This window comes from Dipodomys merriami, unplaced genomic scaffold, assembly GCF_024711535.1.
Source record: "Dipodomys merriami isolate MVZ:Mamm:240054 unplaced genomic scaffold, mDipMer1.0.p SCAF_31, whole genome shotgun sequence".
Classification (NCBI taxonomy): Eukaryota; Metazoa; Chordata; class Mammalia; order Rodentia; family Heteromyidae; genus Dipodomys; species Dipodomys merriami.
Window position 1 is genome coordinate 14,566,921 of NW_027204604.1, and position 71,697 is coordinate 14,638,617.

The 71,697-nt window shown below is 45.0% G+C and overlaps 1 protein-coding gene across 2 annotated transcripts; it reads left to right on the plus strand.

Moving 5' to 3' along the window:
- Positions 1 to 10,863: 10,863 nt before the first annotated feature.
- Positions 10,864 to 19,299, plus strand: Znf281 (zinc finger protein 281). 2 transcript variants are annotated; one of them, XM_070041872.1, is made up of 2 exons: positions 10,864 to 10,949; positions 11,172 to 19,299. In XM_070041872.1, the coding sequence occupies exon 2, from the start codon at positions 11,190 to 11,192 to the stop codon at positions 13,908 to 13,910; it is 2,721 nt and encodes a 906-aa protein (XP_069897973.1). In that variant the 5' UTR covers positions 10,864 to 10,949; positions 11,172 to 11,189; the 3' UTR covers positions 13,911 to 19,299. The 2 variants fall into 2 exon arrangements, with proteins under 2 accessions (XP_069897973.1, XP_069897974.1); XM_070041873.1 differs by having other exon boundaries at positions 10,868 to 10,949; positions 11,176 to 19,299.
- The last annotated feature ends 52,398 nt before the right edge of the window (positions 19,300 to 71,697 follow it).

A 71,697-nucleotide genomic window follows, 5' to 3' on the forward strand; every position in this document is an offset into this window, starting at 1 on the left:
ATGGCTATGAGCCTGGATCCTCAGATCTCAGCCTTCTGAGTAGCTGGGATTACAAGTGTGAGCCACAATGCCTGTCAAGTGTTCAGCTTTTCACATTTGACAGCTTTTCCAGTTCCTGTGAGATTCTTCTGCAAAACCTCCATGTTAGACTCTCTCCTTGAAAGCAATAGAAAGTTTTTTTTTTCTGATCAAGATGTAATATATGCACATCTGAAATACCAATGGGAAATCCCTTCCTACAATTAAAAATGACACACTAAAAAAAAAAGACAGAAGTAAAACAGGCTCTGTGGTTGTGTGTGTGTGTGTGTGTGTGTGTGTGTGTGTGTGTGTGTGTGTGTGTGTGTGTATGGTATGGGGAGTAACTAGTTAGGCTAATGAAGAGTAAGGATGACTATGGTCCAAGTCATTTAATCGTATGCATGAAATTAGAACAATGAAACTTGCTGACACTGTTTTAGAAGAAGGGGAGTTTGGCCCAGATACATTGTACCATGTGTGGAAATGTCATGCGAAAGCTCCTGTGTACAGCGCATATATACTAATGAGGATGGAAGGAAGGAGGAAAGGGAGGGAGGGAGGGAGGGAGGAAGGAAAGGTGGAGGGAAGAAGAACACTGCTCCTAGAAATATTCTCAGAAAATTTTCTCTTGAAAATCGCATCCTGTAATCAGATAATGTGAACCACACAACCCATCATACCCAGAATGGCTTTGGCCACTAGAGCTAAATAAAGGGCCTGTGGAGTTACTTTTTCCCTTTTTCTGTTCCTCTGATTTTTTTTCAGATTTTATTGTTAACTACTCTGTGACAAGTGTATGTCTACGTGAAGGTGATATTTGGTTTTTGAAATATAGAACATACACACATAAACAAACATGTTATATATATTTCTATATATCATATATATGTGTATATATGTGTACATATCACATTATATATGTACATATACTTATATATGTACATATACATATATATCTATCTTTATCCAAAATGCTTGGAAGCAGAAGTTTTTCAGAGTTTTGGATTTTTTTTTTTTTAGGTTTTAGAATATTTGCATAGACTTACAACCTGAAAACTTGACAATGCTCCAAAATCTGAAAAGAAAATTTTAAGCATCAGAAAGACACTCAAAAGTTTCAGATACTGGGCTGGGAAGGTGGCTCAGTGGTAGTGTGCTTGCCTTGCATGAATGAGGCCCTGGGTTTGATTCCTCAGCACCACAAAAACAGAAAAAGCCACAAGTGGTACTGTGGCTCAAATGGTAGAGTGCTAGCCTTGACTGAAGAGCTGAGAGACAGCGCCCAGGCCCAGAGTTCAAGCCCCTCAACTGACAAAACAAAACGAAACAAAATAAAATACCTTTCAAATACTGGAACATTTTGGGATTTCAGGTTTTTAGGCTAGGGATTCACATGTGGTATATTATATGTGAATTGTGTGTGTGCGTGCGTGAGCGTGTGTATAGGACAAAATAGGTAGAAATGAAATCTTTCTAATTTACTCAAAGCCTACATGTGCATGCATGCATACAGAGTGGTCTCCCTTTATCCACGAAGGGTGTACCCAAGATGCCTGGTGCATGGCTGAACCCAGGAACAGCACCACACATCTATATTACCGGGGTTTTTTTGTTTTTGTTTTTTTTTGGTCGGTCGTGGGGCCTGAAAGCTGGGCCTGGGCGCTGTCCCTCAGCTCTTCAGATGAAGGCTAGCACTCTACTACATGAGCGTCAGCCCCACTTCCGGCTTCTTCTGCTTATGTGATGCTGAGGAATCGAACCCAGGGCCTCATGCATGCAAGGCAAGCGCTCTACCACTGAGCCACCTTCCCAGCCCCATATTACCATTTTTCTATGCACACATACATCCACAAATTTAATTCCTGGACGTACGTGAATTGCCAGCTTCAGCCCTTTCCTGAGGCTTAGAGCAAGGTTTCCTTCAACTATGCGCTGCTGACCACATGCGACCCCATGCTGACCACATGCGGCTACTTCAGGACTAGGAGCGTGGCTCAACTGGAAGAGCCCTTGCTAAAAATGGCCCTGAGTTCAAGCCCCAGCATTGCAAAATAAAATAAAGGACATCACTCTAATTTTAATGTCTCCTTGTTTGTTCAAATTAATTGTATTCTTCACTTTAAAGTAATAGAAATCAAGAAAAGTGTACACTCCTATTCCCAAAGTAAATCAGTATTTTTTTCGTCTTTCTTTTTTGTCGGTATATGGGGCTTGAACTCTGGGCCTGGGCGCTGTCCCTCAGCTCTTCAGCTCAAGGCAAGCTCTCTACCACTTGAGCCACAATGCCACTTCCGGTTTTCTGGTGGTTCATTGGAGATAAGAGTCTCACGGACTTTCCTGCCAGGGCTGGCTTTGAACTGTGATCCTCAGATCTCAGCCTCCTGAATAGCTAGGATTACGGCATGAGCCACCAGCGCCCAGCCCATCTATCTTCTATATTGACTCTTCTCTGTCTGTGCGTTCTGCTTTACAGATTCAACCAACTTTGCGTCAAAGATATTTACTTAATGCAACTATGCTAAACATACACTGAACAACTACTTACCTAGTATGTACATTGTTTTAGGTATAATAAGTAACCTAGAGGTTATTTTAAATGCACAGGAGTATGGTAGCATGGTGGCACACGACTGTAATCCTAGCGCTCAACACTTTGAAGCAAGAGGACCATAAAGAGGTTGTCTTGTCTGCATGTTTTGTTTTGTGCCAGCCCGGGGGCTTGAAATTCAGTGCCAGGTCACTGTCCCTGAACTCTACTTCTGACCCTCTTTGCTGGTTAATTGGAGATGAGTCTCTCAGACTTCCCTTGCCAGGCTGGCTTCAAGCCGTAATCCTCAAATCTCAGCCTCTGGAGTAGCTAGGGTTACAGGTGTGTGCCACTGGTGCCTGGCTGCTGTCTGATATTCTAGGGGACAAAGACGCCACGATTTCTGCAGCCATTTATTTCTGTGGTGGAGGACATTTGCGTTGTTTCCAGTCCTTTGTCTGTATACTCACGGCTGCGCTGCAACCAGCAGCCTGTGCATTAGAGGTTGCGCGTCTCTGTCTGGGATGAGGTCTGCAAACAGGAGCTGCTGATAGAAAGTGGGTAGAGGCATAATTTGGAAATAAACAACCATGCACAGTGTCGTAATGCCACTCATTCAAAGAACTTCAGCAACTGATGATAATAATGAGGCCTGGTTACCTAGCAGCCTTCTGATGGGAAAAGATACGTCTCCAGGCAACCAGAAAGTAGACACATTGAATGAGAATCTGTAAGCAAAGAACAAAAGCCAGAACCTGCGCCATCGCCGAGTAGCATGGTGGCTACGCAGCACATCCGTGGCATTGTTGCAAAGCGCGGTCTTTGTTATTTTCTGCCACTTTGGGATGGGAGAAGAGCAGGGTCCTGTTTCTGGACACAGAGACCTTGATCCTGTGAGTTAATCAAGCGGCAATGTGGGCAGGCATGGTGGTGCCTACCTGTAATCCCAGCAGGAAGCTTGTGAGTTGGAGGGCTGGGGACTGGGCTACAGAGTAAGACCTGCCGCAAACAACAACAAACCAAACCAAACCAAAAACCTGTAATATGCCTTTTTTTCTTCTTTTGGCCACTAATGGGACTTGAACTCAGGGTCTGGACACTGTCCCTTTTTTGCTAGGACACTCTGCCACTTGAGCCACAGCTCCACTTGCAGGTTTCTGTAGGTAAAAGTCTCATAGACTTTCTTGCCCAGACTGGTTTCAAACCACAATCCTCAGACCTCAGCCTCCTGAGTAATTAGCATTACACTGCGGGCACCCAGACACAAATCCCCTCCCTTTTTTTCTTCAACTAGATCTCACTATGTTAACCCAGGCTGTTCTGAAACGTGCTGCATCACCCAGGCTAGCCTTGAACTCAAGGTACTCCTTTCTCAGCTACCTCGGTACGGATTACAGGCATGTACTACCATGACCAGTTGCAATACACTTTTAATAAAAAGGCGTTTTGAACGTTCTCCTCAATTGCATTACGCTGATGAGTAAGGAGTTACGAAGGTGTCTATTTAAGGCAGGGTATGAATTAAACACCAATCCTTCGCTCTGCCAGCTTGTTAGCATTGTACCACTTTGAGTAAGCCTCAAAACCCCTTACATAAAATAAAGCTAATAATACTTTCTGCTGCCTACTTGGCAGTATCATGGCAAGGAACAAATGGATTATGTAAATGAAAGGGTCTTGAGAGAGTTATAAACACATGAGCATTGTTAATACTATTCTCGTTCTTTCTGTGTGTATGTGTGCGTGTGTGCCTGACTTGGGGCTTGAACTCAGGGACTGGATGCTGTCCTTGAGCATTTTACTGCTCATGGCTAGTACTGTATTACAGTTCTACTTCCAGCTTTTTGGAGGTTAGTTGGAGATAAAGGTCTCATGGACTTTTCTGCTCAGGCTGGCTTTGAATCTCAGTCCTCAGATCTCCGCCTCCTGAGTAGCTAAGATTACAGGAGTGAGCCACCAGTGCCTGGCATTATTTTAATTCTTAGGTAAGCAATGTACAGTGTGTGCTGGCACCTTTCCTATTTTTTGTATGGCCAGGAAAGAACACATAACCACTTAAGAGAAGATTGATTTTCTAACAGTCAAGAATTATACCATAAAAGAATGGACGATCAATAATAATAATAAAAATAACAACAGACCATATGTCAGTCATTGAATCTGTCTGCAGCTGTTATTCCATGGACTTCGACAACAGTGAAAATATTAACAAAGCTTCCTGGTTGTTGTTTTTAATTGTTTGGTAGATAAATGGAAATGAAATAATGGAGTCTGTTTTTTCCCTTTTTCCCTCATCTCTATTTTTAACTCATGTATAGTATCTGATGTAACATCCTGAGGTTCTTTTCCTAGCCCTGCTCCTAGCCCATGAACTACACTCATACTTAAAGGAACCTTCCTTTACTGTTTCCTGTCTAATCACTGTGAAATTCGATGAGTCACATATGAAGAAATTAACTCCTCTGGAAATAGATACTCTATATATGTAATGGATAGCATGGCAGAAACTACTTAATAAAAATGTGACATGGTTTTGCTATTCTAAACCCTGGGGGCTTAAACTCAGGACCTGGGTGCTATTCTTTAGATTTTTCACTCAAAGCTGGCACTCTACCACTTGAGCCATAGCTCCACTTCTAGCTTTTTTGGTGATTCACTGGAATAAGAATCTAATTGGGGGGAAGAATCTCACAGGCTTTCCCTGGCCGGGCTGGCCTCAAACCATGATTCTCAGATCTCAGCCTCCTGAGTAGTTAGGATTATAAGCGTGAGCCACCAGCACCTGGCACTGTTATTCATTCTTTAGCAGGACACAGCATTGGTATAAAGAGTTCCACAAATCTCAGTGCCAGTTGAAGATTGGCAGTTGGTTCCTTCCACCTGTTCTTAAAGGCATTCCCTCTGCAGCAATTGAACAGTGAGACCCGTTAAGGGTTGAAGAGGTCCACATTTGTCCATTTGTTTTCTGTTTTAATGCTTCCCTTAGAGAAAATAGGATGTTTCCCTTGTACTGCAGTGTCCCCTAGATTCTGCAGAGTTACATCAACATACACCATCACAATCACTGGTAATATCACAGGTAGAAAGTTGCCAAGTGCAGGCCATACAATTAAAGTGGTTACTACTGTTCATGTTTTAGCTTGGAGCTGGTAGACACCCCAAAAGCGAGAGAGGCACAGAGTCCTTGGGGGAGATATCAAGGTTCAGATGTGTGTGTGTGAGGGGGTGTGGGTGTGTATATGTGTACCAGTACTGAGGCTTAAACTCAAGGCCTGAGCTCTGTCCCCTAACTTTTACACACAAGGCTAGCGCTCTTTAACACTTTAGCCACAGCTCCACTACCCACCTTTTAGTGGTTAATTGGAGCTAAGTCTCATAGACTTTTCTGCCCCAGCAGGTTTGAACTTTGATCCTCAGATCTCAGCCTATAGCTAGGATTACAGGTGTGAGCCACTGATGTCTGGCAAGAATCAGACTTGTGTGTGATCCTTGGAAGCCATTCTTTTACAGCTTATTTGTCCTATTAAGTGTACATTTATTGAGGTAAAGAAAAAGCAATCCCACCTCCCCCTCCATTCCCTCCAAAAAGAATGGGATTGATGCCACCTGAACCTAAAATCCTATTTCCATTTAAGTCCTGTCCTCAAGAAGGATATTTTGTTGAGCATTTCATGTTATTTTAGCCAGGCATTTAATTTTGTTTGTTTATTGTGATACCATGGAGTTTCACCCCTGCTAAGCAAGCACTCCACCACTTGACCACAGCCCTAGCTCTTTGGTTTGTATTTTTATTGGCTTATATCAGTTGGACATGGTGGGGGCGGGGGGAGTTTCATTGTTACATCTCCACTTGTTAGGCTGTGTTCTAAATAATTCCACCCCCTATCTACCTCCCGCATCCCTCTCTCTAAGAAGTATCATCCCCACCAGAAAACCTGCTGTTTTCATAGTTGTGAATAGACTGTTTCAACAGTGTTCCATCTTCTTCCTCCACCTCTCACAACCCTCCCTCTCCCTCTTCTTCCTTTCTCTCCCTCCACACCTCCCTCCTGCTAGTCCCATGTATTTTGTTTTTGAGATAGGATCTGTGTAGCTAAACCGGGCCTCGAACTCTAAATTTTCTTGCCTCTGCCTCCAGAGCAGCTAAGATTACAGATGTGTGCTCTCCAACCTGACTCAACAATTTCAACAAGATAATAGTAAACGTAAGTACAGGAAATGAAACTAAGTGAGATGTGATTTGTATTCTTCAGTTTACTAAGGTGAGGGAAAACATGATTTTCTTAAAACAAAACTCTCTTTTAGGGGAAACTGATTTGGTGAAAGATAAATTGTAGGAGTTAGACCTATTATGTAGATACAGAAGAACTCTTTGATTTTGAAAATATCATGTAGATTCCATGTAAACTACGGGGTTTCTTATATAAAGTCAAGATGCATATTGTTCAATGTTCAGGAAATTTGTTCAACAAATTTGTTGCACAAAACAAAATACCCATGTTTCATAAGCGGAGTTAAAATTGGAGACATCTACTCTTAATTTAATCCCTAGAAAGCAAAATTTAAAGCATTCAAACTTCTTGCAGAAGCTATTAATTGTCATACAGATTGAACCTGAATCAAGATTTATTTATTTTTTGCTTAATGCTCTGATTACCTGACATGGAATAAACAAGTAGCATATGAAACACATACAGGGAAGGAAGCAACTTGAATTTGGTATACAAACTTGACCAAAGCTACCTGAAAATGGAACTGAGGGCTGGTGTTGAACTTGTGTGTGTGTGTGTGTGTGTGTGTGTGTGTGTGTGTGTGTGTGTGTGTGTGTGTGTGTGTGTGTGTGTGTGTGTGTGTGTGTGTGTGTGTGTGTGTGTGTGTGTGTGTGTGCCAGTCCTGGGGCTTGAACTCAGGACTTGGACACTGTCCCTGAGCTTCTTTTGCTCAAAGCTAGCACTCTACCACTTGAGCCACAGCATCTCTTCCAGCTTTTTCTGTTTATGTGACACTGAGGAATTGAACCCAGGACTTTATAGCATGTTAGGCAAGCACGCTACCACTAAGCCACCTTCCCAGCCACCTGGTGTTGAACTTTAGATGTCATGTATGCATGACGAGAAAAACGGTGCACTTATGTTCTGTGACGTTTATGGCCAAATTGAACCTTTTTTCGATTGTGCAAAAATCTTCATTAATCTTTCTTTCTAATTTATTTATTTTATGCCAGTACTGGGACTTGAACCCAGGGCCTTGTGCTCTTGCTTGGCTTTTGCACTCAAAGTTGTCATTCTACGGCTTGAGCCACAGCTCTGCCTCTAGCTTTTTGCTGATGAATTAGAGATAACAGGATCTAAGATTTATCTGCTGGAGCTGGCTTTGAACCGTAATCCTCAGATTGCAGCCTCCTGTGTAGATAGGGTTACAGATGTGAGCCACTTATTCCTACTGCTCGGTCTGGTGGCACATTCAAAGCCAGCCTGGGCTGCATTGCAAGACCCTGTCTCAAAAAAAGGAAAAAGGGGCTGGGAAGGTGGCTCAGTGGTAGAGTGCTTGCCTTGCATGCATGAGGCCCAGGGTTCGATTCCTCAGCACCTCATAAGCAGAAAAAGCCAGAAGTGGTGCTGTGTCTCAAGTGGTAGAGCACTAGCCTTGAGCTGAAGAGCTGAGGGACAGTGCCCAGGCCCAGAGTTCAGGCCCCATGACTGCCAAAAAAAAGAAAAAAGAAAGAAAAAGAAACAGTTGGTGTCAGTTGGTGGCTCTTGCTTATAATCCTAGCTACTCAGGAGGCTGAGATCTGAGGATCATGATTCAAAGCCAGTCCTGGCAGGAGATTCCATAAGACTCTAATCTCCAGTTAACCAGCAAAAAGCCAAAAGTGGAACTGTGGCTCAAGTGGTAGTGCACTTGAGCCATGAACACAAAGCTTAGAGACAGCATCCAGGCCCTGAGTTCAAGCCCAGGAGTGACAACAACAACAACAACAACAACAACACACACACACACACACACACACACACGAAACAAAAACAAAGTTCACATTTACTACCTTAAGCTTATCTACTTAGCATTTTAGGTTGGGGTGAAGTTTTAAAGTGCTGGGGTTCCAACCCCAGAACCCCACTCACAGGAAACCAACCTTCTACCACTATTAGCACTAGTGTTTTATATTTTAATTATTTTTCAATTATAACAAATACATTCTAGTTGTTGCAGTCCAGAACAGTACTTAGATAGTAAATGTATAATGCTATTTCGATGATGACATTGATGACATTTTTCTGATTTACTTTTTTTTTTCATTACCCATCTATCTTTCAGGGACAGGTATATTGATTTTTTTTTCTAATTATTATTCTATGAACTCAGGATGGTATTTTTACTTTGTAATTCTAAAGAACTGAATAGCATACACTTTGTAAGGCATGTGCTGGTATGTTATCATATAAATGCTCAAGGTACAGCTTCTAATGTGGAAAAATAGGAAAATAAATTGACCTTGATGAAGTGTGTCTTCTTTTGTCTGTTCCCAGGAAAGTTTATTTCAGGGATTTCTACTGCTGAAATGATTAGCGTTAACAGCCTTTCCTCTCCATTTTATTTTACAGGGTCTCTTCATCTTCCTGATATATGGGGTGTACACACACAGGTAAGTCTGCTCGGAGTCTCTCAAGGCTGACAGAGTGAATGAGAGAAATGACAGGTTTCTTATCTTGATAACTGAGGAACGAAGTTGGCTTTTCCTACGTGTGTCCCGCTGCCCTTCATGCTTGGACTAGCTTATATGCATCCCAGCCTACTATTAAACACTGACACACTGAAGGAAGGGACAGCCTCATTTCTCACAGGCATTGACTAATATTTTACGACTGCCTGAAGTTTTTGAATTTTCAGTCTTTTAACACTGAGCTCTACAGGACAGTATTAAAGTTTCCCTTGAAGTGGCGATTATTCCTGATCTCAAAATGTGCATTAAATACGTCCTTTAAGATTTTTTAATACGTCCTTTAAGATTTTTTTTTTCAGGCAGACTTGGAGAGGCCTATAAATGTTAGTAAATAATCTTTATGGTTTCCATTGTGAAGCTTCTCAGGGGAAGTTGTTTATTATTCAACGAGGAGATGTCCTTTGGAGAAATAGTATGAGAAAATAGACATGTACGTTCATTAAAGCAAATACACCATGTAAACCATTGCAAATGTACTATGTGAACCGCTGTCATAGCTCTTATTAAAAATCTCTGTGATTTATAAACACCCTAAGGAAAATGGCTGGCTTAGATTTTTTTCTCTCTCTCATGTTCAATCTGAAAGTGATTCCCTCGTCTCCATCGGGCACTAAATATATTCTCGTTGGGGGGTCTGTTGGTTTAATGTCAAGATGTGACTGCATAGTTTTCCTTGAACAGAAGACCCTGTCCACGTGTCGTGTCTAGGCGTTTCGATCCTGGAGGTGGGTCTTGACTTAGCAGGGTCTGGTGCGGGAAGGGGGAAGGAAGCCCATCTCCTGTGGGCCTGTGGGCCCGGGCATGGCACCGTGCGGGGCTCGGGGCTCTGGGCTCAGCTTTCCAGTAGCCTCCAGGGAGGTTGGCGGGGGACAACCTACCTCCATAAGTGCAAAGGACCCTCGGGCCGCCTGGGGTCCCCAACTGGACCCACAACACAGGCCTGCAAGGCGCGCTGGGCCTCGGGAGGGTTCCCGGGTTTTGTGTGCACTGAGGCCGGGGCTCGAACTCGGGATCTGACGCTTTCGGCCCTTGGCTGGTGCTCTACCACCTGAGCCACGCCTGCGACCTCTACAAGGCTGGTTGTTGCTCCCGCCCCCCTTTTTCTCTTCCTCTCCTCCCCCTCCTTTCTTGATTGATTGGGAAGTTTCATGCTCTGGGTCGAATGCAAAGCGCCTACGCGACCCGCTCGTGGGATGCAAACCCCACGGAGAAGCAGGGCTCCCCGTCCAGTCCTCAGTTTCCCCTCTTCCTCTCCACGCCGCACCCCCCCATCCCTCCCACCAGCTCCCCGCCCCCGGGGTCCACCTCCGGAACGCCGGTCCCCGCCGAGCGCCCGGCCACCGCCGCGGCCCGCAGCGCCGCCCTCCAATCGCGGCCCGCGCCGCCGCCGCCGCCGCCCCCCCCACCCCGTCTTAGAGCCGGACTCCAGTATCCCCGCCCCTCCGCGCCCCCCCAGCTCCGCCCAACCGCCCCGGTGATGGACAGGCCGGGCGGGCGGACACCCCGGCGCAGGCGCAGTGAGCCGGCAGCGCTCCCCTCCGGCCGGGCCGAGGCTTTCCCAGCAGGCAGCGCGCGCGCCGCGGCTGCGCAGTCGCGGGGAGGCTTTTAATTCCATTGTGGAGAGGACGGCGTTATTTTTATTAACCGGAGGCGACGGCGGCTGCGGCGGCGGCGGAACCCGTAAGTGTTGCCGGCGGGTGCGGGAGGGCGAGGGCGAGGCCCCGGGAGGAGCGCCCGGGCCGTGCGTGCGGGCGCCGGGGGCGGCGGGGCTCGGCGTTAGCGGCGGGCGCGTTGCGGTCTTGGGCGGCGGCGCGGCGGGTCCCGAGCGCCGCGGAGGTCCCGGCCCGGGGCCCGGTCCCACCTCCGATCCTCCCTCTTCCCTCCTCCTCCTCCTCTCCTCAGCCAGGCCTCCTCCGGGGTATGAAAGTCGGCAGTGGGTTCCTCAGCGGCGGCGGCTCCGGCAGCGGCGGCGGCGGCGGCGGCCCCGGCTCGGGCTCGGGCTCCGGCGGCGGCGGCGGCGGCGGCGGCGGCGGGAGGAGAGCCGAGATGGAGCCCGCCTTCCCCCCGGGAATGGTGATGTTCAACCACCGGCTGCCCCCGGTCACCAGCTTCACCCGGCCGGCGGGCGCGGCCGCCCCCCCTCCGCCGTGCGTGTTATCCTCCGCGGCCTCCGCAGCCCCGGCCGCCGAGCCCCCCCCTCCGCCGGCCCCGGACATGACTTTCAAGAAGGAGCCGGCGGCGTCCGCCGCGGCCTTCCCCGCGCCCAGGACCTCCTGGGGCTTCCTGCAGTCCCTGGTGAGCATCAAGCAGGAGAAGCCCGCCGACCCCGAGGAGCAGCCGCCGGCCCACCACCACCACCACCACCACCACCACCACCACCATCAGCACCACCACTACGCGGGGCTGTTCGCCGCCGGGGCCGAGGAGCGGTCCCCCGGCCTCGGGGCCGGGGAAGGGGGCGGCCACGGCGTCATCCAGGACCTGAGCGTCCTCCACCAGCACGTCCAGCCGCAGCAGGCCGGCCAGCACCACCGCGACGTGTTGCTGAGCGGCGGTGGCAGGACTGACGACCCCGGCAGCGAGGAGCCAAAGCAGGACACCAATGTCAAAAAGGCAAAGAGGCCAAAGCCAGAATCTCAGGGAATCAAAGCCAAGAGGAAGCCGAGCGCGTCTTCCAAACCTTCTTCGGTTGGAGACGGAGAAGGTGCCATCCTCTCCCCAAGTCAGAAACCTCATATCTGTGACCACTGTAGTGCTGCTTTCCGGAGCTCCTATCACCTGCGGAGACACGTCCTCATCCACACCGGAGAACGGCCTTTCCAGTGCGGCCAGTGCAGCATGGGCTTCATCCAGAAATACCTGCTGCAGAGACACGAGAAAATCCACAGCAGGGAGAAACCCTTTGGATGTGACCAGTGCAGCATGAAGTTTATCCAGAAGTACCATATGGAGAGACACAAGAGGACACATAGTGGAGAAAAGCCATACAAGTGTGACACTTGCCAACAGTATTTTTCAAGGACTGATCGATTGCTGAAGCACAGGCGCACGTGCGGCGAAGCCATAGCGAAAGGAGCCACCAGTGCGGAACCTGGGTCGTCAAACCACAACAGTATGGGCAATCTGGCTGTGTTGTCTCAGGGAAACACAAGTTCTTCAAGGAGAAAATCCAAGTCCAAGAGCATAGCTATTGAAAATAAGGAGCAGAAGACTGGCAAAGCAAGCGAGTCGCAGATTTCCAATAGCATAAACATGCAGAGTTACTCGGTAGAAATGCCTGCTGTGTCTGCCAGTGGAGGCCTCATCGGCACTGGTATAGACGACCTGCAGAAAAGGGTGCCAAAACTGATCTTTAAGAAAGGAGGCAGGAAGAATACTGATAAAAGCTACCTTAATTTTGTGTCACCATTACCAGACCTGGTGGGACAGAAGGCCTTGTCTGGGAAACCAGGTGGCTCACTTGGCATCATAGCAAATAACAGTGCGGAGACCATTAGTCTTCTCCAAAGTACAAGTGGCAAACAAGGTCAAATAAGTAGTAATTATGATGACGCCATGCAGTTTTCAAAGAAAAGAAGATACTTGCCAACTGCCAGCAGCAACAGTGCCTTCTCTATAAACGTGGGACACATGGTCCCCCAGCAGTCGGTCATTCAGTCCGCAGGTGTCAGTGTTTTGGACAACGAAGCGCCCTTGTCACTCATTGACTCCTCAGCGCTAAATGCCGAAATTAAGGCTTGCCACGACAAGTCTGGAATTCCCGACGAGGTTTTACAGAGTATTTTGGATCAATACTCCAACAAATCCGAATCCCAGAAAGAGGATCCTTTTAGTATAACAGAGCCACGAGTGGATTTACATGCCTCGGGAGAACACTCGGAATTGGTTCAGGAAGAAAATTTGAGCCCAGGCACCCAAACACCATCAAATGAGAAGCCAAGCTCGCTGCAAGAGTACTCCAAATACCTCCAGCAGGCTTTTGAGAAATCCACGAACGCAAGTTTCGCTCTTGGACACAGTTTCCAGTTTGTCAGTTTGTCTTCACCTCTCCACAACCACACTTTATTTCCAGAAAAACAGATATACACTACATCTCCTTTGGAGTGTGGTTTCGGCCAATCTGTTACCTCAGTGTTACCATCTTCATTGCCAAAGCCTCCTTTTGGGATGTTGTTTGGATCTCAACCAGGCCTTTATTTATCTGCTTTGGATGCACATCAGCAGTTGACCCCTTCCCAGGAGCTGGATGATCTGATAGATTCTCAGAAGAACCTAGAGACTTCATCAGCCTTCCAGTCCACCTCTCAGAAATTGACTAGTCAGAAGGAACAACAGAAAAACTTAGAGTCCTCAACAAGCTTTCAGATTCCGTCTCAGGAGTTAGCTAGCCAGATCGATCCTCAGAAAGACATAGAGCCTAGAACAACGTACCAGATTGAGAACTTTGCACAAGCATTTGGTTCTCAGTTTAAGTCGGGCAGCAGGGTGCCAATGACCTTTATCACTAACTCCAACGGAGAAGTGGACCATAGAGTAAGGACTTCAGTATCAGATTTCTCAGGGTATACTAATATGATGTCTGATGTAAGTGAGCCATGTAGTACAAGAGTAAAGACACCCACCAGCCAGAGTTACAGGTAAGGTCTTGAAAGTGACCAGGCTGGGGGTCTTCTAACGTAACTTTCTTTTATTTTGAGAACACTGCCATTGGAATGTTTCTACACGATCCTATTAAGAATAATGTAATGCCCTTTCAATGCAACTTTTCATATTTAGTTTATTTTGTTAGTGTGATTTTAGCTCTGTTTGTATTATGATTTTTAATCAAAATCAATAGATTAAAAATAGTTTGACATTCAAAGTGACAATGTTTAGCAATCAGATTTACATGTATAGATTGTCAGGGAATAGCCCAAAAGTTTTAAATGCAAAAAAAGAAAAAAACCACAAAACAAAAACTTCCCAAAAAAAGAAAAAAAATGACACAAAAAACAAAAAAAGAAACTTTGTTGCTAGGATTAAGGTTATTCTAATTGCTTTACTCTCAGGAAAGTGTAATAACGCATGGGAAATCTGTACGTTATCACCGTAATGTATGTTATCACCATAATGGAATATCCAATTTACAAATAGGATATACATTTCATTTAAGTTAAGGGATCTAAAACATTTCAGATTGCTCTTTCTGGGCTGGTTTAATACACATTTCATCTTTTAAGTAAGGGATCGAAAACATTTCAAATGCTATCTCCATCTGGGCTGATCCAAAATTCTGAGATTGTGGGCTACCTATGTTTTGTTGCAGCTTTTAGGTGTACTCTGAACTTCCACACCACATTCATTCCAGCCTGGTAGAACAAATATTCTTGGATCTTTGATCAAAGCCTGGAATGATAGCTTTAAAAAAAGAAGAAAGAGGAAAACAACAAAGCACCCTCTCTCAATCCCGAGTGTAAGAAGGCTGTAATTCCATTAAGCAATTCTGTTGATGTCTAGTAGTGTTGAAGCCCAAGTGGTTGGTTGGTTGGTTGGTTGGTTGGTTGGTTGGTTGGTTGGTTGGTTCCAGTATTAGAGCATTGGTTGGAATCACATAAGTCATTGGAATTTGGGGTGTACATTATTATATGTGGCCTCAAAAACATTCTCTCGTCCATGCTTATATATATATATATATATACACACACATATATATACACATATACATACGTATATACATACATATTTATATACGTATATACGTATGTGTGTATTTATAAAACCTTTATTTCTGGGTTTTTCGGGGGGTTTTTTTGGTACCTGTTCTTAACTCGTCCTCTTAAGAGTTCTGGACCTTCCTTGTTCCTTCTTGTCCCTGCCTTGATGGCTTTTAGGTTTAGAATGACTTATATTCCAGTAGGTAATTGATTATGCATTTTATATGTCGTATGGCATCCAAATACTAAACAGTAGATAAACATCCCTAGCCCCATTTTTTTGTTTTGTTTTTAAAGTCCCATACAGGTTTCTGTGTATAAGAACGCCACATACTCTGAACTGTAGATAGTAATAGGATTATAATTCTACCTGGTGACTTAGCTCCTGAGAGGGATGAGAGTGCCATCAGAACCTCTTTTTGGAATTACAGCCTTTAATGTACATTTCAAAGGGGTGTGTCAGTATTGTACAGGGGTTTTGTGAAGTCATCAGAACTTGCTATGAATGCTGATTGCCACTTGAAGCTACTGATAAGCAGTGGCTCTGCTCTAAACCACTTTTTAGCAATTGTATTTTTTTCCTGACTATATTTTTTAATGTACTTTGATGTTTATGCTGATGAGTTTTTTTTATGTACTTTTGGTGATGTTTCAATGTACTCTTCTGACGTCAGAAAAGTACCACTGGTTGTTTGCAGTCTTATTGTGTAATCAGCCTCCCACAGGCTTCCATGTATAATAAAGTAATTAATATTGTGCAAGTGTAAAACACTTCTGTTATAAAAGCAGTGTTTGAAAAATAAGAAATAATTAAAATGGTTACAAAATACTAGTTAATTTCCCCCCTCCCCTTCACTCCCTCCCCCCCATTTAGCTTTAGCAGCTAAGGGTACCAACTTGTCATTGAAAGATTCTTAGAAAATGTGTTTAATACTTTTAAATTCACACAGTACTAAAACGTCTGTATTAATTTCATTTAGTGTGGTAAGTTCTGTTTGGTACAGAGTGCAGGCTGTAACCAGAGGGTGGAGAGGACCTTCCTTCCCACTGTATCGCTTAAGCTGTATGATTTTTCTACAGTTCTTTTTATTTTTATTTTTTGTTTTATACAGGTTTTGAATTTCTTTTAACTTTTATTGTGTGTACTGAATACTGCATATGTATTATTCTTGATTGTTTGCTCTAGTTTACTACCAATAAAAGTCCTGTTAATCACAAAATTGAAGAAAGGAGGTATCACTTAATCAGTCACATTTTTTTTTTCCAGATTTCAATGGACTTCCATTTCATAAAATACGTTAACGATATAACCTGCAATTTAGGAGCTTGCATTTTTATTGTACCTTTAAAGTATGTTTCTAGGCTTATTCGAAAGTGGGTTGAATATTTTGTTAGGCGTGCACAATCTGAAGAATAGAAATTAATGAAATGTAAACTAGAACAGATTTTACTGAAATTGGTTTAGCCATCCTAAATATTACTCCAGAGAGGTCACTTATTGAGATTTTATTTTAAATCAGATTCCAGTATTTTTTGGTGCCCTTTTGCCTCAAAAAGGTTAAAATAAAATGACAGTCTGACAAATTTAAATGGTCTTAAGTCTTTTCAGTAAGGAAAAAATATTAAATCATAACAATTTTAAGAGCTTGAGGGTATATATATAAATTAGAGTGAATTAAACCATGTAGATATTGACGAGAGAAAAAGTGTTTGGAAGTAAATTATGCATACTTTTCAAGGTGAACATTGTTATGGATATCTGGGATTATGAGAGAATTGTGCTTTGAAATTTGACGGTCACAGGTGTTGGGACTAAGGAATAAAGTTATTGACAGTAGAAGAGGTCTTTGAGACTTCTTGTTTCGTGTATGATAGTATGGTAGGAAAAAACGTGGTTTATATTAAGTACAGGCAGGGGCCCCAGATTTGTTTATGTGCTTGAATGCAAGTGCTAATCAGAAGCTTCAACCATAGATTCTACATTGAAATCCAGGCCTTGATTTCACTCTATACTTGGGTTACTTATTTCTGTTTAAAATAGATACTTAAAAAGGTAATTTTTTTAACCTACCTGCCTGCCGTTTTCTTTGATTTTCTGTTTTTCTCTATCTCAGTTTGACAGTTTTAAAAGTTGAAGTTTTGTGTGTGTGTATAACGTCCTGGGGCTTTCAGAGCCTGGGCGCAGTCCCTGGGCTTTTGCTCAAGACTGGTGCTCTACCACTGGAGCGACAGCTCCACTTCCAGATTTTTGGTAGTTTGTTGGAAAAAAAAAAAAAAAAATCTCACAAGCTTTACTTTACAGAGGCTGGCTTTGAACTGTGATCTTCAGATATCAGCCTCCTGTTTTTTACTTTGAAGATGTTAGGGTATAAAGTAGGAAACAAGGCTTTAGGTTTCTATTGAATTACTGTAAATTCAGGATGACTTGTATCGTTTAGCAGTTGCTGATCAATAATTTGTGACGTAGTTCAATAATAGGAATAATGAAAAATCTTAAAGATTTTTAAGTTTTTAATATGACAAAAACGGATACAAATATTTGCACCTCCAATTTAATTTTCTGTATTACACCGATGAGAAGCAAATGTTTTGTTCACTCCTTGTATCTGGTATTTGATAGCTGTTTGCCTTTAAAAATGGCCTTTACACTTCAGTGATAGTTTAAACAGTATGGCCTAGTGAAGACATGCAGTCCTTAAGTCCCAAATTCATATGTTCATGTTAAACAGAAGAACTGTCTTTAAAACTGTCTTTCTTTAAAAGAAAAAAAATTAGCTTTTTAAACTCAAAAGTACTATTTTTTGAGAGAAAAATGTGTCAAGGCTTTCATTTTAAAGTTTAGTGGTCTTGGTGTTTTCCTTGGTGCTAGGTTACAATCTATAGAACACTGCATGAGGTGTCTCATTTTGTTCCATACACATGTAGAAGTGTTTTTTTTTGTTGTTGTTTTTAAATGAGTCCTCCTGGTATTGGGAAGAAATCTGTGGTGGCTTGCCAGTCTGCTTGTACCTCCTATGAGATGCTACCGTTCCTGGTAGATCTTAAGGAAAACGGTGTTCTACTTGTATTTTCATGTCCTTTATTATTTAAAATGAACATTAGCATGCACAGCATCTTAGAATATTCTGTTGTTTTTACCCTGAATGGAAAAAAAAAAACGAAACCTCAAGAATGTGAGACTAAGTTTTTAAAGAGAACATATGCTTTGTAAATTACTTCTGCTTGCTTTGTATTTGTTTTGCCTTTTAAACTATTGCAGTACTTAAGTGTGACTAACTTAAGAAGATTCTGTCTAAACTCTTAATGAGGCAACAGTTTTAGAGTCACAGTCTCTTGGGCAGCTAATAGAATCTCTTAAGTCCATACATTAGCAGAAATATCTGTAAATAAAAAATTACAAATCAATATACAGACTGGTAAGAGGACTGAAAAACCTCACCTCTGCATACCAGTTTAATTTAGAACATCTTCCTGAGAAGACTGCTTAAATACTGCAGTTTTGTTGTACAAATAGAAAGTTAATGCCTAAACTCAGACTCATCGGATGTTAGATTTGCTTTTTAAAATGTCTTTGTTTGAAGTTTTATTTCATTGCCATTTTTGGAATGCATTTAGGTTACATAAAACCATAGAGTTTTATGGTAAGGTGGCCAAATAATGAGTGATAGCCCTTTGCATATTCTCATTTCACAACTACCATACAGAGATGCTAGCTTTGACAGTGGTTCAGTATTTCCCATCAAGTAAATGTGTTAACAATATGTAATAAGTCAACTACTAAAGCTCTTTAATTACACAGAAGCAGCATCTAGGATTAATATTGGTAAAGATGAAAGACAAATTCATCTTTTTACTGAAAAGAGGGTATAACAATTGAGTTTAAAAAAAAACAAACATTAAGACTGTATATTCAATACAGCCTGGGTGTGACTAGCCAGGTTGAAATGTACTGTGCAAGGTAAGACTTGTAAAGCATGTTATAAATTGAAATAGGTAACTTAGGAAGTGCTGATAGATAGCTGGAGAATTTAACGTTTTAAATTTTACTACTAAAAGAGAAAACAGGTATTTATAGAGGCTAAAAAATTATGGGCTGGATGTGAGTGTAATATCTTGGAATGGAAAAGAAAAGTACAAAATTTATCCCATTATTAGTCGTGGTCTTGGAGTATTTCAGCATCCAAAAGAGTAAAGGAGGTCTTTGAAAAACTGTTCTTATTTTGTCATTCTTTCCTGCTCAGGCTTATTTGGTACTTTGGTTTGTTATGAACTTTAGTACTACTGTGGAACAATTAATAAATAACTCCTAACAGACAACTGTGGTCAACTTCTGTTTACATTCCCAATCTAGAAAAAAGATGGCTAATCTTTGTGTTTATATATTAAATTTTTTTTTCTTAGTAACTCAGAAAATTACACAGCTTATTTTGGTTGTTAAGAATTGTAAGTACTTTTTTTCTTAACAAAACAGTTGTAATTTTCATTATACTCAATCAATCATAGGACTTTAACTGAGATATTAAGACCAAAGCTCTGAATCCATATTCCCTGCCCATCAAAAAAGAAATTTACAATTCCAGCGAATGAAGACATGCTGTGTTTTGACACCGGAAGAATCAGAGTGTGAAAAGTTGGAAGAAAGTTTTGCCTTGAAAAGTGTTTTGAACTTGTGAATGGTTTGTTTGTGTTTTCCTGCTTTATAAACACCTACTGGAAAACTAAAGTTTTAAAGGACAGCTAGTATTTCATCTTGAGTTAGAGCGGCATAAAGGCAGTTTTTTTAAAAGTCCAGAAGTGATATTTTCAGAAGAAAAAAGTTAAATGTATTGCAAAATGGACAAGATCAGCAACATAACCATGTTATGTTTGGTTGTGCATAAACTGGGCCCTTCCTGGAAGGAAGCCACAAGCAAACATTTAAGAGAGTTCCTTCTTTTGGGCCGATAATGAGAACTGCAAATGAATATCATTGTGGGTCTCCACGAATTGGCAACCCATGACCTTGACCAGCTTAAGTGTTGGAACAGGAAAGCTGGTGATTGAAGTTTCTTAGTGGCCCAGAAGAATTGAGTTTGTAGGGTTGGTCAGAAGATAGACGAGACAGGTTTTTGTTTTGCAAGTAGGTAAGGTATAGCAATAAGAATTACGAAAATGTTTGCATTTAGCAGCCTCAGAATAAAGATTCTTATTTAGTTATAAGCAGGTTAGCAAGCCAAGCCATAGTTCCTAGCACTGCATAAATGCATTAAAATGTGTTTAGTTGGCCTTAAGGTGCTTTTCACTTTTGTTTTAAGTAATGCTTCAGTGAACATCTTTATATTGTGCTGATTTGTTAAGGATTTTGTTTTTCTGTGGGGAGGGTTGAGTTTTGTTTTACGGGGGGGGGGGTGCTGGTCCTAGGGCTTGAACGCAAGGCCTGGGTGCTGCTCCTTATCTTTTCTTTTTTCCCCCTCAAGACTAGAAGCCACAGCACCACTAATGGCTTTTTTTTGTAGTTTATTGGAGATAAGAGTCTCTAGGGCTTTATTCTCCAGGCGGGCTTCAAACCATGATCCTCAGATCTCAGCCTTCTGAGTAGTTAGGATTACAGATGTGAGCCTCTGGTGCTCAGCAAGGATCTTGTTTGTAAGGTTCATTACTAAGGAATTTTATTTATTTGGATTAGGGAGATAGCTACATCAATACCAAATGATTAATTTTTTAGAAAACGAAGCCCACTAAGATTATACATAAATTCCAAATGATTAATATTTTAGAAAATGAAACGTACTAAGATAACACATTTTCTATACTCATTCACATTTGGAAGTATTGTATGTTTATGAGTGTATTTGTAACCTGCCCTTTTAAAGATGAGAGGCTTAGAAGATTTGTAAAAGGTAATCCAAAATCATTTCACTGTAGCTATTTGAATTGCCTCTTATTTTAAATAAAAGCAAAATTATAGGTATATTTCACATAGCTCAGGATTCATCTGAAAAAATTAAACATGTTAAAATAGAACATTTTAGAAGAAACCAAAACTACTGTGACAGATTTGGCTCTGAAATTGAAGGAAGGGCTTGTGTAAGGAGAGAGTATAAAAGAGCCCAAGAAGATTAAACTAATAGTCATTCTTGCTTTAGACTACTTGAAAGGCCTTCAAGATTTTAATTAGATACATCAGGAAGGCTGGTAATACAGTAAACAGATACTGGGTTCCTGTAGGTTCTTGCTAGGGAATTAGGGATGTATTTAAAGGCAAAATGAGAATGTGATTTGGGACGCTTTCTAGAGCCACCTGGTAGAATGAATAGAACACTATGGTTTTTCATTTTGTTCAGTCTTGAGCTTAGTAAACCTCTAAATAGATGTGTGGAAAGGAAAGGGGTATTAATGAAGGTGCTGATAGGTTAACTGTCGATTCAGTGTATATGTCCTGTAGGATGGAAAAAAGAAAAAGAAACACCTTCTTAAATGTTTAGTTCTCATAACATTGAGGTATTCTCTCTTGGAACTTGAAATTTTGAATAAAATACATACAATTTTTTGGTAATAGTAGGTTTTGAACTCAGGTCCTTGGGCTTGCTAGGTGCTGTACCACTTAAACCATGTCTACCTTAATTTAAAAAAATAACTGACCTAATAAAAACTGATTTATTAAAAGGTAACATTTCCAACTCTTCCCCAAATAGGCAAGAATTATAATGAATGATCTCTTTTTTAAAAACTGTCAGTTTATGTACATATTAATGAGAGTGTGTGCATGCATGCGCCAGCACTGAGGTTTGAACTCAGGAGCTGGGCGCTGTCCCTTAGCTTTTTCACTCAAGGCTGGTGCTCTACCATTTGATGCAACAACTTCACTTCCTGCTTTTTGCTGGTTACTTGGAGATAAGGAGTCTCATAGACTTTTCTGCCCAGGCTGGCTTTAAACTGCAATTCTCAGATCTCAATCTCCTGAGTAGGATTACAAGTGTGAGCCCCTGGCTCCTGGAAAATAAAATTTATAGAGTTGATTATATATGAAGTAATTTCAAGGCTTCCAATGACATTTCATGATAGAAATCATTTTTCTGGCCTTCAATATCAGTTTTCAATTAAATAAGAAATCATTTTAGATTATATTCAGCCATTTGCCCATTTTTTTGGGGGGGAGTTGGTTGTGGGGCTTGAACTCTGGGCCTGGGCGCTGCCCCTCAGCTTAAGGTGAGCACTCTACCACTTGAGCTACAGCGCCACTTCCGGGTTTCTAATGGTTTATTGGAGATAGGAGTCTCATGGTCTTTCCTGACCCGGCTGGCTTTGAACCGTGATCCTCAGATCTCAGCCTCCTGAGTAGCTAGGATTACAGGCGTGAGCCACCGGCACCCGGCTATAAGAACATTTATGAACGATCTGAAAGTACTGTTTTGTTTTTAAAAAAAGTTCAGTACTAAAATATCAATTGGTATTTGGATGGCTGAATGTAATTGTAGAAATTCAAAATCTAGGGCTGGGAAGGTGGCTCAGTGGTAGAGTGCTTGCTTTGCAATGCATGAGGCCCTGGGTTCGATTCCTCAGCACCACATAAGCAGAAAAAAATGGAAGTGGGGCTGAGGCTCAAGTGGTAGAATGCTAGCCTTGAGCTGAAGAGCTGAGGGACAGTGCCCAGGCCCAGAGTTCAGGCCCCACGACTGACAAAAAAAAAGAAATTCGAAATCTATGTAGAATTGCCTTTCACAAATCAATGATTTTGCTTATAAGCCATGTGTATAATATAGATAACTATATATAGCACTTGTTATATATGTCTATATATACATATAGACAATATTGCACTTGTTATAAAGTACTCCAAACACAAATTGCTGGGGCTGACTTTATTTTTTTTGAAGGAATATATTTTCAGATGGAATACTAGCAAGAGCAGGTGGTAGGGACATTGCTCAGCAATAAATAAGGTAAATATGTTCATATAGAGCTATTAAGATTGAGGAAAAAGTGAAGCTTATCAACAGGAAGTTTGAACTTGGCTCTGTTTGAGTTAAAAGAGCTTCTGGTAAGCCTGCCTAGAGACTTGAACTCCACAAAACATGCTACCTTTTGGGTCCTTTGTCCACATTGTGTGGGTGCATGAATTTCATGATCTATTAAAAATCACTTCAGCAGGACATGATGGCTATATCTATGATCTCAGCACTGGAGAGGCCAGGGCCAGGAGGATTACAAGTTCAAGGATAGCCCGGGCTAGCTAGTTAGACCCTCACCATTGCTAAAAGCAAAAAGAGAAATAACAAATTGCTTCAGTATGTTTTTTTGGATCATAAACTGAGTTCTACTTTGGCAATTCTGTTATTCCTGTCATTTAATCTATGGAACTTTTAGATTAGGTGAAGCCTATTGATAACTGGACATGCAGTTTACTTCTACACCATCAGCCAAAAGTCTGGCAAGCAAGCACTCGGAACAGGCTGGCTGCTCCCCTTTTATCTCTAACCCAGCAGGCCCCGCCTCTCAGCTCAGATTGGCTGAGCTCAGGTTCACCCTCTGCAGAAGACTGGCTTATCCTAATGTAATTTAAATTCAAGGAGTTTTTAGCAGGATGTCTTACTTAAAATGGAGCAGGAAAAGGATGTAAGTAAATTGTCATCAAGAAGGGCCGAGCCACCTGGCCAAAGCAGGAACTTTTCGGAAAAAAACAATTCTCACCAGAGAAAGGAAACGACATACTTTGATAGAAAAGAAGCTTTTCTTAACTCATGGAAAGATCCACGTAAAAAAGCTTTGCAGTTAAAATCTGGGTTCTGACACTAAGAGAAAGATGCTTTGTCTTCCTGGGCTTTTACCTCTCGGAGCAGGCAGGCACAGCCGTGTTGAAAGGTGTTACCCATGCCCCGCAAGCATCCTGCCATTCCTGGGCTTCCGTGTGCTCCTCAGACAAACCCAAGGGAATGACTGGATTTGTGGTTTTCTACCAGGGGGATTTTGCCTCCCAGGGAACACTGGGGCAGTACCTGGAGATACATACATACATACATACATACATACATACATACATACATACATACATACATACATTTAGTTATTTTTGGTCAGTCATGGGACTTGAACTCTGGGCCTGGGCGCTGTCCCTGCGCTCTTCAGCTCAAGGCTAGCACTCTACCACTTGAGCCACAGCGCCACTTCTGGCTTTCTGGTGGTTAATTGGAGAGAAGAGTTTCACGGACTTTTCTTCCCTGGGCCAGCCTGGAGATCTTTTTTGAGTTGGTACAACTACTGGCATTTACTGTGGAGAGGCAGGGCGTGTTGCTAAACATCACACAGTGCCCAGGACCGCCCCTCCCAATGATTTTCCAGCCTAGCAGTCCTGGGGTGCTGAGGAGGAGAAGGTCCTCTGGGAATGCGCCCCTGCCCAGGCAGGGGACCCACAGGGAACAGATGGGAAGAGAGTTTGGGCAGTCACAAAGACATGAAGAGCTCAACCCTACAGCACTTGTCTGATAGGTGTGAAGCACTTGTATGTGGTGGTGGGGGGGGGGGAGTGGAAGGCTGGGGATGTGTAATCCCTGCACTCAAAAGGCTGAGGCAGAAGGATCATGAGTTTGAGGCCAGCCTAAGCTCACCTCAAAAACCCAAGGCTCAGGAAAGATTAAAGATGGAGCTATTTTTACTCAGATACTTAACTAGAAAAACTCCCTGGGTTTGTGTGATTCCATTGCTAACATTTTAAGCTAATTTGATTATTGCTGCCTTTTGATTTCTTATCTGACTGAATTGGTTAGCTGAAGGACCTTAACTGCTTCTTAAATTATAAATGGAAATTCATTAATCATTGTTGGAGACATCTGTAGGTTTTATACAAATCTGTATTCTGGATAATTTCTGGATCGCTATGATGATAGATTTAGGGTTATTATGTAGTAGGTAGAATTTGAGAATAGCCTGGTTGATTTTTGTAATGAGAACAACTCTGTTTCCAGTTAACTAAACCTTATTTAAATTCCATGTTTAGAATTAACATATAAAATAATGAATTAAGCAAGATAGAGTTACTTAATTTCTGCTTAAGATTCTTAAAAAAAAAAAAAAAAGCTGGGAACTTTACCTTTGTTCTCCTAGCTACTCAGGATTGTGGTTCAAATCCAGCCCAGGCAGAAAAGTTCATGAAATTCATTTACCAGCAAAAAAGCCAAAGTAGAGGTGTATGGTTCAAGTGGTAGAGTACCAGCCATAAGCAGAAAAGCCAAGTGAAAGCTCCAGACTCTAAGATTAAGCCTCAGTACACACACACACACACACACACACACACACACACACACACACACACACACACACACACACACACACACACACACACACACACACACACACACACACACACACACACACACACACACACACACACACTCCTTCCTAAGAGGCCAGCCTTGCTTTGTAGGCATGATCTCAGTGAGAGCCTGGTGTGGCGTGGCATGCCTCTGTGGCAGTGCCGCAGTGCCCAGGCTTCCTGTATTGGCAGCCGCTGATAGAGGCGGAGGCGGGAGGGGGCTCGTACACTGCAGTACACTGCGGTGTTAGAAGTGGTCTGTCACCTGTATCCATATGCTGTCTTGTAGAATGGGAACATTTTTGTACAACTACTACTACTACTACTAAAATGTTTTTATTAAAAAGAAAAAGAAGTGGTCTGTGTACCGTGTGAAGCCGGCCCATGGGTGGTACATAATCCACGAGAGCCCCCTGGCTGTTAGGTCCACTGTACTGGAAGGCAAAGTAGAACTGGGATGGCTCCCCAAAATTCCACAGGCCGCTGGGTGGCAGGGGTGGGGGTGCATTTGCTGAACACCTACTTTGTGTCAGGGTTATTGCAGGCTTCGCCTCATTTAATCCCACTGACAAACAAGAGGCAGGAGAGTAGGAATCTTAATTTTATGGATGAATTTAAGAATTTATGGCTTAGGAAACTTCCACTAGTGAATCACCAGAACTGGTGGTGCTCAACTGGGAACGGTACTCAGCGTGCAGCCTGGCATTGGCTTTCTGCACAAGCCTGGGCTGTAGAAGTGTAAGTTCTGCGCCCACCTCCAAAGCTTCCAGCTTTATGATACGCTGAGGAAAGCACCCAGCCTGTTTTTGGTTCCATCTTCCATACATGAGAAACTATATTAAAATATTTGGCCGTCTGGTTCTCAGGACCACTGTGACCATCAGGGCAGAGAAGAGGAAAGTGTTCCTAAGAGGTAAAGACCTCCATCCAGCCCAGAGTAGCCTAGCCTGCCTAGGCCACAGGAAAGCATGCCTCTCCCAACCTGGCTAAGGAATGCATGAAAGTGAACCTTTCTGATTGTATCTGTTCTGCAGGACCCTCTGCCCGCTCTGTGGTTCTTATATACCTAGGATTAGTGATCTGCCTCGGCTAGCTGTGTCATTTCTCAAGTGTATAGTTTATAGTGCTAACATTAAAATATCAAAAAGGTTATTTTCTGCCTCTGTGATCAAGTTATTTTTTGTAGTTTCCAGCAGAAAGATGAATAGAAGGAAAATTACCATCAATATTGCCACCTTCCTCATTCCGCTTCCTGAAAACAACAATTTGTAGAAATACTTGTGCTTGTTATCTAGTTATGTCTTTATTCTTGTTTCATACCTAGTAAAAAGTAGATAAAAGTAAATGTAACTTTCTGAAACATAGATATCAGAGTGGTTTAAAGGCCATACAGTTTGGGTGACGGTTTTGTTTTTGTTTTCATTTTTTACCAGTCTTGGCCCTTGAATTCTAGGCCTGGCATTGTTTTTCCTTTTTTCCGCTCAAGGCTAACACTCTGCCACTTGAGCTACAGCACCACTTCCAGTTTTTTCTGTGATAAGAGTCTCACAGACATTCCTGCCCTGGCTGACTTTGTACCACAATCCTCAGATTTCAGCCTCCTGAGGAGCTAGGATTCCAGGTGTTAACTACCAGTGCCAGCTTGGATAGTTTTCTATTTAAAACAAAACAACAACAACAACAAAACTGGAAAAGCTAACAGGTGACAGCTCATTGGAGTGCCCTTGACCAGCATGTACAAGGCCCTGGATTTCATCCCTAGCACTGAAAAACAACTCCAGTGTTTGTATACTCACTATTTTAGGATTATAGCCTATTGCCGATCCTAGGGCTTGAACTCAGGGCCTAGGCTCTGTCACTGCGTTTTGTGCTCAAGGCTAGTGTTCTAGCACTTGCGCTCAGCTCCACTTCTTTTTTTTTAGTTTAGTTTTGTTTTTCTGGGTGCTGGGGGAGGGGAGGGAGCGGAGTGTTTAATTGGATGTAAGAGTCTCACAGGCTCAAAACCAGCCCTCAGATCTCAGCCTTCTGTGTAGCAAGGATTACAAGGTGAGCCTCCAGTGCCTGGCTGGAGGAACTTTTCTGAAGCAGTTTTATTAACAGGACTTGGCTGAAAAACAAACTGAGAAACTGAAGAGATTTTGAGAATATTTTGAAGTTTTTTTAAAAACCAGAATGCCCCATGGTTTTCTTCTTGTTTATGATCTAGTGAGTGGTTAATTATTTAACCAGTTACCCAAATTAACTGCTTCCAATAACAAAAAGGTAAAAAGGGGAAAGAAATATTACTTGTTATTTGGGATTTGGTTTCCTTATTGTGTCTCTGAGTACATAAATAGCAAGCATAAAGCATGTAATTTTAGCAAACAGACACTTCTAAATGCCAACTAGTGTTTTCTTACTCTTGCTCCTTAAGGTGCAATCAGAACTTTTTATATTTTTTTTGGTCCAGTCATGGGGCCTGAACTCTGGGCCTGGGCGCTGTCCCTCAGCTCTTCAGCTCAAGGCTAGCGCTCTACCACTTGAGCCACAGCGCCACTTCCGGCTTTTTTCTTACGTGGTGCTGAGGAATCGAACCCAGGGCCTCAGGCATGCAAGGCAAGCACTCTACCACTGAGCCATCTTCCCAGCCCCAGAACTTTTTTATTTTTAAAAGATTTGATGACTTCTAGCAGGATACTTAAGGATTTCTAAGATAAATGTCATTGTTATATGTAATAGATGAGCTTTACAGTTTACTGGTTACTGATTTCATGGTTTTAAGCATAAGTTCTTTAAAGGCTGCAATTCACTCTTTGCAGTATTTGCTCTCTTAAGCAAAAATTTATCGAGGACGAAATAGTAGTCCATGGAGCTTAGGGTGTGGCCCAGTGGCAGAATGCCTGCCCAGTACACACAGGTCCTGAGTTCAATCCCTCGTACCCCTTCCACCCAAAAAGTCTGTAGATCTGTTTTGTTTTCCTTGGGACACAGTCTCACTGTGTAACTAACCCTCCTTGACTCAAACATGTCATCCTCCGGCCTCAGCCTCCCAAGCAGGGACCACCACGCCCAGCGAAGCCTCCATGTTTCAGATGCTCTGCGCTGCTGAATAGGTCCTAATGTTGGTCAGACACATCACAGATTTTATCAGTGGTCACAAGGATCCTGCTGGTAATAGCCAAATTTGATATCATCTTCTCAACGGGTCAGTGTCTCATTTATACACACACAAAAAAACCTCCAGTGATTTAATGTGATCTTAGTTTCCTGCACAAAAATAACTCTACTTTGATCCCCATTTTAAAATGAAACATCAGTCCATAACTATGTATTGACTGCCAGGTAGGTGGGTGCTGACAGTAGAGTTAAGACTGAGGTAAGGGTTTTCTCCAGAAATCTATCTGTTTGTATGTTTGTTTGTTTTTGTTGGTCATGGAGCTTGAACTCAGGGCCTGGGCACTATCCCTGAGCTTTTTTTGCTTAAGGCTCATGCTCTACCACTTTGAGCCTCAGCTCCACTTCCAGTTTTCTGGTGGTTAATTGGAGATAAAGAGCTTCACGAACTTTCTTGCCCAAGCTGGCTTCAAACTGCTATCCTCAGATCTGAGTAGCTAGGATTACAGGCATGAGCCACCAGTGCCTGGCTCAGGAGTCTCTTCAAAGTCCTTCACAAGGAAAGGCCTGAACTGGTGTACAATGAGAACAAAATAAGCGTGCTGTGGACGTGTATAGTCAGAAATGTACCCTAATTCAGGAATCATGGAGACTTAAAAGATAGGAAGAAGTTAGGCGAACAAAGAATAGGCACACAGGAAATGAGCATCAAGTTTCAAAGTGATCACAACTGTGCAGCAAGCAGTGCGGTTGGTTCTAATTGAGATGCAGAAGGCTGGGTTTGCCAGGCCGCCGGCCAGGGCACAGGTGGGGACAGGAAAGAAAGGAGAGTCTTGAAGGATCTACCACAGTTGTGAGATTAGGTGCGGAAGCCACGAGAAAAAGCTGCTTTGGTAAAAGAAGCAGGGTCAAAGTGAAGGCTGGCTGGCTGCTCCTCTGGGGAGGAAGGGAGTCCATTTTTAATGTTTCTCTAAGGAAATGGCTGGTTAGTAAACAGATGTCACCCAAGAAGCAGTGATGGCTGGGCTATAGGACGCGTGGAGACACGAGTTGTAGAAAAGGGTGAGAGAAGGGCGGTGTGTGCCAGGAGAGGGCACCCCCTCCCCCTCCCCCAGCCCTGATCATCCTTAATTCTCCCGCCGGATGATGGCGGATGGGTCTCCAGGTCTGACTCCAGGCAGTGCTGTTTACTTGTGCTGTCTCTGCCCTGGACCAAGCCTCCGCGGCTTCCTGTTCAGACCCTTTGAACTTCCCAACTCTCCTCCCTCCTTCCTCTTCTGTCACCTCACAGTCCATTTCCCACCAGAGCCACTCACAGAATGGATGTCACTCCCCGGCTTTCAACTTCAGCCTGCTTCAGCCGCTTCCTTCTATTCTTGGAATGACATCCACAGAACTTCCTGCGAGGCCCCACGCGCAGCCGCTCTGCTGCCGCACAGGCCGCCTCTTCCCGCAAGAAGCAAGCCCCGCGCCAGCCCGGCCTCTGCGCATCCATCTGTGCGTCACGACTGATGCTCCTGGTGCTCTGCCTGTCGCCCGGCACATGGAAGGCACTTGGTGTTCCTTAAACACGGGGGAACGACCTCCTCCCGGAAGGCCTGTGGGGAGGGAGGAATGCCGGAGGCCTGAGGTGGGCAGAGAGTTTGGCTGTGGCATGTGAGTTCCAAAGGCTCCAGAGGAGGCTTTAAGTGGAGAGAAGGCGCGCGGCCAGGAGGATCTGGGATTTGTGGCAGTACCCAGCTGTGGAATTGTGGTACGACAGGTAAACCAAGTACGAAGAAATAGACCCACATTTAATATGGCCATGCGCCAACACTCCTATGATTTGGGACAAGTCAAAACTTCTGAAGATTTATGATCGGTGCAGAGCAAAAGTAATTTTTCTGCCTTCATTTTTCACTCTTCCTAGGAATACTTGATTGGGGAATTCAAGGGTTTTATTTTAGGGGGTCCTTTTTTGATGGTAGGTACTAGGGTTTGAATTTAGGGCCTTGCAGTTGGTTGGCTGTCATTCTACCACCTGAGCCATGGCTCTAGTCCTACATTTTGCTGGTTATTTTTGGAAATAGAGCCTCACAGACTTTTCTGCCTAGGCTGTTTAGTCCTTTGTAGCTTAGCCTCCTGAGTAGCTAGGATTACAAGCATGAGCCACTGGTGCCTAGCTTGCATTGGTTATTTTTGAGATAGGATCTCAGGCCAGCTTGGATTGAGATCTTCCTGTTTGTGTTGTCCTACATAGTTGGAGCTCACAGGGCCATGCTACCACCGCTAGCCAGTGGTTGAGATGGTCAATGTTTTTTGCCTAGACTGGCCTTGAACTGCAAAATCCTTCAGTCTCTTCCCGGCAAGTGGATAGAAATACAGATTTGAGCCACTATGCCCAGTAGAACTTACATTTTAATTGGTGACAAGAAAGAATAATTTATTGGTGATTTTATTGAAATGTTCAAGTTTTTTTAAGGGGGACGGTACTGGAATTTGAACTCAGAACCTTGAATTTGCTAAGTAGATTCTCTACTTCTGAGCCACACCAGCCCCCAACTTTTTTTTGGTCAGTCGTGGGGCTTTAACTCTGGGCCTGTTCATTGTCCCTGAACTCTTTGAATGAAGGCTTTCACTCTTTGACTCTACCACTTTGAGCCCAGTTCTACTTCTGGTTTTCTGGTGGTCTTGGAGATAAGAATCTCACAGACTTCTCCTGCCTAGGCTGGCTTTGAGCCAAGATCCTCCTGAGTAGTGAGGATTACAGGCGTGAGTCACCAGCACTTGGCCTCAAACTTCTTTTGGTGCTACCAAAACAAACAAACAAAAACACAAAAAGAAAATAAAACCACACATACACACAATTTACATTGCTTAGAATGCAATTCACAAATTGATGAAGTGGTGATCTTATTTTTGGGGGTGGTACTGGGGTTTGCTCTCAGGGCTTCATGCTTGCTAGGCAGGTACTCTATGACTTGTGCTATGCCCCTAACTATAAATTGTTATCACTATATATTTATAACTATAAATCGAGGCCGGGCGCTGGTGGCTCACGCCTGTAATCCTAGCTACTCAGGAGGCTGAGATCTGAGGATCGCGGTTCAAAGCCAGCCCGGGCAGGAGAGACCGTGAGACTCCTATCTCCAATAAACCACCAGAAAACCGGAAGTGGCGCTGTAGCTCAAGTGGTAGAGCGCTCGCCTTGAGCTGAAGAGCTGAGGGACAGCGCCCAGGCCCAGAGTTTAAGCCCCACGACCGACAAAAAAAAAAAAAACTATAAATCGAATTATCACACAAAATGTTACTTTTTATTATTGTCCTTTAGTATAATTTATTTTATTTTAGATTGTAGAAAGTGCATAATCGCGGGGCACTGGTGGTTCACACTTTTAACCCCAGCTAAGATCTGAGGATTGTGATTTGAAGGTAGCCTGGGCAGGAAAGTCTGTGAGACTCTTATTTCCAGTTAACCACCAAAAAGCTGGAAGTGGAGCTGTGGCTCAGAAGTTGAACACAAGCCTTGACAAAAAAGTTCAGGGACAGTGCTTAGGCCCCAAGTGCAAGCTCCAGGACACACACACACACACACACACACACACACACACACACACACACACACACACACACACACACACACACACACACACACACACACACACACACACACACACACACACACACACACACACACACACACACACACTGTTGGATGGAGCCCACTAGGAAATTTTAACTTGAAAAAATACTGTCCTTAGATTGTGTTGACTTTGTCCCTTCTGTGTGTGTGTGTGTGTGTGTGTGTGTGTGTGTGTTGCTAGGCAAGCACTCTGCCACTGAACTATATCCCCAGGCTTTTCTTATTTTGAGACAGGATCTCACTAAATTGCCCAAGCTGGTTTTGAATCTGCAGTCCTTGAACTATGCCCAGACATTATGCATGAGGCTAGGTGCCTTATACTGGGACAGGAGGCCTGGTTCAGTGGTAGAATGCCTGCCTGGCCAGCATTGTCCCATAATTGTCCTCAGTATTTTCCCATAAGTTCTAAAAAATGTTTAAAATACGCCTTTATGTACAATAACCTAAAGTAGCTTCTTACAGGACAGGAACTTTGCAGTTGAGTGCTAACCAGGAGCCTGTGGCTCACATCTGTAATCCTAGCTACTCAGGAAGCTGAACTCTGAGGATCACATTCAAAACCAGCCCAGGCAGGAAAGTCCATAAGACTCTTATCTCCAATTTACCACCAGAAAATCGGAAGTGGTGCTGTGGCTCAAGTAGTAGAGCACTTGCCTTGAGCTGAAGAGTTCAGGGACAGTGCCCAACCCAGAGTTCAAGCCCCATAACTGACAAAAACAAAGATAAGTGCTAGAAGAAAGCCAGGAGCCATTGGCTGACACCTGTAATTCTGGCTACTCAAGAGGCTGAGATCTGAGGATTGCAGTTGAAAGCCAGTCAGGCAGAAACATCCATAAGACTCTTACTAGGCTGGAGGTAGATATGTGACTCAAGTAGTAGAGCACTACCTGTGAGCAAAAATACTCACGGACAGTGCCCAGGCCCTGAGTTCAAGCCTAAAGTAGCACAAAAAGAAAGAAAAGGAAGGGAGGGAGGGAAGGAAGGAAGGAAGGAAGGAAATCAAAAGATGCTAAAAAAAAAAAAAAAAGGAAAAGACAATGACATTCAATCACAATATTTAACGTATTTCCTGCCAGTTTTTCCTGTGCATGTATATTTTTGTCCTTTTTATTATTTCTGTGTGTAGGTTTTTTTGTTGTTTATTTTTGGTGCTGGTCCTGGGGCTTGCACTCACAGCCTGCCTGAGAGCACTGTCTATGAGCTTTTTTTGCTCAAGGCTAGCACTCTACCACCCAAGCCACAGCTCTACTTCAGGCTCTCCTGGTAGTTAATTAGAGGTAAGAGTCTCACAGACTTTCCTGCCTGGGCTAGCTTTGAACTGCAATCCTCAGATCTTAGCCTCCTGAGTAGCTAGGATTTCAGGTGTGAGCCACTGACACCCGGTTATTTTGTGAATAATTTTTAGAAGTTGTTTTCTTATAGTTATTGGCTATTTTTCGTTGTGTGTGTGTGTGTGTGTGTGTGTGTGTGTGTGTGTGTGTGTGTGTGTGTGTGTGTATGTGTGTGTGTGTGTGTGTTCCAACTGATCCTGGGACTTGAACTCAGGGTCTGAGCACTGTCTTAAACTTATTTGGGTTCTACCACTTGAGCCACAATACTACTTCCTGCTTTTTCTGAGCCGTTTATTGGGGATGAAGAGTCTCATGGACATTGCTGCATGGGCTGGCTTCAAAACATGATCCTGAGATCTCAGTCTCCCGAGTAGCAAGGATTACAGGCCTGAGCCACCAGCTATTTTTCTTTTGTTAATTGATTTTGTCTACATTTTTACTTAAGGTATCCTTTTAAGTAGGGCATGGTAACTCATGCTTGTAATGCTAGCTATTCAGGAGGCTGAGCTCTGTGGATCAAAGTTCAGAGCCAATCCAGGCAAACAGAAAGACTTATCTCTAACCATCCAGCAAAAGTAGAGCTGTGCTGGGCTGGGAATGTGGCCTAGTGGCAGACTGCTTGCCTAGCATGCATGAAGCCCCGGGTTCAATTCCTCAGTAACACATACACAGAAAAGGCCAGAAATGGCTCTGTGGCTCAAGTGGTAGAGTGCTAGCCTTGAGCTGAAGAGTTCAGGGACAGTGCCTAGGCCCAGAGTTCAAGCCCTATGACCCACAAAGAAAAAAAAAAAGTAGAGCTGTGGCTCAAGTGGTAGAATGCTAGCCTTGAGCAGAAAAGCCGAGTGAAAATGCAAGGTCCTGAGTTCAAGCCCCAGTATAAGCATCAAAGGGAGAGAGACAGAAAGACAGAAAGACGGAGGGACAGAGCAAGATAGAGACTAAATCTGTGTTGCCCTTACTCACATGTATTTTACGGACTGGTAGAAATCCAAGTTAATATAGTTTATGTCTTCAATAGATATGATCTTTGTTGCATTCTCCAAATCTGCGGCTGAGGCCTGTGATGAGCGTACACAGTGTTCTATGTAGACCTTGTCTCTGCTCAAGCTGCAGCATCACCTTTGTTTATTGGTAGGATTTAAGCCCACCTTCCCAAAAAGGGCTCAGTACTGAATGCGCTGTTGTTATGTCTGAGGTGGATTCGGATGAGGAGGCCTGTCCAACAACAGGTACACCAGTGAGTCTGGATTCCTTGAGTTTCTAAAATGCGTATAAAATGAGTTGATAAAATACATACACATAGTATGTGTCTGCCCAGCAGATACAGATGTAGTGCATTTAACTTGTGTTTTCACACTCTTTAAAGTACTTCAACCCAATGGTGTCTGGTAGCTTCCTGGTTTTATCTGAGGCAGATGAAATGGCCACTAGTGTGCACACGTGTGTGTGTGTGTGTGTGTGTGTGTGTGTGTGTGTGTATATGTGTGTGATCTTTTAAATCTTGTTTCTGAATAGACCATGTCTTAAATAATTTTATGAATAATTACTCCGAAATGGTGTGGAGGAAAATGAAGATGTTTTAGGAATACATCGCTTCATCTTTCCTGTTCCAGGAGATCACAGCTTCCCACTCCTTGAGTGGACCCACTGGTCACTGGATGTGATTTCCGTGCCGTTTCCTCAGTGCTTTCCAAATGTAAACAAAACCATAGCATCTTAATACTCCTATTTGTGTATTTCCGAGAACACCTAGGTTATTCATATTTTGGAGAATGAACTTTTAAATCTAGGTTGAAATGTAATTGAGATGTGAAAATAGTCCTACTTGGTTCATCTCAGTCTGAAATTTTGTTTTACAGTCTAGTGAAAGGTAGCTGCACAGTCATTCATTCATTCAGGGCACTAGGATTTAGAGTTTGAATTCAGGGCCTCACATTTGCTTGCTCAGCTGGTCCTCTACTGCATGAGCTATTCCGCCAGCCCATCTTTTTGTTGGCTATTTTGGAAGTGGAGTCTTGTGGATTTTTCTGCCCACGATGATTTCAAACTTCAATCCTCTGTCTCAGCCTTTTAAGTAGCTAGGATTACAGATGTGAGCCAGGAATACCCAGGTCTATTGTTAATTACCATGGTCTTCCCTATACAAAAGAAGAATAGCTAGTATTCCACAAAAGGGGATAAAAATTATGGAAATCTATTAGATGGTGTATTTCATCACTAAGATGGGCTTACATAAAGCAAACAAGACAAACAAAGCCTTACACAGTGTGTATATGTCGAGTATCATTTAAAATTGTGTTCATGCATGGATTAGAAATGAAGATTTTGAAAGTGTCAGTGTTACTGGTGATTTGTAATTATATTGATCTCTTGTGCAAACAAAACCAAGTGAATGTACCCCTGCCGCAGATGACTTGGAAATGATCACTTGCGTAGGGACGCGCAGGGAGGGAGGCGTGAGAGCAAGGTTGCCGCTGAAATTCAGTTTCTATCTAGCATTGCCTCGAGAATGCCCGCAAGCCCAGGGTGCCTCGTGCCTCTCGTGCGAAGAGTGGATCTGGTGTACGCTGGCCAGGCTGTGGTGGCCCCGTTACCCATGAGCGGTGTGGATTCACACCAATACAGTCCTTATCCATGAGGCTGGTCAGCATAGACTCAGGCTGCACATACCAGGCACCTGAAGAACCTGTGCTGCGAGCTGTCAACAGCAGGGACCGCGGCTCCAGCCCCTGATGAGAGGCCCGTGACGGAAACTCCTGTCCCAAGAACCCAGTTGTCATAATAATTTTAAAACGTAAAAATTTAACACGCACTATCTTAAAAGTTGGCTAGGCGAAGGCAAAAATGAGAGGGAAATGTCTTCTACTGAATTGCTAAAAGTTCTCTTTTGAATGAAGGGATTGTGTGTTTTTTCCTACGCCAGCAATAATTAAGCAGCGTGACAGGAAACTTGAAGATTCTCGTTAAATTGAATGGTCTTCCAGGTGGCGCTGCAGCTGGAAACTTGCTTGTTAATAGCTTCACTTTAAAAATATTTTTAGCAAAGGAGGCCCTCTTGTTAATTCTGATAGCCATTTGAACTTTGAGCTGTCAGGATCTTTGCTTCTACCTGGAAAGGGAGGATTTGGATCATTCGTCCATCAGTCATATGTCGATCACTTAGAAAGCCTTTTACCCAGTCGTATTTTACACCAGAATTCTGTGGATCTGTAGCTTGGTGGCAGAGTGCTTGCCTAGCATGTGTAAGACCCTGGGTTTGATATTCCAGGACCACAGGGGGAAAAAAAGACTTGAAACCCACACAACGTTCAGTATAACAGAGTAGCAGTCAGCATGTTTTTACTTAGACCTTCCTAATGCTAGCAATAAATAATTTACATTGTCTTGCAACTAATATTCACTTAGTGATCCATTCATTCATTCATTCTTTACTTTCTTTCTTTTTTTTTTTTTTGTTTTTTGTTTTTTTTTGTTGTTGTTGGTTGTGGGGCCTGAACTCTGGGCCTGGGCGCTGTCCCTCAGCAATTCAGCTCAAGGCGAGCCTCTACCACTTGAGCTACAGAGCCACTTCCGGTTTTCTGGTGGTTTATTGGAGATAGGAGTCTCACAGTCTCTCCTGACCCGGCTGGCTTTGAACCGCGATCCTCAGATCTCAGCCTCCTGAGTAGCTAGGATTACAGGCGTGAGCCACCAGTGCCCAGCTCTTTCTTTTTCTTTTTTTGGTCAGTCCTGGGGCTTGAACTCTGGCCTTGGGTACTGTCCCTGTGCTCTTCAGCTCAGGTGAGTGCTCTACCACTCTACCAGTTAACTCTGGTGATGAATTGGAGATAAGAGTCTCACGGAGTTTTCTGCCTAGGCTGGTTTGAACCATGATCCTCAGATCTCAGCCTCCTGAGTAGCTAGGATTATAGGCGTGAGCCACTGGTACCCAGCCATTCATTCATTTTGAGAACTAGAATATCTTCTGTGTACCAGGCACTGTGTCAGGTGCTGGACCTCAGTGATAATAAGCAGTCAGGGGCTTGCTCTCCTGGAAGCCACATACTAATGGGATAGGCAGAGAATCCCACAAAGGAAGCACGCAGGGAAAGAAGGATAGAGTGGAACCAGCTTTGGATCACCCTCTCTAGGAAGGGTTAAGATACCTCTTGGCCTTCTGCTCTCAGAAACAGCCTCGGAGCCCAATTAGTACACGTGATTAGAATGGAGAGTTAGGGGTAGAGGAGATTAAAGTGGAATGGGGGAAGGGGGAAATGCTCACAACTTATTAGTCAGCTTGAATACACAAACTGCGGCTGGGATGGGATTGCCTCTTCAGAGATGGTCTTTAAGGTTGGCCCCGGCTGCTTCTCTCCAGTTGTTTATGATGCACAGCTTTGAACACTCAGTGTGTAAATCCAATGTGTGGCGAACACATTACCTCTTCTGTCTTGTCAAGGCAAGTGCGCACAGCTCTAATTTTATGAAACACAAATTGCACTCTGATGAGCTCAGTTCCCATAGCCTGCCTGCCTGCCTGCCTGCCTGCCTTCCTCCCTCCCTCCCTCCTTCCTTCCTTCCTTCCTTCCTTCCTTCCTTCCTTCCTTCCTTTGAGGAAGTCAAATACTTATCTGGTGCTTTGAGGCGGTGGGAAGCAGCAGTGAATGACAGCAGCAGCAGCTCAGCTGTCACATGGTCACGGCTTGTAGTCATGCCACTCAAAGCTCTTTCTCTTTCTGACTGCTAACAGACTGCTCAAATCACTACTTCACCTCACTCTGATTTTGGAAACAACCTTTATGTGATGTAAATAGATCTCTTTTATGATCTGCTGTTCTTCAACACTTAAACATTATTATTGTGTGGTTTTTTAAAAAATATTCTTTGGGATGTGGGTAATTTAGCTTTTATTAAGGTAATTTTAGTATGTTAGGGCCTCGGTTCTTTTGGCCGTTAGAGTGCTTTTCTCTGCTTAGAGGTCTATAACTCCTGGTCCCTGACTGATAGTGTAGTCATGACACAGCAGGAGTGAAGATCCAGCTCCAAGCATTGTGAGATAAATCATTTCCACATTCTTGCTTAAGTAGCCATTTCAGTGTAGCAAAGCACATTTCCCCTTGAAAGCCAACGGGAGCGTCTCCTTGACCCAAGGCCGTCACAATTTTTAAGCAACATAGGTATGGTGGCTTCGAAAGAGCTTGATAGATGAAAAAATAAAGATACAACCCCGTAAAATTAGAAGTTTTCCTTTTGAAGAATGAATGACCAACACATTCATTTGAGATGTACAATTCACATTGATCAATAATACCAAGGCAGTGCGTTTTCATTTATCACAGCCATTGGCTGACCCGCAGGAGTGTGTGTGTGGTTGACTCAGCGTCAGCATAGCCCTAGCTCCATTGGCCTAGGTAGACTCCCGAGTTCCTAGTAAATTTTGGTCCTGTAGTAGAAGCTGGTAGTCCTTTCCGGCTTTTTAATGCTCTTGAAAACAGACAGAACTGTGTCTGTTCATGCACACACAGAGGACTGGTGTCTGTGCGAAGGCAGAGTCTGCAGAGTGAAGGTTCCGGATTGATGGTGCTTGCTCTATTCTGGGCCTGGCTGTCTCTTTTCTGTAACACGCAGGTACAAGAGGGGAAACCCCCACCTCTGCACAAGGGTCTTGCTGCGTGCAAGAGCTGCTCCATGCCGAGCTCGTGGTAGCTCGTGCCTGTCATCCTAGCTACCCGGGAGGCTGAGATCTGAGGATCACGGTTCAAAGCCAGCCTGGGCAGGAAAGGCTGTGAGACTCTTACCTCCAATTAACTACTAAGAAAAACTGAAATGGCACTTGGTTCAAGTGGTAGAGCACTAGCTTTGAGCTGAAGAGCTGAGGGACAGTGCCCAGGCCCAGAACTCAAGCCCCAGGACCAACAAAATAAAAAGAAAGAAAGAAAGAAAGAAAAAGAGCTGCTCCACAGGTGGGCTAAGTCTGTGGTACTCATTGTGAGAAAGAAACAGTACAACAAAGGCCTCCCAGGTGTGAGTTTTCCTACCTGTAAATAGAAGTCCAGTGTGGAAGGGCTTGCGTGCCTCCCACAGAGCAGCAGCAGCATGAGGTAATAGACCCAGAGGGTCCAGAAAAACAGGCATCTACAAGAAATAGGCCAGGAGCTTCTCTGTGAAGGAGCCTGTAATCCTAGCTACTCAGGTGGCTGAGATCAGAGGATCACAGTTGAAAGCCAGCCCAGGCAAGAAAGTCCATGAGACCCATCTCCAACTGACCACCAAAAAAAGCAGGAAGTGGAGCTGTGGCTCAAGCCTTGAGCACAGGCCCTGAGTTCAAGCCCCAAGATAGACACCAAAATAGCAACAACAACAACAACAATAGTAATAATACATGGGCTGTAAGAATGGCTCAAATGGTAGAGTGTTTGTTTAACAAGCCTAGGATTACAAGTTCAAAACCCCAGTACCTCCAAAATAAAGAAATAAAAATAATAGATTGCCATTGTAAAAAACTGGGGGGGAAAAAAGGGGGATTGCATCCCTTATATTCCTGTCATTCCACTTTCTCTGCGTGATTGCAATTGTAATATGCTTATAATTTGCATTCTGCTTTTCAACATTGCTCTGTTTTTCCTATATTGTGACAGTCTTCATAATTCATTTTAATGGCTATGTAATATTTTCTTAGGAAGATGTCCCATAATTAGCATTTTGTCCTATGATTAAACACTTAGATCAGTTCACATTTTGTAGCAAACATCTTTTCTTTTGGATCATCTGTTTCTTTAGAATCACTTTTCAGCAATAAAATTACTGTGTCAAAAGGAAATAAGACATTTTTATGGCTTTTGATACACATTATAAATTGCTTTCCAAAAGTTTGGCTTCTTTTCTTTGTACAACTTTAAAGGTGAACCATCAACCCTAAGTCAATACTTACATTTTGAACAGTTAATTATTATTCTCATATTAGGCGGGGCGGGGGAGGGGGGAGAAGGTCCTAGCAATCTGATTTTCCTCTAATTTCCTTCATTATATAGAGCTGACTTGTTGAGAAAAAAATGTCCTGACTCTGAGACTTTCCAGACAACAGAGCTATCACTTCTGCAAAAGTTTGGACCAATCCCAATTTTGCAATCAGTTCCCAGAGCTGTTCATATTTCTTTTGGCAAAGATATCTATCACTGCGGTCAAATGCAGCTGAGTGGTAAAAGTCACAGGGTGAGCTGATCAAGGTGCCTATTTTAGCATTAGGTTGGCAGTCTGTGGCCAGGTGTCTGGGTATTTTGAGAGAAGTAATTTTGAAATGTAATTTGCAATTCATAACTGAACAGCGTCAGAAGAGTGCTATGCAGGTCTTCTGTGGAACACTCTCCCCTTCTAGAACAACTGAGGAAATGTGGTGGAAATGCTCTGACCACACTGAACGCAGCACCCTCTGTCCTTGCTCTGCGTGTCAGTCTGTGGATGGATCTGTGCTTCTTAGCAAACTGCTAGCTCAGGTTTCTTCCACTGACAAGCAAAGGTGTTGAAACAGGAATCCCAGGAGACTTCCGCTTCTTTAGGTTCTCAGTAAGGTGAATAATTGAAATTGTGACTATATCTTTTTTTCTTTTTTCCAATGCCAGAATCGGAGATTGAACCCAGGACCTTGCGTCTGGCTTGGTCTTTTCTGCTCAAGGCTGTCACTCTTCTATTCGATTGAGCCACACACACTATCCACTTCTGACTTTTTCGTGATTGATTGGACATAAGAGTCTCACGGCATTTCTTGCTCAGGTTGTCTTCAAGCCTTGATCCTCAGACCTCAGCTTCTTGAATAGCTAGTGTTACAGATGTCAGCTACCTGCATCCAACTGAAATTGTGTCTTTATTTTTGTACCAAAAGATGTAATTTCCCTGTTTGTTGGTGCTTCTGGAAGTCATCTATAGAAGAGAATAGAATATGAAAACACAAACTGACTCAACTCTGCCAGACTTTGTGGCATAAATGATTAGAATTAATGGCAAAAATGATCTTGACCACTTATGGCTTGAATGTGCAGTTGACGTCACTAATATGAGAAACATGTGCAAAAGGAAAGTCCAGCAGTTAAGAGGAAGTTGATTCATTCTGAGAAACTGCTCTACAATGGACTGACCACTACTTTATTTGCTGACTATTAAAAAAAATGCTTAACTGGACGCTGGTGGCTCAGGCTTGTAATCCTAGCTACTGAGGAGGCTGAGATCTGAGGATCAAAGTTCAAAGCCAGCCCAGGCAGGAAAGGTTGTGAAACACTCATCTCCAATTAACCACCCAAAAACCCAGAAGTGGCGCCGTGGCTCAAAGTGCTAGTGAGCTGAAGAGCTGAGGGACAGCGCCCAGGCTGAGTTCAAGCTCCATGACAGACCAAAAAAAAAAAATCTTGCATAAATAACAGCACTAGTGACTGGTGGCAGCTCATCTTCAAACATGAAGGCCAAAGGCGTTTCATTTAGCAAAGCGTTTTGAAAACTCACATGGCAATGGGGTAGGAAGGACTCAGCTCCGAAGGGGAGGAGTAAAAGAAGGATATGAGCATGGAACTCGCTTCCTGCTACCTATGATTTCTTTTTTAATTTTGCCTGTTATGGAGGTAGTTATTCTCGTTTCCCCCTGGGAAGGCAAGGAGTTATCTCGTGGTGAAGCTCATCAATGGCTGTCTTCTGTTGCCTGTGGAAATGCCATCCTGAGAGGCAAGGCAAAGGCTTGAGGAGTTCACCCTGCATGCGTGGTGTGATCACAGCTCATAAAGCACGTACGGATGGACGAGGTTAGAGCTGCGCTCCTGCAAGTACGAATTCCATATCGAACTGCGGTGCATAAGAAGTATGGAGCCCAAGCCCCAGGGTCAGGACTCAAGGAATAGCAGTCCGAGGATAGAGCTATCCTTATTCATTCATCAACTGCAGACTTTCTTTTTAAAGAGTATCTGTTCTGAGTGAGGTGTTATTTCAGATTTCAGGGGTCCTGCTGTGAGCCAGACAGAGATCTCTTCCTCACCAGGAAAGACTGACATCAAACAAACACACTTAGGATAGGTCAGGTGCAGATACCGGCCGCCAGGACAGGGAGTGTTTGCAGACAAGCTGATAAGCTGGGAGGACTGTTTTGGGTTTTGCTTTTTGGGTTTTTTTTTTTTTTTTTGGCTTTTGTTTTTTTGCCAGTCCTGGGCTTGAACTCAGGGCCTGGGCACTGTCCCTGAGCTTCTTATGCTCAAGGCTAGCACTGTACCCCTCTGAGCCAAGCACCGCTTCCTGCTTTCTCTGTGATTAATTGGAGATAAGAGTCTCACAGACTTTCCTGCCTGGGCTGGCTTTGAATGCTGATCCTCAGATCTTCTCAGGATAATATAAGTATAGGGGCTGGTTTTGATAGTGCTTTCAGCTCGACTCAGCTTAGATGGCCTCTTTTAACACCATGGATCAGAGTCCTGAAGGAGGTCGGGGAGCTCTGAGCTTGTCATATGAATATTGGGACAGGGAGGATTCTGGGAAGAGAGAACTGCTCAAGCAAAGGCCCTGAGACAGAAGCATGCTGGGTGCGGTCTGCGGAGTAGGGCAGTGCTGTGGCTGGAGGGAAGCGGGAGAATGGTGGCCAGCTCACAGAAAGCCTTTGAAGAGGAAGACTGTTTTTTGTTTTGCTTTTATTCTCATTTACTGTGTGTATGTGGTGGGATGGAATCCGGGGCCTCATAGTCCTACCGTGCACACTAGCTTTTATTTTGAGTAAGATGGGAAGCCACAGAGCAGAGGAAGGCTTGATGCAGGGCGGGGAGCTGGGAGTGGTCTCCTGGCATTGGGAGCCAGCAGGTCACTGTGCTGAGAGGCTAGACCATGGAGGGAATGGTAGGGACCACTCCGAGCCTCGAGGTGACTGGGTGAAGTGGCCATGGTGGTGAGGAGGTGTGGCTAGGGGCTGCTACATGACGGCAGTATGGGTGGACTTTCTGATGGAATTCCCTTGTGGCCCAGAACCGCTGGCTGAAAGCACTGGATGAGGATGAGGGAAGAGAAGGCCAAGCCCAGAGACAGAGCTGACCAAGGATGTGTCTGCCTTGAGCCAGGGGAGGAGCTGAGCTCTGGGGGAAAAAAGGGTCTACAGAGCCCTGGCCAACTGTAGGAGATGGGAAAGATAGGTGTGTTAGAAGTTCAAGAATGGAGAAGAAAGTTGCAAAAAAGATTCTGGAAAGAGGGTGAAAGAGATGGGCTGGGAAGGTGGCTCAGTGGTAGAGCACTTGCCTTGCATGCATGAGGTCCTGGGTTCCATTCCTCAGAATCACATAAGCAGAAAAAGCCGGAAGTGGTGCTGTGGCTCAAGTGGTAGAGCGCTAGCCTTGAGCTGAAGAGCTGAGGGACAGCGCCCAGGCCTAGCGTTCAGGCCCCAAGACCGACCAAAAGAAAAAAAAAGACATATACATAATCCTAACTGAGGAAGCTGAGATCTGAGGATAGAGGTTTGAAGCCAGCCAAAGATGAAAAGTCCATGAGACTCTTATTTCCAATTAAGTAGCAAAAAGCAGTAAAGGGAGACGTGGCTTAAAGAGTTGGGCTACAGCCTTGAGCAAAAAACCCAAGCGAGAATTCCAGGCCCTGAATTCAGTCCCCAAGACACTCATGCGTGTGTGTGCGTGTGCATGTGTGTGTGTGTGTGTGTGTCTGAGAGAGAGAGAGAGAGAGAATATCGTGGGTGAAGTGGGTCCAGAGCTGGTGTTTATTTAGATGGATTTGTAGAAAATACAGAGTGGAAGCCTGTTTGAGACATTGGTAGGTGGGTATTACAACATGCTATGGGACCTCAGTGGAATCAACAGGGAAGTAAGAAAGCAAAGGCCGATGCATGGGAAGAGGGATATTTCTTAGAAGAGCTGGAGCTGGGGATCAGGCCCACTGAGCTGAGCACGTAGACCAAGCATTTTATAGGCAAAGCTGTTGCTGGTGACAACAGTCCTGGAATCTCTCTAGTTCCCTCTTGGTGATTGGTTGACCTGTCAAGACTCCACATTCCACACGATTATTCTTATTGCAGATCCCAGCGAAGTGGGTTTGCAATCAAAGCCCTGAAGAACTTACCTCTCCGCTCTTGGCCCAATCTTCTTCTGTATCTCAAGATAGAATAGGAAGGATTGGGCCTGGAAGAGAGGGACTGCCTGGTCTCTTGCGTCTTTAGTTTGTGACCATGACAGCTTTTTCCAGCCCTGACTTGCAACAAGGCCCGCCCTGCGGGTTTGTCTATGAAAAGTCTGTGCTCTGCAGATGTCCGTCTGCCGATGTCTCTCGGGGTGTGAAAGCTTTGCCCAAGATCACATCCTGGACTCTTGGCCACATAGACATCTGAGTGAGGGGGCAGGGTGGACCTTCGCCTACAAAGCGTTTTCTGCTTGATTTGGTGAGTGACATATCGGAGCGTTCCTCCGGCAGAAATGATGGCGCTGTTGCTCTCACAATCAAGCGTGGCACTTGTGAACCTGTAAATTCCTATGAATAGTTGAACGCTTTTAATGGTATTTATTCAGGAGAGGCTCCAGGAGGCAGAACTCCAGGGCTCTCTTCTTTTTTCCGGGGCACCAAAAGAATGAAGAACAATCTAAGGTCAATTTTTAACAAGACTGTTTTAGTTTGAACTTAGTGGGGCTTGGCTGATAGAGTAAGCGGTTGTTTTTAGCTAAAATATCCACCTTGTTTGCGGGGATTTTTCTTTGAGTTTCCTCAGGTAGTTGGAATGACCCCACCACCTCACCTGCAAGAACTGGTTGAGCTTCTTGTGGGCACAAAACAAAAGAAGGGTGTTGAAATGCAAATAGTCAGCTGTGAGGCCCAGTCCGTGGGGTGCAAAGTGAAGTCACTACGGACATCCCTATCTTCATCGACGTCTCAAGAGAGGCCCTAGAAAAATCTCCCTAGATGTATTTCTTTTCATAGATTGGAGTCCTAAGGTAGGTTAGAAAAACACTAGAAACAAAGGATCGCGTACTCGGTTGCTCAGTACCAGTTGAATAGCTAATTGTTTCTTGTGTTCATCCTCTCCCCAACCCCCCCCCCCCCCTGCTGTCTTCTGCCTGAATAGATAATCCTTACAAAACATCTATTCATTCTACAAGTGGAAATTTCAGGAATACTGGATACTGACTTTGGCAAGGGTAATGGAGACAGGCTGAGCGATGGATTCATGTGTGTTGTGGCTAACTTGTGCTTTGGTGTGCTGTCTACCAGTTCATGAATATTTAAGTGAGAGAAGAGGAAGATTTGTGGCATTTTAATTAATACAACAAAGGCTACATCTAGTAAATGAATGTGTAAGATACAACATTATTACAGCTGGGGTTGGTATTGTTTTGGTTTTGAATTTTGGCTCAAGAAAGAGCCTGCTAATAATTAATAGGACTTTCATTTACATTCCACTGGACTATTTAAAGATACCCTCCCCCAAAGGTAATGTGTGTGTGTGTGTGTGTGTGTGTGTGTGTGTGTGTGTGTGTGTGTGTGTATGCAGGGGGTATGTGGGTGTGGGTGGATACACACCTGCATCCACCATTACTAAAGCTTGAACTTGGGGCCTGGGTGCTGTCCCTAAGCTTCTCACCCCTCAAGAGTGGCGCTCAATCTCTAAGCCACAGTTCCACTTCCGGGTTTTGTTTGTTTTTGTTTTCTGCTGGTCCTTTGTAGTTAAGAGTCTCAAGAACTTTGCTGCCTGGGCTCCTGGATCCTTGTATCTCAGCCTCCTGAGATTACAAACATGAGCTACCAATTCTAGGCTACAATTACTATTACTATTATTTTAAGCAGTAAAATGAGACAGTATTGCTCAGTGGAAAGTGTCAGCATTATGCCCACCTTTGGTCCCCAGCTCCATCCAGACCTGAGCTCCTCCCATCCCTGGAGTTCCCACCACACAGCTAGCCCCTCCCTCTCTCAGCCCAGACCCACCTGATCACCCACCTACCTCACTTCCTACCCCCAGACCCGTACTACTGGGATAGGGACAGGTGCCATGTGCTCCCTCTTGGGGGCGGGGAGGGTATGGCTCCTCTAATAAACCTGTAATAATCTTTCTCCTGTGCCTGCCTGCCCCTGCATGGTCTCCTGGGATAGATGTGAAGGATCCTTCAGATTTTAAACTGCTAAATTAAATTTGGACTCTTATTTGTTGGCTACTCTGATCTAGTTTTGGGAAACCAGTTAAACTGCTCTTTTTAGGGTTTGTTGTTTGTTGTTTGTTGTTGCCAGTCCTGGGACTTGAACCCTGGGCCTGGGCGCTGTCCCTCAGCTTCTTTTGCTCAAGGCTAGCGCTCTACTACTTGAGCCACAGCACCACTTCCAGCTTTTTCTGTGTACATGGTACTGAGGATATTGAACCCATGGCTTCATGCATGGGAGGCAAGCACTCTACCACTAAGCCACATTCCCAGCCTTTTTAGTTTTAATTTACAAAGTATGTGATAGTGAAGAAGAAAAAAACTTATACAAATGTTTTAAAGTCAGTGTGAAAGACATGATCTGAAACTCTTCTTAGGTTGTTTTTTTTTTAATGTAAATATCAAATTTTATCAGTGAACCTATTTTTTTTAAAGCTTTAATTTTAGGTGCTTGTAAGCTCTTCAATTTGTTAAATTGAAAGAAAGGCCACTTATACCGGATGGCTACACAGCAACTTTATTCTGGTAAAATAATCTCCTAAATCCCTCTGTACACAGTCACTGACGGTTGGCTTTATAAGGTCAGCAGCAGAGCAGCCCAGCCGGAGAACAGCACCGTCAGGAGCTTGGGGTGGCCAAGATAGCGCGAACTCCAACAAACAGAAAATTGCAAGTGGTTTACACAGCACCCTTCACTGAGTCTGAACAGAGGACTGAGAAGTGGGGGTGAGTGGGGGGAGGGGGGCAGGATTACCAACCAAGTTATATTAATTATGGAGATGGCTGGTTCTGTGGAACACCTTAGGAAGTCCTTTCAAACAGCCAAGGTTGGAGTTCCTGAAAGTCAGATTTCCTTAAAACCCACTAATGGCTACAACTTGGGGGCCTGCACAGTGGATCTCCGCAGGCCCAGGGGGGCCCAGGGCTTGGGGCAGGCTGGAATGCTGGGCTCCAGGGTTCTGGGTTCCGATAGTGACTCTACCTGACACTCATCCAGAACCAGTCACCCAGCTTCTGGTGCTTCTCTCTTTAGAGAGCTGCTGAGGCTATTTATTGACTTTTCAGGGATTGCAAAACATTGTAAATGGATGGGACCTTGCTTTGCAAACATGTAAATGTCCCTAACTATTGGAGGGGAGTGCATTTTACTAAAGGTAAACTACATTCTTTTGATAATTGAAGTTGCTAGTCTTTTTTTTGCCAGTCCCGGGGCTTGAATTCTGGGACTGGGTGCTGTCCCTGAGCTCAAGGAGAGCTCTCTGCCACTTAAGCCACAGCACCACTGCTGTTTTTTTTCATTGGTGATGAGTCTCCTTGGACTTTCCTTTTTTTTTTAACTGATGAGAATCTGTCCATATTATTAACAGAACTGAAATACATCGGTCACTGATGGGTTACACTTATAATCTAGCCATCCACCTCAGGCCACTGGGGAGGCAGAACCAGGAGACTGGTAGGTTTAAGGCCAGCCTGGGATACATAGCAACGCCATAATAGCAAAGTGAGATTTGTTTGTTTATAGTCAGGGTCTCCCAGTGTAGCCCAAGCAAGCTGGAACTCCTGAGCCTCTGGCCTTCAGGCGCCACGCTATCAGATTTACTGTTTCATAAAGAATGAAGTTATGTGGTTTGGGGGGGAGGGGGGAATTCATGGAACTGGAGATAATCCTGTTGAGTGAGATAAGCCAGGCGAAGAAAGACAAATATTGCATGTTTTTGCTTATATGTGGAATCTAGACCTAAAAAGTAATAGTAATAATACTATGAGATCATTCTAAAAGATCAACTCCAGCCAGCAGTGGTAGCTCACTCCTGTAATCCTAGCTACTCAGGAGGCTGAGATCTGAGGACTGTGGTTTGAAACCAACCCCAGGCAGGAAATTCCATGATATTCTTATCTCCAATTAGCCACCAAAAAGCCAGAAGCTCAAGTGGTAAAGCACTGGCCTTGAGCACAAAAGATAAGGGACAGTGCTTGGGCCCTGAGTTCAAGTCCCAAAGCCGCCACAAGAAATTAAAAGAAAAAAAAAAACAGAACAGAAGGTTGACTCTGGTGTGGAGAGAACCAGTGGGAAGGGGACTGGGAAAGGAGAATGGAATATATGAAAATAGCATAATGAAACCACTAAGAATCATGAAAAAGTGGAGAGGGAAGAGAGAGTTTCAAATAATGGGTGAATTTCATCAAAGCACATTAAACACATGTATGTAAATATCATGGTGAAATCCTTCTGTACAGTTCATTTAAGCTAATCACTTTTTTTGAATGAAATGTTTGCTGTACTGATGACACATGAATGTGTCATCCAACAGGAAGTCAGAATTTAAACTCAAGCTGGTATAACTTTCCTGGGGAATTGAAAGGCCTGGAACTTGTGCTCTTGCCTGACTCCCAGGTGTTGGGATAACAGCTGTGCACTGCCACACCAAGTCTGAGGAGTTCAGGGGGTGGGGGTGGGTTTGCTGTGTGCCAGCCCTAGGGCTTGAACTCAGACTGGACACTCTCTCTGAGTTCCTTTTGCTCAAGGCTTGTACTGTACCGCCTGAGCCAAACCTCTGCTTACAGCTCTTTCCTTTCTTTTCTTATAGCTTTTCTCTCTCTCTTTCTCTTTCTCTCTCTTTCTCTCTCTTTCTCTCTCTTTCTCTTGCTTTCTCTCTCTTTCTCTCTTTCTCTCTTTCTCTCTTTCTCTCTTTCTCTCCTTTCTTTCTTTCTTTCTTTCTTTCTTTCTTTCTTTCTTTCTTCCTTTCTTCCTTCCTTTCTTTCTTTCTTTCTTTCTTCCTTCCTTCCTTTCTTTCTTTCTTTCTTTCTTTCTTTCTTTCTTTCTTTCTTTCTTTCTTTCTTTCTTTCTTTCTTTCTTCCTTCCTTCCTTCCTTTCTTTCTTTCCTTTTATTTGTCAGTCCTGGGGCTTCAACTCTGGGCCTGGATGCTGTCTCTCAGCTCTTCAGCTCAAGGCTAGTGCTCTACCACTTGAGCCACAGCACACTTCTGATTTTCTGGTAGTTAATTGGAGATAAGAGTCTCACAGACTTTCCTGCCCCGGCTGGCTTTGAACCACAATCCTCAGATATCAGACTCCCGAGGAGCTAGGATGACAGGTGTGAGCCAGACTTTTTCTTTTCTTTTTTTTTTTTTTTTTAAGGTACAGACAGTTTGGGGCTGGGAAGGTGGCTCAGTGGTAGAGCGCTTGCCTTGCATGCATGAGGCCCTGGGTTCGATTCCTCAGCACCATATAAGCAGAAAAAAAAAAAGCCAGAAGTGGTGCTATGGCTCAAGTGGTAGCGTGCTAGCCTTGAGCTTAAGAGCTGAAGGACAGCGCTCAGGCCCAGAGTTCAGGCCCCACGACCGGACCCAAAAAAAGAAAAAAAGAAAAAAAAGGTACAGACAGTTTTCTTTGTCTTCAGCTTGTTTACAACATGAAAGGAAACACAAGCACAGCATTGCAGTCTTCAACAAAAGTCAGCATCTTTCTTGGAGACAGACATACATGTCCAGAAAGCATGGACCCCAGTAAGGCAGCAAGTTAAGAATTTCCTTTCAGTTAGCAACATAGATGAACAGCACAAACCCAAATTCCCACTGTAAAGTTTCAAACATAAACCTTTATCTTGAAATCAGACTCCCCATCCTACATAAAGATTATCAACTTCAGCCTGGTGCTGGTGGTTCATGCCTATAATCCTAGCTACTAAGGAGGCTAAGAATGGTGAAGAAAGCATTTTAAAAGGGACTGGAAAGAGGGTTAAAAGAGACATGTAAGTAATCCTGAGGAGGTTGAAATCTGAGGATCACAGTTGAAGCACTGGTGGCTCATGCCTGTAATCCTAGCTACTCAGGAGGCTGAGATCTGAAGATTGTGGTTTGAAGCCAATGCTGGGCCAGAAAGTCTTTGAGATTCCAGTTAACCAACAAAATGCCAGTAGTGGGAGGAAAATAGGGGAAAGTGAAGGAAGGGGTGATACTGTCCAAATTACCTGACTTATGAATGGTAGGCCCTGTTTAAAACCTTAATTTTTAAAAGCCAGAAATGGAGCTATGGCTCAAGTGGTAGAATGCTAGCCTTGAGCAAAAAATCTCAGGGACAACACTCAGGTCCAGAGTTCAAGTCCCAGGACTGAGGTGTACACACACACACACACACACACACACACACACACACACACACACACACACACACACACACACACACACACACACACACACACACACACACACACACACACACACACACACACACACACACACACACACACACACACACACACACACACACACACACACAAATATGATATACCCAAATAATCTCTAGCATTAATTAAAGTTCTCAGTCTTTGCCAGTTCTAGGGATAGCAAGTGGTTTTCTTCTGGTTCTATTTTGTTACACCTCACACTGTCCAAGTTTACTGGGCTAATTCTCTCCAGCCCAGCCCCACCCCTTGCTCTCCTGCCAACCCCCAATAGGGTACTCAGTCCTCTGCCCCTGCAGACCACGTGACTAGGCCCCTGTCCTGTCCCTGTCCCTGTCCCTGCACCAATGTGGGCCAATTCCTCAAATTCAGCCTTTACTTTCCTGCCTCCGAAATTTAAGCATACTTTTCTGCATTCCTTTATTGATTCCATAAATGTTTATTGAGCTCTTTACATCCTGCCAGGTGCTTTGACCAGAATGGTGAGCGAGAAAGACAGTATCTAAGTGTCTATGATTTTTAGCAGAGGGTGGAGGTGGGTAGAAAAGAAAGCTGTAAAAAAAAAAAAAAAAGAAAAGAAAAGAAAAGAAAAGAAAAAGAAAAAAAAGCAAACGAGATACTTTCCCATAGGTTGAAGCATCACAAAGAAAGTAAAATAACATGCTAGTGTGAGATAGGGGTCTGGTGTGTGTGTGTGTGTGTGTGTGTGTGTGTGTGTGTGTGTGTGTGAACACGCGCGCATGCATGCATGTTCAAGTACAGGTAGAAGGGGGGGTGCGCAGGTGCTCAGGAAAGGCTGGCAGCGGAGTCACAGACTTCCGGAGACCAGCAGCACGAGGCTCAGCGTGCTGAGGAACAGAACTGTCCTTGTGGCTGGGTGGCCAGGCAGGAGAGTGGGGGACGCTGCTGGGGAGCTGTCGATGCCCAGCTGAGCTTTCAGCTTTTGTCAAGAGGTCCCTGTGTATTACCTGCCGTGAGGACCTGCTTCTGAGGATGTGGCTGGATGGTAGAGATCAGGACATGGGAAATGTGTGGCCGCTGTCTCCTCTTCTTCAGGGGAAGCTCTGGGCTATAGATCAGTCCTGTTTCACAGAGGAGCAAAGACGGGGTTCATACAAATGGTGATGACCCCAGGTCACAGAATTAATAACCATGTAGCTGCCATTTAGATACAGGGCTTATATTTGTTTTTTTTTTTTTTTTTTTTTTTTGTCGGTCGTGGGGCTTGAACTCTGGGCCTGGGCGTTGTCCCTCAGCTCTTCAGCTCAAGGCGAGCGCTCTACCACTTGAGCTACAGCGCCACTTCCGGTTTTCTGGTGGTTTATTGGAGATAGGAGTCTCACAGTCTCTCCTGCCCGGGCTGGCTTTGAACCGCGATCCTCAGATCTCAGCCTCCTGAGTAGCTAGGATTACAGGCGTGAGCCACCAGCGCCCGGCTCAGGGCTTATATTTGTATGAAGCTGCTTGAGATGATAATACAGCAAATAACAAGCTCTTGCTAATGTTTCCAGGGCAGCCTGTTGTGTGTGTGTGTGTGTGTGTGTGTGTGTGTGTGTGTGTGTGTGTGTGTGTGTGTGTGTGTGTGTGTGTGTGTGTGTGTGTGTACTGAGGCATCAACTCAGGAACAGAGTACACTCCCATAGCTTTTTTCCTTAAGGCTGGCGCTCTACCACTTGAGCCATGTCTCTATGTCTGACTTTCTGCTGATTAATTGAAGAGAAGAATCTTCTGGACTTTCCTGCCTGGACTGGCTTGGAGCCATGATCCTCAGCTCTCAGCCTCCTGAGTAGCCAGGATTTCAGGGATGAGCAACTGGTTCACCGCTACTCTATATTGTGCATGGAACTTTACATTTCCCTCACTGAACTTTGATTACTGCACACCATGCCTGTCTTGGCCAGGGGCTCGTCCTCCAGTTTAAGAGAGGTGTGGCCGATTTCTTGACATCTCTGTGGTGTGGTTTCAGGAGTATTGTTTGGGAGAGGGGCACAGGGCATGACTGTACCTGCATCTTGGGATTAAGTGCTACAAGTAACAGGTCTTGCACTTAGTACACCCTCACTTAATATTCTCCTAATCTCAGGTGTCACCTGGAATGTCACCTGCTGGGAAGATGTCCCATGACCTGAGAACTAGCAGGATGACCCAAGACTCTCAGGAGGGCCACACTCCCCCTCTGCCTGCTCCCTCCTTAGGAATGTTGCATCTCTTGGATTTCAGGTTTATCCACTGGCTGAGGGTCCCAGGTCCATGCGTTCGCTGTGGGTTGGTCTGCGTGTGGCGTGCTTTTGGTCCTTGGTGCACAGTGGGTGAATGATTACGTCTCGACTCTGCTCTCATGTCTGCCCTTCATGAGTCTTCCCCGCCACTCTGCTCAAGGTTCCTGATCTGATTCCAACTGACTCACCTCACGCAGATGGCCTCTCGCCCGATCTGTCTGTCCAGCTTTTAGTTTTGTTTTGGGGCCAGTCCTGGGCCTGAGCTCAGGCCCCAGGTGCTGTCCCTGAGCTTTTGTGCTCAAGGCTAGTGCTCTGCCACTTTAAGCCTCGGGGCCATTTCTGGCTTGTTGGTAGTTAATTGGAGGTTAGAGCCCCATGGACTTAACTTGCCCAGGCTGACCTTGAACCCTGATCTTCAGATCTCAGCCTCCTGAGTAACTTAGATTGCAGGCATGAGCCACTAGTGCCCAACTTGTATGTCCAACTATTAATGAGACAAATTCCAGTAGACATTCCCAGTACTACACAGAAATCAAACGCGTGCCTTTTCTTCCAAGCCAGGTCCTATTTCTGAGCCTCCGTCGGTTGATGCCCGTGCCTTCGCTCTCCCCTGCAGGACTGGACTTGTTGCCTGTTCTCTTGGCCTGGGGTCCGTCAGCCTGCAGCCAGCCTGCCATCAGTGTCGTGATGCCCTTGTCACCATCCTCACGCCATCGACATCGCCCTTTCCGCCTCTGAGCAAGAACCTGTACAGATGCGCACAGCCTCATTTCATTTGCACAGTGACCCAGGAGGTAGATTTCCTCTCATATACAACAAACAAAGGTGCTGGGCACTAGTGGCTCATGCCTGGTATCCTAGTCAGGAGGCTGAGATCTGAGGATCATGGTTTGAAGCCAGCCCCGGGAAGCAAAGTCTGTTGAGACTCTTGTCTCCAACGAACCACCCAAAAGCTGGAAGTAGAGCTGTGGCTCGAGTGGTAGAGTGCTAGCCAAAGCTCAGGGACAGCGCCCAGGACCTAAGTTCAAGCCCTAGGACTGGTACACACAGGAAAAAAGGAGACAGTGGGACAGTTACGGAGCCAAGGCGGAGAGAAGCTTTGTGCCCCTCTGGTGCCCTTCCAAGGGAGGGAGCAGAGGCAGCCAGATAGCTGAACATCTGGAGATTAAATGGCCTCAAAGCCCCGCCCAGGCAAGCCAGCTGTTTCTGCTGAAGTCGCACCTTTACTCCTGTAGCACTTTCCTTCTCTGTCTCTACCTGGGGACTGTCTCACTGTCTCTAAAATGGGGACAGCACTAGATACTTAGAGGGCTTGTTGTAGAGACTGTAAGAGTAGAAGGAAAGGCCTCAGGCCTTTGGTCCTGGAGCAAGGATACATCACTGTAAGACAAGGTCATGTTCTAACATAACTTTCAAGTTAGGATTTCACTGGAGAGTCTCGCAGTTAATGATGAATATTCCTGATATTTGATCGCTTCTACACCCTGCTGAGGTGGTCTCCCCCTGCAGTGTCCTTCTGGCTGGTAGGAAAGTAAGCCTCTCCATTTAAACAGATCTGCCTTCCCTTCTGCTCTGTTAGTGCGGTGGGACCACCAAAGCCAGCCTTGGGGACCAGGAGGAAGGAAATCACCTAGATGAGTGTCTCTAATCTCCTCCATCAGAATCTGAAACCGGAAGGACACCATAAATCTAACCTTATAAAAATCAAACAAACAAGAAGCCCCTGCCCTTGTGCTTTTGATAAATCTGCAAGATTTGGCAACTGCTAGTACACAAAACACTAGGAGAGCATAATTGTTCAACACTGACACATTTCTCAGCTTTTCAGCCTTTTAATTAAAAAAACAATAGGTTAGCTGTTTGGTAAACAGAGTTAGCTTTCCCCAGGCTTTCTCAGCTCTGCTGTCTTGGGGGCACCCCGGTACCCCTGAAAACAAGAAGAGAAAAGAGATGTGAGTCCCACTGGCTCCCCTCGAGGTTTAGCATTTAGAAGTATTTCCCCCACGTCCAACGGGGCAATTTAAATGCTAATGTGGTAAGTACAATCATCTTTTAGCCACCAGGACTGTGTTTATGACAATCTTATTTCTCTTCTGCAATCTAGAGTTGTCCTTTCTGGTCGTGGTTGTGGTGAAAGAAGCATAATAAGTTTTTGACCTTTCAAACCTTAAAAAAAATTAATCTTCAGCAGAACTTGCAAAAAGGGAGGAGCCTATCTGCGGCTCACTACACCTGAGCTCTGCGGCTTGCGTGTGCTGGCTGAGTCGCTTTGTCTTTATAGGGCAAAACATTTTCACCTAGGAAAAGTACTGCTGAGAAGCTGGTACATTGTTGTTGAATACGAATAAGCCTGGAAAAGAGCTAGAGCATACAGGCAAGTCATTTCTATAACCCTTACCAACTTGTTTCTAGAGAGATCTAATAGTCTGATAAGCCCCTTTTCTGGTTGGTGATTTGCTGGTGAACTTGTTTAACTATTTCTACCAGGGCTTAGAAAGTGAAAATGAATGTGAATGCTAATAAAGCCATGCCTTGCCATGTTAAACTTCTTTTTTTTAAAGGAGAAAATCTGTACCTGAAGTCTTGCATAATGAAGAGTTGTAGTTTGGTTCTCCTTTTAAAGAATGAATAACTAGATTTAAGAGCAAATCAGGTCTTGGGAGCTGGGGGTCTGTTTTCCTATTTTGCTGGTGTCGTTGACATAGAGATGTCTTAATAGAGGAAGTGAGCGGAAGCTTCAGTTTCCTCAAACTCAGAGTTTGTTGAACTCTTGCTGGGAATGTGGATGACAGAGATAAGGCTTGTCTTGAAAAATACTGTTGTCATTTTGTAATGTAAAAGTGATTCCCGGGAACTAATCTCTTGGAGCTCTGAAAGCTTGCTGTGGGAGTGGACTGAGGTCCCGATCTCCTCACCTGGTGAGAACTTACCACCAAAGCCTTGGGCAGCTTCCCGGACGTGCTCTGAGTCACGAGTGGGAGCAGCCTGGGGACCGGGCCCCTGAGAATTCCCTGACAGCTGGTACCATGGGTGGCTGTGGCCAGCAACGGTGTGGGCTTTCCTTTCACGCCATCAGTAGGAACTTACATTGTGATGTCTTACAGAGAGACTCACCGTTATTCCCCCTACTCCTGGTTAGTATGAGGGAGAGTTTGGGCCCAAGAGGGCCACTGGGTGGTGGCCTGGTGACTCAGGCCCCTCCCCTCTCCCCAGGCTGCCTCCTGGTGTAAAAGCGACTCCTCACCCACCAACAGGACACGTCATCCACTGGTTACGGTCTCCTTCCCCTCAGCGGGCAAAAGGGGCCAGGAGTGGGGGGTGGGGGGAGGGGGATGGGGTGAGGCAAAGGCTGGGAAGCCAGGGGAGAAAGATTCATTTTTTCTCCTGTTCTAACACCTACAGATGAAAATGTTAACAATGAGCTGCCGTGTGTGTGTGTGTGTGTGTGTGTGTGTGTGTGTGTGTGTGTGTGTGTGTGTGTGTGTGTTTTAGTCTAGTTAGATTGATGGACTAATAATGTTGATTTGGCAATTGAGGCATAAAAGCCCAAATCCCTCAATCAAATGCCTTCCCTCATCCTAGCTGATGCCTAGACCCAGAATGGAGCTGATATTGGAGGAGTAGAGTAAGGGCCTTCGCTGGGGTAGGAAAGGACCTGGGCGCGTGACCCAGCGTTGGGACCCAGCCGACAGAGGTTAATCCTCAATCAGTTACAAGCTCTGTGATCTGGCACAGTGTTTCAGAACCTGTGTGTGGCCCAGGTGACACACAGAGCTCCTGTGTGTGAGCAGGCGATCCTGAGTACCCCAAGCAGAGCAGAGCGAGTGAATTGTGCACCCTCACTTCCTGGGAGGCCTCCAGAGGGGCCAGGGTGATCACAGGTCCAGGCCTGCGCCCTGCCCCCACAGCTCTAAGATTGGGGCTGAGAAGCGAAGAGGTCAGTAAGGCAACAGTAAGTGTTTGTTAGCAAGGCAGCTACCTTTAGGGAAAGGCTTTCAAGGGGAGGACACAGTTATGGAAATGACCTCGGGTGAGACCTAGGAAGACCTAGACACAGGATGGCTGAGCGGCGGCCTGAGGACATGCTGTGGGAGGTGAGGGGTCAGGCTTAGGGAAACCCACGCTGTTTTCATGCCAGTACTGGGGCTTGAACTCAGGGCCTCGTGCTCTCTCTTGGCTTTTTGGTGCTCTACCACTGGAACCATACCTCCACTGCTGGCCTTTTGCTGGTTAAGTGGAGGTAAGAGTCTCACAGATTTTTCTTCCCTAGCCGGCTAGAATCTCAATCCTTAGATCTCAGCCTTCTGAGGATTATAGGCGTGAGCCAGCAGCGCCCCGCCATCTTTTCTTTATACAGTTCTGGGGGTCAAACGCAGGGCCTTGAGATACCAGGCAGGGCTTTTCCCTCTAACACACCCCATGCCACTCTTTAGCACCATTTTTAAGGACTTCAAAGGTTAACCTTAAGAGCAACACGGAGCCACCAAAGGGTTTTGAGTGGAGGAGAGTACCATGTCACTGACTGTAAACTCACTCTGATGGCTGCCTGAGATGATCGGCAGGTGCAGGTTTGAAGAAGAGGCCAACATGGCCAGGAACCAACAAGCCAACCTGAATAAAGGCGATGTAGCTCAGACCAGGGCTCATGACAGCAAAGGGGAAAACGGGCAGCCTCGGGATACATTTTGAAGGTGGAATCAGTTGGATTGAGACCTGGATGGGAAATGGAATTGACAGGGGAAAAAAATGAAGGATCCAGAACTCCCCTCGGGTACCCAGAGTGTAGGAACTTCAGACACCTGGGACCAGGAATTCTACAAATGGGGCAGGTTTAAGAGTCACACTGGAGCCAGGCTGTGGTGGCTCATGCCTATATAATCCTAGCTACTCAAGAGGCTGAGATCTGAGGATCATGGTTCAAAGCCAGCTCCGGCAGGAAAGTCCATGAGACTCCAATTAACCACCAGAAAACCGGAAGTGGCGCTGTGGCTCAAGTGGTAGAGCGCTAGCCTTGAGCTGAAGAGCTGAGGGACAGCGCCCAGGCCCAGAGTTCAAGCCCCACGACCAACAATAAAAAGTAAGAGTAACATTGGGAGTTCATTTTGGGTGGGAGTGTATCTCAGAGGTAGAGCATTGGGTTTGATGCCAGCAGATTTAAACAACAAGATAATACACACACACACACACACACACACACACACACACACACAATCACATCACATAGCATCGCATCACATTAGAGCGGCTAAGTGTGAGCCCTGTGAGGGGCAGGCTGTGTGACCTTCAGGCTATAGGTTAGGACTCAGGAGATGAGTGGTGGAGAGTCAAGGAGGTGAAGTGAATTAAAGCAGGGCTTCTGGCTAAGGGAAGCCATTTTCAGATCACCATCCATATACATCTATACATACATGTATATACGTACATATATATACATATATGTATGTAGGTATAGGTATAATCTTCCTGCGAATGAAGCTATGCCCTACTTGCAAGAAGCTGCTCACTTAAAGATGCTCTCCTGGTATCTTATTGTGTGATCTTATGGGAAGGTTAAGAAAAACCTGCCTGGCCTCCAAAAATAAGGAAGGGAGGTAAACAATCCACATGGAAGGCAGTTGTAAGAGAGTGGGGGTGGCTGAGAGTGAATGGCATGTGACACTTCTTTCAAGTCTGGAGCTATGGTTGCTGGCCTTCCACATACTGGGGGGGGGGGAGGTGGTGAATCTCTTTGGGGGCTTTGGCTGCAGGGATTTCAAAGACCTGAGTGTCACCTCTGTGGCTAGACTGTGCCCCCACCCCCCTTGTTGGGAAGGAGTTTCTCAGGGCCGTGTCTCTAAAGAGAGAAGTTCATGATGAGATGATTCTGTACTGCTTTCCTGTAACACAAAGCCATCTGCAGACCCGCTGGTTCAGCTTATTAAGGGGTATGGTTTTTAAGAAGATTTTCCTTGTTTTTCCCCTTTTGGTACTAAAGCTAGAACCCAGCCTGGTGCATACTAGCCAAGAACTTTACTGCCAAAGCCTTCCTCCAGTCCTAGACACTTGTGTTTTAGGCATGTTCTAAAGTTTATAATATGCTTTGATTAATTATTGTGTACAACTAATAATCAGCACGTATGACTTCATTGGGGATAACTTTATGTGTATTTAGGGTATTACAGTGACAGAAACTTTACATTTATTTTCAGTTCTAATTTATATCCATAGCTTTCTGGTTTTCTTTTTCTGGATCTTGTTATATAACCTGGAACACTGGGCTAGCCTCGAAGTCCAAAGCCTCCAACCTCCATCGAGGAGCGTCGCTATGCACCATTGCACCAGGCCCTGGCATAGTTTTGTGGAAGAGCTGCATGAAGGGATTAGCTATAAAATATCCTTAAGGCATAGAAGTAAGTTAAGGAGCTGGGCGCTGGTAAGTGGCTCATACAGATCAATCCTAGCTACTTAGGATGCTAAGTTCTGATGGTTCCAGTTCAAAGTTAGCTTGGACAGAAAAGTGTGAAAAAATCTTTTATCTCAAACTGGAAAAAAATAAAAAGCTGTTCTGGAGGTATGGCTCAAGTAGTAGCGTGTTTCCATGAGTGGAAAAAAAGAAGCAAGATACGCAGAAGCCCTGAGTTGGAGCCCCAGTACTAGCACGCACACACATACACACGCACACATACACACGCACACATACACACACACACACACACACACGCACACACACACACATTAAGATCTGTGAGTAACATAAAAACATACTTTAAAGGGTTTTTGCAGTATTACTCATAATTGTCCCAAAATGGAAACAACCCAAAATAGTCACCAATCTCCATACAATCGAATATGATTAGATCTCTCCCATCTATAACAGGAATGAAATGCTGCTACAACATGGATGAACCTTCAGAACATTATGCAGCGCGAGAGCAGCCAGCCACAACAGACCACAGATGACACGATCCTATTTGTATGCAATATTCAGAATAAGGCTGGCCTTACACTTAGGATCCTCCTGCCACGGCCTCCAGAACTCACAGGCACCTGTCCTGGCAGTCTGCTTCAATTTATAGAAAGTAGATTAGTGGTTACTTAGGGATGTGGTAAGAGGAGAAATGGGAAGTGACAGCTCGTTGGTACAAGGTTTCTTTTTTGGGGCGATTGTGGTGATGGTTGCAAACATACTATACCGAAAGCCATCAACTTACTTAGATGCATTTAGAATTGTATGCTGTGGGTTATAAAATATCCATGGTGATAATGAAAATAGAAATTAAAGCAGAAATAAAAGTGAGGTAATATTCTGATTATGAAAGAACATCAGATATACATAAAAGCACTATAAACTGGATTTGTTTTGAGCAGTTGAGCTTAGGATAAAAAACAAAAAAGTTAGATACCCAAGCCGGACACTGGGGGCTCACACCTATAATCCTAATTACTCCGGAAACAGATACAAGGATCATGGTTTGGAAACTGGCCTGGGCAGACAAATCCCTTGAAACTCTCTGCTCCAGTGAACCAGCAAAAAGCCAGCACTGAAGCATGGCTCAAGTGCCAGGTAAAGCATGGGAAGAGTACCAGCCCTGAGCAAAAAAGCCAGGGAGAGGGACTGGGAAGGTGGCTCAGTGGTAGAGCGCTTGCCTTGCATGCATGAGGCCCTGGGTTCGATTCCTCAGCAGCACATAAGCAAAAAAGTAAAAAAAGCTGGAAGTGGCCCTGTGGCTCCAAGTGGTAGAGCGCTAGCCCTGAGCTGAAGAGCTGAGGGACAGTGCCCAGGCCCAGAGTTCAGGCCCCACAACCAAACCCCCCCCCCACAAAAAAAAAAGCCAGGGAGAGTAAGGCTCTGAATTTAAACCAGTACTGGCACACACACACACACACACACACACACACACACACACACCACAATTAGATATCAAATTAGAAATTGTATAGGAGTATACAGGATATTCATGAACAAAAATGCTTGAAGCCATGTAGGTTATCTCTTAAGGAAAATGGCTAGGGTAAGTAGGAAAAGAGTACTAAAGAAAGAAGATGGAAATGCAGGAGAACCTGAGGTAAGAGAGGAACACAGCAAGGGGAGGAAAGGGGAATTTCACTCAGAACCAAGTAGACCTCAAAAACCTCCTGCTGGACGTGGGTGGCTCTTGTAATCCTACTACTCAGGAGGTTGAGATCTGAGGGTCATAGTTCAAAGCCAGCCTAGGCAGGAAAGTCTGTGAGATGCTTATCTCCAATAAAACGGGAAAGTGGCATTGTGGCTCAAGTGGTAGAGTGCTCATCTTGAGCTGAAGAGCTGAGGGCCAGCGCCCAGGCCCAGAGTTCAAGCCCTGAGACCGGAAAAAAACAAAACAAAACAAAAAACTCCTGTGAAGGGTCATTATGAGTCTTTGACTTTGGCATCATCCCTTGTAAGGAAGGAATTGCAGTCCAGAGAGGAGACTAGTGACTGCAAACAGTTCGCAGTGCTTAGAGGAGGGAATTGGAGGCAAGCAATGAAACTGGGGATGGAGCTTAGTGGTAGATGACTGGCCTAGCATGCCCGGAGCTCTGGTTTTGATACCTGCTGCTGCAAAACAACAAAAACAACTCAGAAGAAGGAAGTGAATGTCAGCTAGGGATTGCTTTCTTAAGAAGTGAGAACACTGATAGAGGCGGTGTTTGGTAACTCTGGGGAGAAGTGATGTAAAGGTAGCCAGTATCTAGAGATGGCCTCACTGTGAGCTTGTTGGTAGAGGAAAGGAGAAAAGCTCCTTGGGGGTGGGGGAGGGGGGAGAGGGTAGAGATGCTCATTTCTGTGGTGTGCAAATGTCCTGCAAACCGGCTGCCTTGGGTGTGGCCCCAGCAAGTCTAGCCCCGCCCCCCCCCTTTTTTTTTTGGCTTGGTGGCCTTTCCAGAAAACTAGGAATGTTATGCAGGGGTTCTGCAGAATTTTGTGGGAAATTTTCAGGGGGGCAGCGAGCTGCAGCTTATTTTTCCATAGATGCAGTGGGGTAGACAGATTTCCAGGGGATGGGAAGGAGCGGCCCACTTGCTTGCCTGGGGCTCATTGGAATCCGAGGAAGGAGAGTGGTTCCTAAAGTTCTTGGGTTCTAGGAGTATAAAAACTTCAAAGGTTTCTGTGGTGGGGGGGGAGTCCTAGGGCTTGAACTCAGGATCTGGGCTCTGTCCCTGACCTTTTTTTTTGTCCAGTGTAAGTGTTATAACACTTGAGCCACAGCTCCACTTCTGGCTGTTTTGGTTGTTAATTAGAGATAAGCATCTGATTGAACTTTCCTGGTCAGGCTGCGATCCTCAGATCTCAGCCTCCTGAGTAGCGAGGATTACAGGTATGAGCCACAGATGCTTGTCTAAGACATTTTTTTTCTCTCCGTAGTAGTTTGATTGGGATGATGGGGTTAATAAGGCGATCTGCCTCCAACGCTGAAAGAAATGGGTCAGACAGAGGCTGAAGAGTCACCTCTTCGCTTCCTGGCTGAAGACTAGTCTGGGCCTTTGCAGAGACAGCACTGAGCAACCAAAAACTAAACACATTCCCATACAAATTCCCAGAGAACAACTCCCTCCGTTTCAGTCGCTTTTGTTATTTTTTTATACCCTTACAAAATGCTCTTGACAATAACTGCAGCAAGCAGAGAAGAAAGGAAGTGTTTAGTAATATTAAGATGCAGTGGTTGGATGGGATGAGCATTATTCACTGCTGTGGTGGGTAGAAATAGCTGGAACAGAAGGAATTTCTTACGTTTACGTACTTGGAGAATTGCATGCTCCATTTGCTCACATTGAAATGGCTAAATCCTACTAGTCGAGATAGACAGACAGACAGATAGAAACATAGACAGATTGATTGATTTTGGTCACTTGTGAGGCTTGAACTCAGGGCCTGGACATTGAGCTCTTCTGCTCAGAGCCAATGCTCTACCACTTTGAGCCACAGCTCTACTTCCTGTTTTCTGGTGGTTAATTGGAGATAAGTCTTACAGACTTTTCCTTCCCCTGGCTGGCTTTGATCAGCTTCAGATCTCAGCTTCCTGAGTAGCTAGGATTACAGGCGTAAACCACCAGCACCTGGCAGGACCTCATACTCTGGCTTCAGTTTTCTGCTCAATTTTGAATAGTACTCCAGAGCTCCTTCTACCGCTCCATGTCTGGTGTTCGCTCTACAGACAGCTGTCCTGTGGACAGTTTGCCTTTCTAGAATTGCGTGTGAATGCAGCTGTGCACCCTGTATTCTTGTCTGGCATCTCTTGGCAGAGTGGACTTGAAATCCACTCACACTGCTGTGAGTTGGTAGTTCATGTCTGATTTAGCTTTTTTCCGACTAGTGTATTTTAAAGAGGAAAAAAAAATGAACCCTTGATTCTACAACACACGGTTTTTAAAAGGAGGAAGATGCTGAATGCTTCCCAAATGGGAATCTGGGTTACAAGTGGTGGAGAAGCGCAGTTCACTCTGCAGTGTGGTTAGTGCATTCCAGACCGAGATAATCGTAGCCCCAGAGCCAGATCTGAGCACACTGGGAAATGTTTTAGGCCTGGAAGAAGGCAGGACATCAGAGCAGCCGCTGCAGCCTTCGCGACCACAGACTTAGATGGAAAGATTGGCGAAGACTCTGCCTCATGAGAAGTCCACCAACTATTTGTGTGTCATCTGTTTTCCTACAGCCTCCTCCCTGGGCCGATAAGGGAAGCACTGTTTCCCAGGCTGTGGAAATGGGAAATGAGACAATCACTGCGCGGGATGGCGTGAGTCAGGGGCTGAGTGAGGACCTGGGCAGACCTGGGTCCCAGACCCCAGGTCCTGGCCCGGGGGGTGTGCAGGACATACTCGGGGTGCTGCGCAAAGGCAGCAAACCCACTTTCATGTTCATTCTTGTGTGGGTTGGAGGATTAAGGGTTTTCTTTTCCTTTCCTTTTTTTTTTTGTGCCAGTCCTGGGGCTTGAACTCAAGGCCTTGGGAGTTGTCCCTTTCTTTGCTTTATCTGCCCAGGCTGGTGCTCTACCATTTGAGCCACAGCTCCATTAACAGCTTTTGGATGGTTCATTGGAGGTAAGCGTCTCTGGGATTTGTCTGCCCAGGCTGGCTTCAAGCAGATCCTCAGATGTCAGCCTCCTGAGTAGCTAGGATGCCAGGTAGGAACCTCAGGAGCCAGTTTCAAGGCTGGGAGACGGTGGACCCTGGAGGTTACCGCAGGGCGGATAGGACAAAAGGACCCATGAGAAGTGAATTCACCTTGGGGAGCTTATGCAAGCTTTGGTAATCTGAGGCATTAGTCATCTCCTCTCCCTGAAAAACGCACATCTGTGTGTGGGATTTTGTAATGGTCTCGAGGTTTCCAGCCTCCCCTCCTCTCCCAAGTCCCGCCGTCTGTGGGACTGCCCATGGAAGGAAAGAGCAATGCTTTGAAGGAAATACAGAGCTGGAGCCACTGAATGGAGAGGGATTAAAGATACCATCCATGTGGGTCCAGCGCAGGACTGACAGCGCTTTGGTAGACAAGCCAGACAGTCTTCTCTGGAAGGCAGTACAGTGGGTAGAGGGCGAAGGTGTAGAGAGGCAGGGACTGTGCACTGGAGAGGAGGAGGATGCTAGTCAGTCTGACAAGTCCAGTGTGGCTGGAGGAGCAATGAAATCTTTAGAAACTAATGTAGAAAGACAGGAAGGGCTTCTAATACTCAGAAAACGGGGTAAATGACCTTAAAAAAAATCTCCCAGTAAAATAGTCTGTAATTCCATTATCTGTTTATTTATCTATCAGATGAGCTTTTCACATAGGTATATATTTCATGAAGTATATATATATATATATATATATATATATATATATACTTATATATATATATTTACTATAATGGGTTAAGAAAGGTACACAAATGATTCTTAAATAATCTGCTCTCTACCAATAGTTGCTTTGTTTTATTCGTGGTGCTGGTACTGAAATTTGAACTCAGGACCTGAGTACCCCCTTAGCTTTTTGGCTCAAGGCTGGCACTCTACCACTTGAACCATGTCTTCACATCTTTTTCTTGCCTGCTAATTGGAAAGAAGAGTCTCATAGACTTTCCTGCCTGGGCGGGCTTTGAACTGTGATCCTCATATTTCAACCTGCTGAGCAGTTAGGATTCTTACAGGTGTGAGCCACCAGTGCTGGGCTTTGTTGCTATGTTTTGTTCTAGGTGAACATGGTCTTTCATCCATCTTCCAACTCTGGCCCACCACCCCAACCTTAGAAACCTTCAGCGACGCCTGTTGACTTTCAAAGTTAAATTCGGACTTCTTGGCTCTGCTTAAGAGGTCATCGGGCAGTTGTCACCATACCCTCCGTCCCTTGCCCCACTCTTGTCTTCCACTCCCGCATTGCAGTTAGAGCAGGTCTCTTTTTTTATGATTTATTTTTTTTCTTGTAAAGATACTATACAGAGGGTTACAGTTACATGAGTGAGGTAATGAGTACACTTCCTGTTGAGCATTGTTACCCCCTCCATTGTTTTCCCCCTACCATCCCTTCCCTCCCTACCTTCCCCGAGGTTCTTTTTTTTTAAATTGTGATTAAGTGATTACATAATTTCCCAAATTTCACAGTATTGTGGAATAATGATGCTCATTTAAAGCCACAAGTTCATTCTAATTTCCTGGAGCAAATTGTCTATCACAGTCTATAACATATAATGGTGTACCCATATACACCATACATGTGATCAGCAGCCTGGGGATATTTGGTAGTGGTTCGACCAGATGAGTGGAAGTTCTTTGTTTCTTAAGTCCTGTTAATTTTGTCATATCACCTAACATTTTGGATTTAGCATCCACTTATCAGGGAGACCATGTACCGTTTGTCTCTTTGCTCTTGGCTTACCTCGCTCAACATGATTCCTTCTACCTCCATCCATTTCCCTGCAAATGCCATTACTTTGTCATTTCTAATGGCTGCATAATATTCTATTGTGTATAGATACCACAATGTTTGGATCCATTCATCTGTGGTGGGGCATCTGGGTTGTTTCCATATCCTAGCTATTGTGAACAGTGCTGCAATAAACATGGAGGTGCACGTGTCCTTGCATATTGGTTCCTGTTGTTCAGGGTAGATGTCTAGAAGTGGTATGACTGGTTCGTAAGGGAGGCCAATCTTTAGCTTTCTAAGGACCCTCCAGACTGCTTTCCAAAGTGGTTGTATAAGTGTACATTCCCACCAGCAGTGTAATAGGGTTCCTCTTTCTCCACATCCCCTCCAGCATTTGTCGGCTGATTTGTGGATGTCACCCAGGTCTCTTGACCAACTCCTGTTACCTTGCAGTATCTGGTGATGGCGTCAGGATCCAATGCCCTTCCTCTCTCTTCTCTCCTGCCCTCCGCTCCCCACTTCTAACCTACCAGCCGTCATACAAATCATCAGATCCTGTTTCCAAGGACTCATTACTCTGGTTCTTTTCCATTTCCCCCAGCTTAAGGATTTTGAGGCCAAGCCGGGCGCTGGTGGCTCACGCCTGTAATCCTAACTACTCAGGAGGCTGAGATCTGAGGATCTCGGTTCAAGCCAGCCCAGGCAGGAGATACCGTGAGACTCCTATCTCCATTAAACCACCAGAAAAACGGAAGTGGTGCTGTAGCTCAAGTGGTAGAGAGCTGGCCTTGAGCTGAAGAGCTGAGGGACAGTGCCCAGGCCCAGAGTTCAAGCCCCACGACCGACAAAAAAAAAAAAAAAAAAGGATTTTGAGGCCAGAGCCTGAGCTATTTAGTCACCGTGTAGTCCTGCAGACTAAGAAGAGACGGTGCCTACAGTGGGCTTAGTAAACGTTTGTTGATTGACTCAGCGTTTCTCCTCAGCTCTGTGTCTGCGGTCTGCTTCCATCCACCTTGTAAGGCTGGCTCTCTACCACTTGAGCCCTTCCAGCTTTTTGGTGGTTAATTAAAGATAAGAGTCTCATGCACTTTTCTGCCTTGGCTAGTTTTGAACCTTGATCCTCAGAGCTCAGCCACCTGAGTAGCTAGGTTGCAGATGTGAGCCACCAGTGCCTGGCTTTTTATCCACTTTTAATTGGTTGAAGTGAAGATCTCTCCAGCTTTCTGTCTTGGCTGGCTTTGAACCAAGATCCTTCACATTTCAAGAGAGTAGAGCCACCCTACCAGCCCAGACTCCACTCTTTGATGAGAGAAGTACCCCCATATCACAGGCATGTGAGAAAGAACATTTGTGGCCATTTTAGCTCTCTCTCTGTCTCTGTCTCTGTCTCTGTCTCTGTCTCTCTCTCTCTCTCTCTGTCTCTCTGTCTCTCTCTCTGCTCCCACTGCCTTCATTTCCACACTGATATTCAAAGCGAGCTATTTACCTAACTGTGAGGACAGGGGCAGGAGGCTGATGATTGAAGAGGGAGGAGGGATGCTAGTTCTTTTGGACTTCCGTAACATCCATAACTCCGTCTGAGACAGACCAAATCTGGCAGAGGTGATTGGGCGTATTGAGTTGTCTCGCAAGGAGGCGCTGGGTGATGTGTTTTCAGTATTTACTCTGAAGCGTAGTGCTTGATGTTTTCCTGGGTTGCATCTGGTTTGCAGAGAATCCCGGGGCTCAAGGGGAAATGGGTATGGAGAATTCGGGAAACACGAGATTCAGAAGAGATCCCTGGAGAGTCTGAAATGAAAAGCTACTGAAGACCTGCAGAGGGTGTGAGAATCGGGAGTGTGGCAAGACTGAGGTGCTTGCAGCTGAGCTGCATAATAAGTAGGAGGTGTGGACAGAAACTTCAGAAATAGTGTCAGGTTTGGTAAAGGGAGGGAGCATTGTGCATTTTGTTCTGGCTCAGAGGAGACACTTCTAGACCCTTGCCAGATGACTTACAATATTACAGGGAGTAGGTCTCTGTATGTGTACGTTCGTGCGCGCACGTGTGTGTGTGTGTGTGTGTGTGTGTGTGTGTGTGTGTGTGTGTGTGTGTGCATGTGCACGCATGCCCACATACCCACATTGTTTGAGGCTTGAGCACAGGGCCTTTGGCTCTCAGTCACCTTGCTCATGGCTGGTGCTCTATTATTTGAGCCACACCTCCACTTCTGGCCTTTTGCTGGTTAGTTAGAGATAAATGTATTTTGGATTCTAGCCTCCTGAGTAGCTGGGATTACAGGCATGAGCCACGGGTGCAGGCTGATGTTCTGTTGGACTCCCCTAAAGTACATAAATGGAAAAACACACATAGAACCCCTCTGTTCTCCTCTGTCCCCACACCCAGCCCAGGCATCAATCCCGGTGAACCACATCAAAGCTCCCTTTAACTCCCGCGGGGTTTGGTCAGCGGGAGCCTCTCAGGTGGAGGGAATGTGGCATTATTTCTGTCAAGTTTGTTTGTCTGTGTTCCCTTAGCCTGTCTTGTCTACAGGACCCATTCCCTTCCTGGGGTTCTATTAGTGCGCAGCATGGTGGAGTAGCTCCCAGTGCCTGCATTTTGGGGGCAGTTTCCTGAACGCTCTCTTCATTTGTAAGTATTGTGTTATTATCTCTGCTCTGTATGTTTCTCCGCTTGGGTCTGACTTGGTAGAAAACCTCCATCTCCACGGTGGTTTTCACTGGGCATTGCTGATAGCTGATATCTTAGAATAATACTCTGCGGGTAATTGCACCTCTGTTTTTGAGCAGTTCTGGGGCTTGAACTCAGGGCTTGAGCCCTGTCCTTGAGCTTTTGTGCTCAAGGCTCCGAGCCTACCACTTTAAGCTTCAGCACCATTTCCAGCTTTTTGGTGGTTAATTGTAGATAATAGTCTCACGCACTTTCCTGCCCAGGCTGTCTTTGAACCATGATCCTTAGATCTCAGCCTCCTGAATAGCTAGTCATGAGCCACCAGCGCCGGGCCTCATCTTTTTTACGCTTAGCTGTTTTCCAGTCAAATCATTTCCGCCTATACTAACATTTCATTTCTTTGTGTGTATGCTCATTTTCCCCCCAGATCATTGGAAATTTCACACCTTATGCTATTTGCTAAATACATATTCCATCTTCTCTAAGAGGACTCTTTTCCTGACCACTGACTGTGCACAACAGCCTTAACTGAAAAGTTCTCCCCACATCCAGGGCTGGGGGCTAGCTTAGTGGTAGAGCACTTGCCTAGCAGGCCTGAGGCCCTGAGTTCTATCCCCAGCACTGCAAAGTTTCACCCATAACCTTATGCTTTGTTTTATCGTCCTAGAAATGTATGCCCCCTGTGCTCACGTCTGTGGTGGGTGACACTTGTGTCCTCCGGATGCTCAAGGGTGGCAGATTGGATTAAATGGGGATCAGAGTCTCACAGACTGACCTGCCTGGCTTGGCTTGGGATGGTGCTCTTCAGATCTTGGCCTCTTGAGTAGCTAGGATTACAGGCGTGAGCCATGGCACCTGCCTTCCACGTTTATATTTTCTATTGCTTAGGTATGGTGTTGGGGTGGAACTCAGAGCATGCATGCTAGGCAAGCACTGTTTCGCTGATCAGTGCCTCCAAGCCTATGGCTCTGACTTTTCAAATGTAAGCTTAGCCCGGTGCTGGTAGCATAAACCTGTCATCCATCCTAGCTACTCAGGAGGCTGAGACCTGAGGATTGTGGCTCAAAGCCAGCCCAGGCAGGAAAGTCTGTGGGACTCTATATCTCTAACCACCAAAAAACTGGAAGCGGAGCTGTGGCTCACTTGGTAGAGAGCCAGCCTCGAGCAAAAAAGCCAAGGGACAACTGGATCTTGAATTCAAGTCTAGCAAACAGAACAAAACAAACTCAGAACTGACAACCAGATGACAACTTAAGCTAAAAAATCCTTTGTGTAGTGTTCACTGCTAAATAGTTTCCCAGATATCAGCTCCTCATTTCTGACAAATAGAAGATACATTTGGACAGTTGTGAGACAAGAGCATAATGGCACTGGAACTCGAGACACTTGCTTTCTATCGTTTCCTAAGCAAAGCCTCGCTGCCCGGCTGTGGCGGGGATGTAGCTTCGCCAATCCCCGGAGTCAGCCGCTGTGCTCCGCGTGTGAGGCCGACTTCTCCCCAAACCCTTTGGCAGCTTTCCAAGGTAGTTTGCAAAGCGCCTGGAATAAGCAATTCCGATTTGTTGCAATCATCATTAAATGTGGAGGGTGACAGCAGAGGGGACAGAAGGCGAAACAGGTTGGAACCTGTTGCTTTAGCTGGGGATGACGTATGGTAGGCGCTGACTAGGATTATTTGGGGAAAAGTGGAAGTGATTGAAAGCATCTGTTATAGTGCATGCCAGGCATTGGCGTGTGTGTGTGTGTGTGTGTGTGTGTGTGTGTGTGTGTGTGTGTGTGTGTGTGTGTGTGACTGGGACTTGAACTCAGGCCCTGCCCCTAGCTTTTTTGCTCAAAGCTGGCACTCTGCCACTTGAGCCACGGCTTTACTTCTGGCTTTTTGGTAAGAGTCTCCCGGACTTTTGTGCATAAGCTGGCTTCGCACCGTGATCCTCATCTCTCAGCCTCTTGAATAGTGAGGATGGGAGCTGGGGTGGGCGCTGTTGCGTCATCTTCCACAGGTTCCTACGTGATGTCAGTCATCCTGCTAACCACAGGAGGCTCCGAGGGTCAGTCACAGAACGAAGCCTCGTTCCTGGGCCTCCAATTCATTCCAGGAGCCCCACAGAGCACAGGACCTGGAGACTGTGCCTGTATGCTTGTGTCTTGGCTTCTCCACGGACCACTTGGGAAACGTCAGATACCACTTTCCCTGCTCTGCCAGTGGAGACGGCTCTGGATGTCCTGAGGGCTAAATAAGGTCAGGATCACGTAAGACAAAGAGCCACCAGTCTCCTGAAAGTGACCTCCCTGGCCCTGGGTCATTATCTTGCTGGTTTCCTCTATTCTAGGCCCTTAGCCTACAATTCGCTTGTTTGTGTGATCCACTCTCCTGTTTAAAACGTGCTTCCTAAGAGCAGCGGCTGCCTGGTTTTCTTCCCTGCTGTCTTCCTGGCCACCCTTGGTAGATACTCAGTAGACATGCGCTTCCCTGCGCTCCTCCACACGTCCCCGCTCATTTCCTAAGCAGGAATTGTTGTAATTCAGGAGTCAGAGCTGACTGTCATTTCTTTTGTTTTGTTTTGTTCTGGTCTTGTCTGGTCTGGTCCTGAGGGCCTAGGTTCTGTCCTTGAACTTTTTTGCTCAAGGCTCATGCTCTACCACTTGAGCCCACAGGCCCATTTCTGGCTTTTTTGGTACTTCATTGGAAATAAGAGTCTCATGGACTTTCCTGCCTGGGCTGGCTTTGGGCTGTGATCCTCAGAGCTCAGCCTCCTGAGTCACTAGGAATACAGGTGTGAACCATAGTGCCTGGCAGAATACAATTTACAATAGGCGAGAGTCATGTAAAGTTCAACATTTCTTTTTTTTTTTTTTTTTTTTTGTCGGTCGTGGGGCTTGAACTCTGGGCCTGGGCGCTGTCCCTTAGCTCTTCAGCTCAAGGCGAGCGCTCTACCACTTGAGCTACAGCGCCACTTCCGGTTCTCTGGTGGTTTTATTGGAGATAGGAGTCTCACGGTCTCTCCTGCCCGGGCTGGCTTTGAACCGCGATCCTCAGATCTCAGCCTCCTGAGTAGCTAGGATTACAGGCGTGAGCCACCAGCGCCCGGCAAGTTCAACATTTCTATATGCACCTATTTATTGCTCTATGTAGATAAGGTTTGGTCAGAACATGGCCACGCCCGTTCATTTGCATATCCCCTATGTCAGGTCAGCGTTCACATTGCTGTGGAGTTAATTGTGGGGGAGCCACAAAGCCTGGGATATTTACACTCTGTATTTTAAAGGCCCACCCCTGCCCTAAAAGGCCAATGGAAACTGCTTGAATGATTCACTGGGCACATCGACCCTTCCCTCATTTCAGCATTTACTTCTTCAACACATTTTGTGCA

Bases quoted from the DNA above. Each gene is read 5' to 3' on its own strand.
- Znf281 (XM_070041872.1), top strand. From the start codon at position 11,190: ATGAAAGTCGGCAGTGGGTTCCTCAGCGGCGGCGGCTCCGGCAGCGGC.